Genomic DNA, 67852 nt, shown 5'->3' with positions numbered 1-67852 from the left:
GCTGGCCCGTGGCAGAGCCCGTTGTGTGGAGGTGAACAGTACCAGTACCAGTACCAGTATCAGTCCCAGACAAAGACCCAGCAGCTCACTGACGCGAAGGCACAGGCTGTGACGCTCTCGTTTCTCCCGAGCACTCCAGCAAGTAAGGCTCTCCGTCCCGGAGCCCCTCGGCGCCCCAGCCTGCAGCGGGCGGCCTCGCCCCTGGCGCACGCGGGGTTAAGCTCCCTCTCTCTGCAGAAAGTAGGTTAGAGTCGCAGGGCACTGTGGGTAAGTATCGCAGTTGCATAACCTGGGTGTATAAAAGCTGTGTGTCCCCCCTGCGCAAGTCTCCTGCGCTCTTTGTTCCCGGGGTCCTGAGGGGGACGGAGCCGGGGATTCGGGGCGCCCGGGAACGTCGAGGGAGTGGGGGGGCCCCTGGAGAGGTGCGTTGTGTGGGGGGGGAGGGCCGTGCAGTGGGATCGCATGGCTGTGATGCTCTTTGCCAGACCTGTCAGCTTCATGTTCCGTTTTGTCCCGAGGACCTGTGAGTTGGCGTCTCTCGCGTGATCCTCTGCTTCCGCTCGAGCTACTCCTCGCGGGTTTCAGACAGTCGGGGAGTCTCCGGTATATAGCGCCCTGCGCTGTTCCGATGTGCGGGCCCCTCCGTGCTGGGGCGGCCCATAGGGCGCGACCCCAGATTCTCCCACGGGGAGCAGATAGATCTCTGGGGGTCCCGGGCCCCCTGGGTCTTGTGGCGTCGGCCTCTGGACTGTGGGGGTGCGGTTGAAGAAGGAGGCTGTGCCCCTCAAGCTTCGACAGGGAGATCAAGCACGTGACCCCCCACAACAATCAGCCGCTCCCCACATCTTCACCGCCGCAAAATCCCAGAGGTGCTGGTGGGCGAACTTTCATGAAAATGAAAGTCCCAGCTCACCGGGGGCTCGATTGGCGAGGTTGGAAAGGCCCTTTCAGGTGGATGGCTGAGCCTCTAGGCGTCTCCCTCTCCCTCAGGTTTCCCTCGACCTCGGCTCGGCGGTGGTGAAGGAGCAGAGGCCCTGCTGCGCTCCCCTCTTCCACAGGCTCGCCGCCGGCCTGGCTCCCTGCGGTCGAGCCAGCTCGGGGTCTGCTCAGGCACCCAGGCGCAGTGTCCCATCTGTTGTCCGTGTGGCTCCATGCCTGTCCTCACTCTCTCTGCTGGACTGTGTTTGGTGGGCCCAGCTAATTAAGGAGCTTGAGATCTCGAGGAGGGGGGGGACACTGTTCGCAAGCAAGTTTAGGCACTAAATGCAAACTTTGTTAACCCTATAAAATCCATTGCGTCTGTTTTTCATACAGCAGAGCTCTGGGTGTCGCGCGGTGATTGGCCGGGAACGGGTGGGCGTGTCGCGCGGTGATTGGCCGGGAACGGGTGGGCGTGTCGCGCGGTGATTTGCCGGGAACGGGTGGGCGTGTCGCGCGGTGATTGGCCGGGAACGGGTGGGCGTGTCGCGCGGTGATTGGCCGGGACGGGTGGGTGTGTCGGAGGAGGGGGGGGGTGCACGGGCCCTCTTTCTCCCCATGTGGTACAGCTGCAGCTACTTTGTTAAGATGAGTTAATAAACAAGTGCTGGTTTTAAAGTGGGACTGGTGTACAGGTGACCGTAAGTGTGGAAACATTAGAGGCTTGGGCAGCGCCTGGGGAGTCTCACACACTGCTCCTGTGTCCCCAGGTCGCGGCGCTCGCTCTGTTCTCCGCCGGGTCTGGGATATATGGACTTGTACATGATGAACTGTGAGCTTCTAGCGACCTGCAGTGCCCTCGGGTACCTGGAAGGAGACACGTATCACCGCGAGCCCGACTGTCTAGGTGAGTGAGCAGGGTGGGCTCAGCGAGAGTGGGCTAGAGGAGTGGGGTGGGGTGGCATTGGGCTATGGTGGAGTGGGGCTGGGGTGAGATGAGCTCGTTATGGTGGGGTGGGATTGGGCTGTGGTGGAGTCAGTGGGGCTGAGCTGGGGTGGGGTGGAGTTACAGTGGGGTGGGAGGGGTTAAGTTGAGGTGGGATGGGCTTGGGCTGCGGTGGAGTCAGTGGGGCTGAGCTGGGGTGGGGTGTGGTTACGGTGGGGTGGGAGGGGTTAAGTTGAGGTGGGATGGGCTTGGGCTGCGGTGGAGAGAGGAGCCTATGTAAGGGCTGGAGACCCTTGAAATGAAAGTCCAGCGCCAGCACATCAAGGTTCAGGGCTCTGGGTCGGCTCTTGAGACCAGGGGTTTGGTTTGCCCCCGAGTGTGTCACTGATGCCCGCTGTGCCCACACAGAGAGCGTGAAGGACCTGATCCGCTACCTGCGCCATGAGGACGACACCCGCGACATCCGCCAGCAGCTGGGCGCAGCGCAGATCCTGCAGAACGACCTGCTGCCCATCATGGTCCAGCACCACCAGGACAAGCAGCTGTTGGACGCCTGTATCAGGTACAGGGGCAGCGGGGCCTGGGGGGCCGTGGTGCTGGGGACGGGAGCAGAGGGAGAGAGGGGGCGGACTGTGGCGCCGCTGAGAGGAGGAGAGGGAGAGAGGGGGCGGACTGTGGCGTCGCTGAGAGGAGGAGAGGGAGAGAGGGGGCGGACTGTGGCATCGCTGAGAGGAGGAGAGGGAGAGAGGGGGCGGACTGTGGCGTCGCTGAGAGGAGGAGAGGGAGAGAGGGGGCGGACTGTGGCGTCGCTGAGAGGAGGAGAGGGGGCGGACTGTGGCGTCGCTGAGAGGAGGAGAGGGAGAGAGGGGGCGGACTGTGGCATCGCTGAGAGGAGGAGAGGGAGAGAGGGGGCGGACTGTGGCGTCGCTGAGAGGAGGAGAGGGAGAGAGGGGGCGGACTGTGGCGTCGCTGAGAGGAGGAGAGGGAGAGAGGGGGCGGACTGTGGCGTCGCTGAGAGGAGGAGAGGGAGAGAGGGGGCGGACTGTGGCGTCGCTGAGAGGAGGAGAGGGAGAGAGGGGGCGGACTGTGGCGTCGCTGAGAGGAGGAGAGGGAGAGAGGGGGCGGACTGTGGCGTCGCTGAGAGGAGGAGAGGGAGAGAGGGGGCGGACTGTGGCGTCGCTGAGAGGAGGAGAGGGAGAGAGGGGGCGGACTGTGGCGTCGCTGAGAGGAGGAGAGGGAGAGAGGGGGCGGACTGTGGCGTCGCTGAGAGGAGGAGAGGGAGAGAGGGGGCGGACTGTGGCGTCGCTGAGAGGAGGAGAGGGAGAGAGGGGGCGGACTGTGGCGTCGCTGAGAGGAGGAGAGGGAGAGAGGGGGCGGACTGTGGCGTCGCTGAGAGGAGGAGAGGGAGAGAGGGGGCGGACTGTGGCGTCGCTGAGAGGAGGAGAGGGAGAGAGGGGGCGGACTGTGGCGTCGCTGAGAGGAGGAGAGGGAGAGAGGGGGCGGACTGTGGCGTCGCTGAGAGGAGGAGAGGGAGAGAGGGGGCGGACTGTGGCGTCGCTGAGAGGAGGAGAGGGGGCGGACTGTGGCGTCGCTGAGAGGAGGAGAGGGGGCGGACTGTGGCGTCGCTGAGAGGAGGAGAGGGGGCGGACTGTGGCGTCGCTGAGAGGAGGAGAGGGAGAGAGGGGGCGGACTGTGGCGTCGCTGAGAGGAGGAGAGGGAGAGAGGGGGCGGACTGTGGCGTCGCTGAGAGGAGGAGAGGGGGCGGACTGTGGCGTCGCTGAGAGGAGGAGAGGGAGAGAGGGGGCGGACTGTGGCGTCGCTGAGAGGAGGAGAGGGAGAGAGGGGGCGGACTGTGGCGTCGCTGAGAGGAGGAGAGGGGGCGGACTGTGGCGTCAGTAACTGGGGTATTGGTAATAGTTGTAGATGTAATGGTGACAGTATTAACCGATCAGTTGTGTGGAGAATAAATTGTAATTTAAAAGTTTTAAGTATTGAGCTCTTTTTACCCTGATCTTCTGTTGAGTTCACTTGTGCTCCAGGACAGTACTGATCTTGTGTGACTGCTCTCTTCTCCTCCTGCTCTGGCACTTAGGGTGTGCAGTGAAGGAGGTTCTGCCTGCTCATTTTGTAAGGTTTGGAGAGTGCTCAGTGCAAGAAGAGATGTAATGTCACAGACAGGACGTGGATCTCGCCCTCTCTTACAGGTTGATGGTCAATCTTACCCAGCCTGCCCTGCTGTGCTTCGGGAAGGTCCCAGATGACCCTTCCTTCCGGCATCACTTCCTGCAGGTGGTGTCCTACCTGCAGGCCTACAAAGAGGTGAGTCTTGCTTCTCCAGAGATGTTTCCTTCCTGCGGGGAAATCTCCGGAGGCAGGGATTTAAGACGGATGTTCAGTGCAGACGGGGAAGGGGCAGAACTCGCTGACAAAGAAGGCTGATGGGTACGCGGAGCATGTTTCACAGACACCGCGTTGAGGCAGATCCCCCCCAGTAACCCCGAGCAAACACCTGCAAGTGATCCTGGGATCAAGACACCACCAGCCCGCCTGCAGGCAGGGCTGAGGAGTCTAGCCCTCTCTCACTCGTGGTCTCTCTTCAAGTTTTAGTCCTGCCCCTCCTCGGGAGGAAGTCCGGAGAGGGGCTGTCCCAGCTGGCAGGTTGAGCCGGGGGCCGAGGGCCTGCAGGGCCTTGCGATTCAGAGGGGGGGCGTCCCTCGGCGCTGCTCGGGCCCGACCCGGCGCGCTGTTTGGGGCCGTCCCTGCTCATTCTGCTCTGCTTTCTGTTTCTGGTCCAGGCCTTCGCCAGTGAGAAGGTGTTCGGCGTGCTGAGCGAGAAGCTGTACAACCTGCTGCAGCTGGTGAGCAGACTCCACCCGCAGGGGGCGCCGAGGAGGGGAGCAGGGCCAGCGTGGGGGAAGGGAGATGATGGATTTAAATGCTGTTTGATAACTTCAAACCCTTTCCACGTTTCGTCATAATCTCCCTGGGTTTTTGACCGTTGTATGGATAGTACTTGCAGAGACATAAGGGCGGATAGCATCTTCACCTGGATGTCCAGGTGGGTTTCCTCAAAACGGAGTAGATGGCACAGGGTATCCAGCGTCTTGGCGTTAATATCCAAGGTCCTGGAAGCTCAGCGTAGCCGAAACGGGTCAGGGCCTGCTGGGAGTTTTATTTCCCGGGAGCGCTGCTGTGAGGCCTTGAGGATCCTAACTGGATAGGCTTGGTTTCCGCTGGCTGATAGCCTGGGGGAAGAGGAGGAAAAGAGAGGATCGCTGAGGTCTCTCTGTGGCCCTGGTCGGAGCAGATGAGCTCCGCTCTGTCTCTGCAGAGCCCAGAGGTGGGGAGCCAGGCGCCCTTTCCTCGAGAGGGAACAGACCGAAATCGGTCACGGGGGGGGCGCAGGCATAACCAATCCTCCTTGTTGGCGTCCCGAACTCCGGTCCGGGGGGGGGCTCGGGGGTCCTCGAGGCCGGGCGTTGGCGTTGGCCTGTCTCTCACGCGGCTGTCCCCCGCCGGCAGGACTGGGAGCAGCGGCAGGAGGAGGACAACCTGCTGATCGAGAGGATCCTGCTGCTGGTGAGGAACGTGCTGCACGTCCCCGCGGACCCCTGCGAGGAGAAGGTGAGGGCGGGGGGGGCCGTGCCGGAGCTCTCCCAGCCGTCCCCGGTGAACGGCTTTGCTCGGGCCCGTGGGATCCTGTCCGCTGTCAGACGCGTCACCCCGCTCACATCCACGTCTGCCTGGCTGACGCTCTTGGGGATACCGGCAGCGCTGGCGTGGAAAGGAACCTGTTGCGGTTTCTCGGACACATCCCCTTCCACAGCGTGCAGTCTGGTGCAGATTCGTAACGGCTGGAGAGCGCGTCCCCTTGTGTTTGGTTAATTCAGCTTTATTTGTCATTAAACTTAAACAGGTGCATAATATAGGGAAAAGTGTTTCTCATGAGTCACTCGGGTGCAGTATAGAAATAGAACAGAAGAACAGTAATAACATAACAGTGTAATCAAAACTGCAAATACGCAAACAGAGAAAGAATACAACAGGACAAAAACAGTGCAAAAGTAATTCAGGGAACAGTGCAAAAATAGTACGGTGATTAATAAATACTACAGCTAATACAGTTTTAAGTACAGTTTGGGGACAGAAGTGTTCCTGGGGACGGAGATGCGCTGTGTCTGGGGGTGTCTGGCAGCGCTCGGGCCCGAGTCGGGCTCGGCTGTGTGCGCTGCAGGGCCACGCTGACGGGCTCGTCCCCGCGTCTCCGCTCTCTCTCCCCCCCCCGCCTCCCAGAACGTGGACGACGACGCCAGCGTCCACGACCGGCTGCTGTGGGCCTTGCACATGAGCGGCATGGACGACCTGCTGAAGTTCCTGGCCAGCGCGCAGAGCGAGCAGCAGTGGAGCCTGCACGTCCTGGAGGTCATCTCCCTCATGTTCCGGGACCAGGTCAGGGCGCCCCGCCCCCCCCCCCCTCCCTGTCGACCTGGGGGCTTCACTGGTGAAGAGGCTGCAAGCGCCTGCAGATCTTGCTGGCCGTGGCTCTGCAGGCCCTAGCTTGGAGGGCACTGATCGGGGCCGTTGGTGCCGTTCACAGTGGCTCACGGTCAAGCGGCTGCAGCTCTTAATTCCCAGGATTCCCGACTTTCCCCCCCGATCGAAAATGCCGCAGAGGGAATGAACGGTCCCCCCTGAAGCGTGATCCCTGATGCGGGGCAGGCAGTGGGGCTTCGTCCGTCTCCCGCCGCGCCTGACCCACGCCCCGCTGTGTTGCAGACCCCGGAGCAGCTGGTGGGCGCCGGCCAGGCGCGCTCGGCGCAGGAGAAGCAGAGGGACGCGCAGGAGCTGCTGGCGCTGCGGCAGAAGGAGCAGGCGGAGAGGCGGAGCCGCTCGCTGCAGAGGGGAACCAGGTGCAGCCCCCCAGCCCCTCGGGGACAGGGCCAGGGCCGTGAACCCACTGCCAGAGGGTTTGTGGGTTCAAGTCCTGATTGTAGACACGACTGTACCTACTTGAGGAATTGACCCCCCTCCCCTCTCCTCCCCAGCTGGATATTAGCATTGCTGGAGGGGTGATTCCTGCTGGAGCAGAGCTGAGCCCCTTCAGCTTTACTGAACCCAGGATGAGCTCTGGAGCCTCTAGTCCTACCTTACAGCAGACCGGTCTGTAGTGCTAGCCTTAAGAGGGCTCTGCATGGCATTGCTCGTGCTGTCTGGAAGGAACATGAGATGCCACACCTTCCTGTAGTCATGCCCACTGCACCCTAACAGCGGTACAGCTGTATCTCGTTTGCACCCCTTGTCTGTGAACAGTATCACCTGGTGTCACGTCGATGGCCTCCAGGTGACTTAGGAGGACTGTGCCTTTTCTCCGAGTGGCACTGGACCCCTGTACGTGGGCTTCTGCACTAATGGGTGGCGGGGTCGGAGGATCCGTTCTGTATTTTCTCCCCCCCCCGCGTGGGTGCAGGGGTCATCACTGAGAGGCGAGACGCAAGGGCTCAAAAGGAACCAGATTTCAAAAGAAAGACAGAATTACACAATCCGATTGCGTTGATCACTGTCAAGCAGTGCCTGTACAGTTGCCGGTATTGGCCGTGTGATTTCTCGAGAGTGTTTTTATGTCGTAGCTCTGAAACCCGTGTCGCTCTGTCCTGTCCCCTGTCTGTGTGAAAGGCACTCTCGGTTCGGAGGCTCCTATGTGGTGCAGGGACTGAAGTCCATCGGAGACAAAGACGTCATCTATCACAAGGGCCTGCACAACGTGAGTGTCCCGACAGTGGGGAACCCCTTTTTGACCAAAGAGCCGTATGGATCTGTTGGGGGGGAAAAAACTGAAAGAAAGGCTATCTGCAGGATTCAAACCCTTTTCTATGCCATTTGGCACCAAGCTGCACAGTTTAGTTCTGTGCTCGGGCCTGGTTGCGCTTAGCGAGTGTGTGATAGTGCTCACAAGGGTTTCCAGACTCCAGGCCTCGCAATCCGGAGACCTGTATGTTCCAAAAAGCCGCACGTTTGAGAGAGGGGTGAAAGCGATCCACTCGGTTTAACTGGATCACTCGGTTTGGTCTTGCTGTAGCCCGACTCTGTTGGCGGTTTCGAGACGTGGAGACCTTGCCGGACCCTGCAGACTGCTAGGGCTGGAGCTGGGCAGCCCGCTCAGCAGTAACAGTGCCTCTCGTGTGCCGGCTTGCTGCCCACACGTGGGCGGCGCTTGGCCTGCCCTGCGCCAGGCTTTTGTAAATACGGCCTGTTGGGATACACAGGTCCCCCTGCGCCCGTGTTTTGAAACGATGATCCGTCGCCACGTGTGCCCTAAGGTTGCCCTCTCGGCCTTTGCCTGAGCTCACTGCCCGCCTCCCTGCCCCTCCTCCCGCAGTTCAAGAACTACAGCCACGACGCCGGCAAGGCGGCCCGCAGGGTGCCCAAGCGCCAGCAGCGGGCGCGGGACCCCGAGGGCGCCCGGCGGTCGGCCCTGAACGTGCGCCTCTTCCTGCGGGAGTTCTGCCTCGACTTCCTGGAGAACTGCTACAACCGCCTCATGTACCTGGTCAAGGTGAGGAGCCGGGGCGTCTGGAGAGGCAGGGCCGGGTCGCAGTGTTCGTAGGCCCTAGGCGCTTTCACGCCGAAATGTGCAAAAAAGTGGGGTAAACGCCAATTGTATTACCGCGATTGACACAATGCACTTTAAACTATTGTGACGCTAAACCCCGAGATTGATGGAGCGAGTCGAGGGACCTTCACTTCGATACTTCTAGTGTCTAGAACAGCCGCTAGATAGCGTACAAGTATTGATTTGGAGCACCTAGAGTCGTGGTGTTTCGGCTCGTTTCTCGTGCGCCACTAGCGTTTCCCTCCTTCATAGGCCTCTGTGCCTGCAGTGCCTAATGGGAAATCCGGTACTGTGGAGAGGCGAGTGTGGGAATGCCGACTGCAGCGGCAGTGCAGAGCAGGAGGCCCGTGAGGCTTGCCCACTTGTCCGAGGGCTTCCAGCGCCGTATGAGAGAGCTGCTCTGGCCCTCTGTGCACACCGCTGAGCTGTGCTGTGCGCACTGTGGGCTTGCAGTGCGAGGGAGGGGCGGGTGGCGACATACGGGACACGCGCGTCTCCTGTGCTGCTGTAGGGATCACACCAGGAAAACGGTGTCGTTTGCCGAAATGATGCACCTTAGAAAAAAAGGCGGCTCCAGGTGCCTTAAAGGAAAGGATGTTAGGCATGGTTCAGTTTTGCTCTCTCACCCTCTTGCGCCCCCTGCAGGACGGGCTGATGCGGGAAAAGGCGCAGCAACACGATGAAACGTACTACCTGTGGGCGCTGGCCTTCTTCATGGGCTTCAACCGCGGGCACAACTTCCGCCCGGACCTGGTGTCCGAGACCATGTCCATCCGCACCTTCCACTTCATCGAGCGCAACCTCACCAACTACTACGAGATGATGCTGACCGACCGCAAGGAGGCCACGTCCTGGGCACGCAGGTCAGCCGGAGGGCTGGGGCCTAACAGGGAGCAGTCATTAGGACCAGCAGAAGGCAGCCTGTCTGCAGTGTGCTGGCCGGACACGACACTTCAATATCTTCAACCTTTAATAGTTCTTGAATGCGAATCGTTTTAAGCGGTTTTGCTAAAAAGTTGGAGCTCGTTGCCCATGTGACCTGTTCCCCCAGGATGCACCTGGCCCTGAAGGCGTACCAGGAGCTGCTGATGACGGTGAACGAGATGGACCGCTCGCGCGACGAGGGCATCCGCCACAGCGCCTCGGTCATCAAGAGTAAGAGCCCGGCCGCTGGCTTCCCGCTGTCCCTCATCGATTCGAATCTCGAACGCTTTCAGTGGGCGGCGTGTTTGCAGTAATTTGGACGCTTGATACTGTCGAAGAAAAGTTTAGAAGTTGTCGCAGAAAACTCTTCTCTCAGGTTAGGTGTGGTCAAGCAGAGTCCTTTATTCATGCGCATGGGGAGGATATAACCGTGGAGACCTGAGAGCAGCCTCTCATACAGATCTGTGAGTAACCTCTCCACCGAGATGATAAGTGCAATGAGTTTTATACAGCAAATTCACACAGGAAAACTCATTCTAAGTTTCCATATTATGAGTTGTTTTTCTCTCTACAAACATTTCTTTGTAATTGACCACTTTCTTCTTAAGAAGCAGTTTTACCTTGTATACAGACAAAAGGAAGTATATAAATAAAAGATGTGAAATGATCTAGACACTCTGCTGTTGTAGCATTAATATCAAAAAGTCAAATAATATGCTTGCAATTGTTCTTTCATACTGTTGCTAGGTAAAAGGCATTTTTCAAAGCCAACTAGTCACTATCTTATACATTTTAAGAAAGGAAAATGCTAAAATTCTTCCTCAATACCCAGGAAAGAAAGAAATCATACATTTCCCCCCTTTATAACTCCTAGTGAGCTGAGTAACGGTGTGCTTTTTTTTCCGATGATTCATTATTGATTTTGTTCTACCGGTCCTTCCTTGAATCTGTTCTAACTTTTACCCTGATCTGCTGGCTTGGCAACCTGAAATCTGAGAGGCAAGGACAGGCTGGGCAGCCTTGTGAAAATATGGCAGAAGGTCACTGGCGCTGATCTTCCAGCCCTCTCCTCCAACTATCACTCACACGTTTTGCGTAAAGCAAAATCCATCTGTGACGATCCTTCACCCCCTTGTTTCATAACTTCCAGTTACTCCCATCAGAGCACAGATACCGACTCCCCAGCTCCAAAACCAACAGATTCAAGTTCTCATTCACACCTGTAGCCGGATCGTTACTTGACACTTGACCTGCTGTGTAAATGTGTGAATATTGTTGTCCCTGTCGTTTTCTTCTTCTGTCCGTCTGCACACCAACACTGCTGCTGTAAAACAACTCCCCCCCCCCCCCGAGGGATAAAAGACATTCTCTCTCTCTCTACTTTCATATCAGTGCCAGAGCTTAATCTAGTTTGCAGCCCTTGTTGCTGATTGCTCAGCAGTGCTGCCCCTGATACTATGCAGCGAGTGTGAGACAGCAAAGCCTCCAGTGGTCTCTTCATCCTCCTCCAGCTCTGTTCCGGCTGGCAGCTTTAAGTCTCCCAGCTCAGTGCTGGAGTGGAGTGCCAGGCGACTGACTGTGCTGCTCTCAGGGCTTGGCCATGCCAGTGTTATCTGGAGCCCGATCTTCACACAGAGCGGCAGAAAATGGAGCTGGGGTGGCCCTGCCTTGTTTTGGTCGAGCTGGAGCTCAGACTCGGTTATAAATTTCTTCCAAATGAAATAGTTGTGTTGTCCCAGACAGCAGTGATGGCAATAAAGCCTCAAAGGGTCTCGACACCAGACAGTTTTTTTTTCCCCTTGCTGTGTGTATGGAGCCCGAATAGTCTTCTTTCTCTCCGGCGCTGTGGTCAGGCAACATCTTCTACATGATGGAATACCGGGAGATCTTCCTGACGCTGCTGCGCAAGTTCGACGAGACCAAGCAGCCGGGCTCCTTCCTGAAGGACCTGGTGGAGAGCACCCACCTGTTCCTGCGCATGCTGGAGCGCTTCTGCAAGGGCCGCCGGAACCTGGTGGTGCAGGTGGGCCGGAGGGGGCGGGGCAGGGGGTGGGGCTGGGTGTGATTAAGGGGTGGGGCTGGAGACGGGGTCATCGATAGGGCGGGGCATCTGCCTACCTTTGCTATGTAAGTGTTTCAGATGAAGCTTTAAAATCTGGGGAGCAGAGCAGCTTATTACTGCTTACCCCAGAAATGCCAAAAAATAACTGCAGAAGAAGTAATAAATATATTACAGACTTCAACACTTCTACTACATCATGGCTGCGTTACTGTACAAAACAGCCTGTCTGAGTGCAGGGTCTCAGCTAGAGCCACTGGCACTGTTCCCCACGTCATCGGGGCCCTCTGACAAGCAGCCATCCTACTGGCGCTCCAACCCTGAGTTTTCCCGGATCTGCAGGGTGTTTGCGTTTCTGATTGGCTGCTCTCTTCTTCTGCAGAAGAAGAAGGTGAAGAGGAGGAGGTCAAAGGGCAAGAAGAAAGCTGCTGTCTCAGTGCAGCGCTCCCCCGAAGCCCTGGAGGAGACGTGGCGGGTGGTGTCTGAGGAGATGCGAGCCGCCGGCTTCCAGGTCAGCATCAGGGGGCGGGGGGCGGGGGGTGTCCGGTGCAGGCCGTCCATCCTGCCTGCACTGTGACTGACTGCACGCAGTGTGCTCTGCTCCGTTGGTCTTTGGCGACATCGGATACACAGGCCACGCAGGAATGTGCCAGTTACTCACTCGTCAGGAATACACTGCAGTGACGCACCCTGTCTGACACAGGCTGTTGAAACAATTGTCCAGTCAGACCCTGAGTGGTTCCCCCAGTATGATTCGCGTTAAAAATTCACTGCATGTTGGCTAAATCCTAACTTATAAAAAAATTGCAGAAAAGCAATGGAATGGAAGCTTGCTAGAATCTAAGTGCAGGATTGACAAAATCTGCTGACTGTTCTGTTCCCTGGGGCTTCAAAGTTCGCTGTGAACCTCTTGCCTAAACTGCAGGTGGAGGCTTTCTGTGAATGTCTGATGGGGGTGTCTGGTAAGGTTTTCTTCCTGCGCCTGTGTTCCTGCAGTTGTCCGAGTCGCTGACGGAGAGAGCCGTGCCGTTCGATGTGGCCTCCGAGGTCCCGGTGGAGGAGCAGAGGGCGGACGCCCTGGTCAAGATCCAGGACTCCCTGCTGGCCCGGCAGGGGCCCGAGGCTCTGGCACTGCTCAGGGCCGCCAGGTCAGAGGTCACCGGAGTCGTGTCCGGTCCAGTTGGACTTGTCAGAAGCACAATTTTATTGTGCCAAATGCTGCCTGTCTTTCTCTGTCCCTCAGTCTCTTCCTCTCAGGTCCGGGCTGTCCTGTCCTGTCTGTCTCTCTCCTCTCTCCCTCCTCTCTGTCCTGGCCTGTCTGCCCCTCTGTCCTCTCTGGCCTGGCCTGTCTGCCATTGCCCTCTCTCATGGTCTTTAACAGGGAGGTGTGGCCGGAGGGGGCAGTGTTTGGATCAGTTGACGTGGAACCAGAGGAAGAGCTTCAGCTGCTGAATAAGATTCTGTTTGCCAGTCTACCCAGTAAGTGTCGTCCACGGGTACATCATCGGTCTCCAGAGGTGCACTGTACAGAGTCCAGGCTGTACAAGCCCTGAGTGGAATTGAAGCAGAACACCAGGGTCAACCCTGGCATCTGTAAGGACCAAATAGCCAGGACCTCTGTATAGTGTCTCATCCGTAGGCTGACGCCTCTTACAGAACAGTGTCCCCAGTCACTGCTGTGTCCGGGGAGGAGGAACGTCTTTATCTCTAAGTCCACAGAACTCCGGAGTTCAGAGACATTTTTGACTTATGGGGCGTTCATGCTCTGACAGGCTGTGAAGTAATAATTAAATAAAGGAGTCCCAATTTCGAATTAAGCACGAAACCATGAGCTTTGTGAGAGTACCATAAGTCTCCATATTGTCGGACACCCCCGCTCTCACCTCGGGCAAGAGTGAGAGCTCCCACGAGTTGCAACGTGATGCAGCCCTTCCTGCTCACTAGGCACTGTAATGACTCAATGTCATTACAGCGAATAAGTACAGGTTGTGCATCAGACATTTCACCTCGGAAATGTTACAACGTGATCTGCATGCAGAGTTAACAAGTAAGTAGTATTTACTTGAAATCGAAAGCAGTATTTCTGTTAGATCAAAAGAGATATATTCACAACCCTGCTTGTTTACAATGTAATAAGGACACTTCACATCACAGGAAATCTTATCTTGTTCTGAATCGCAGACCGTGGCGCTGGACATACCTGGAAATTTAATCTATTTTGTAATGTAAATTCAAGGTTTTACAAGTTACTGTGCACGTTTTACTTTTATTGCAGTTAGAAATGCTCAGTGCTGATTTTTACTAATCCTGAAATATGAAAATAGCCTTACACTACCCCTTTAAAGGTCTCGCTTCTCCGTAATGACCAGATTTGATCTTGCTCGGCTTCTAAGGTCTGACGTGTTGAGCCTAGGTCATGGAAACTCCTGTCACACACGATTTTTCATTATACTCGTCTTAAACTGTTAAGATATTTCACAGTCAAAGTAAAGGCTTAGTAGCCACTGGAAATGTAGGACTTCTTTAAGGACCAGAACAGGATTGGAATGGTCAGATGAATGACCTCATGAGTTTAATTACCCAGGTTGATTAGGAGGCGACAGGGCGTCTCTCTCGGGGGAGTGGAGCCAGGTGTTCATGGGAAATCTTCAGCCGGCAGCCCCGCTGGCCTCCGGGCGGAGCTCAGCGACTTGACCCTCTGCCTTGTGCCCAACAGGACCGGCCCCTGCTGAGCCTGCCGAGGAGGAGGAGGAGGAAGAGGAAGGGGGCGGAGAGGGCCAGGAAGAGGAGGAGCTGGAGTCCGTGCGCGTTTCAGAGACGGAGTTCAACTTCCTAGACTTTCTCAAGAGGTGAGCCTGGAGCACGGGGGTGAGGGAGGAGCTGCGAGGCTGGGACGGAATTTAAAGCCTCCATCCCGTCGGCACGGCCTGTGTTGTTGATTGATCGAGCCTCTCCTCCTCGTGATAGTTGCCGGAGGCGTTAGTGAGTTGCTGTGAATGAAAACGTGTGACGTTCCTGTGCCTGTTGGTGGGCCGCTGGCGTAGAATCAGAATGACTGTAGTGTCTGTACTTTTGTCCTCGATCCCTCTCCGGTGTCAGGTGACACACCGAGCTGGTGAAGGGCGCGGATGCAAGTCACGGGTTAGATCGCTGTAGGGAGAACCGATTTAGCCCTCTTCCAATGAGGCATCGGAGAGACAGACGGCAGGAGGAGACCCTTGAGGACTCCAGGCCCAAGGAGTGCCCCCGGCACAAGTCTGGATCGGAGCCAGCGCCTCCTGCACTCCAGGAGGGGGCCAGACTGAATTCGCCCTGAATTCTGTGATTCTTAGTGATGATGCAATGTAGGCCTCACTGAAGCTTGTCCTCCCTCGATTCAGTGCCAGTGAAGAGGAATGAAGCCATGAGCTGTGTGCAGCACGATGCTCTTGAGTTCAGTGCCGATTAGGAAACTGCAGACGGCGATGGCGCAGGGGCCCCAGGTGGCTCTGTGAGCCAGTACATCAGATTAAAACACCTCAGACCGCGCTTTTCTCCTTGATTGTCTTCTGGATTCTATGTACATTTCTCTTTTTCTTATCCTGCACCGCTCTTTTCCAGTTAGAAGTCAGCCTAATTATATTACTGTTTTGTCCATCCGTGTGTATACTGTACGTGCCTCAGGGTTGGGGTTAGGCCTGCATAGAACTGGGAAAACAACATCAAGGCAACTTCGGACACTTCAGCTTGATGATTTCTTAAATGATACACACCTAAGTGAAGGTGGCTCAAAATTCAAGTGTGCAGCTGTACATCTGCCCATACAGATGAGCTCTGGTGGTGCAAGCTGTCTTGTGTTGAATCTGGTGGAACCTGAAAAGGGGCAAAGCGCTGTACAAGAGGACATTTCTGCGAACAGCACGGCGGTTTTCCAAACAGGACTGGACGCCTCTGGACTGTAACCTTTCTCGCGATCTGGGGGGGTCGCCCGACAGTGCTTTTCGGTGGGTTTGAAATTCAGGGGGGTCGCGAGCCCCAGCCCTGACTGCCGTCTTCCCCTCAGGTTCGCCAGCCCCAGCGTCCTCCAGCCCTACCTGCTGCTGTTGCGGAGCTACGCTCGGAACAGCCCCCACACCAACCACTGCGTCGTGCGCATGCTGCACCGCGTGGCCGTCGACCTCAAGATGGAGGCCCTGCTCTTCCAGCTCTCCGTCTTCTGCCTCTTCAACAAGATCCTGGGGGACCCCGCCGCGGCTGCCTACCAGGTTTGGGGGAGGAGGGGGGTGTCATGTCATGTGTGTGTGTCTGTAGCAGCAGGATGAGTGGAGGGCCTGTGTCCACAGCTGTCCTGTGTGTGTGTCTGTAGCAGCAGGATGAGTGGAGGGCCTGTGTCCACAGCTGTCCTGTGTCTGTAGCAGCGGGATGAGTGGAGGGCCTGTGCCCACAGCTGTCCTGTGTCTGTAGCAGCAGGGTGAGTGGAGGGCCTGTGTCCACAGCTGTCCTGTGTCTGTAGCAGTGGGATGAGTGGAGGGCCTGTGCCCACAGCTGTCCTGTGTCTGTAGCAGCGGGGTGAGTGGAGGGCCTGTGCCCACAGCTGTCCTGTGTGTGTGTCTGTAGCAGCAGGGTGAGTGGAGGGCCTGTGTCCACAGCTGTCCTGTGTCTGTAGCAGTGGGATGAGTGGAGGGCCTGTGCCCACAGCTGTCCTGTGTGTGTGTCTGTAGCAGCAGGGTGAGTGGAGGGCCTGTGCCCACAGCTGTCCTGTGTCTGTAGCAGCGGGGTGAGTGGAGGGCCTGTGCCCACAGCTGTCCTGTGTGTGTGTCTGTAGCAGCAGGGTGAGTGGAGGGCCTGTGTCCACAGCTGTCCTGTGTCTGTAGCAGTGGGATGAGTGGAGGGCCTGTGCCCACAGCTGTCCTGTGTCTGTAGCAGCGGGGTGAGTGGAGGGCCTGTGCCCACAGCTGTCCTGTGTGTGTGTCTGTAGCAGCAGGATGAGTGGAGGGCCTGTGCCCACAGCTGTCCTGTGTCTGTAGCAGCGGGATGAGTGGAGGGCCTGTGCCCACAGCTGTCCTGTGTCTGTAGCAGTGGGATGAGTGGAGGGCCTGTGCCCACAGCTGTCCTGTGTGTGTGTCTGTAGCAGTGGGATGAGTGGAGGGCCTGTGCCCACAGCTGTCCTGTGTCTGTAGCAGCAGGGTGAGTGGAGGGCCTGTGCCCACAGCTGTCCTGTGTCTGTAGCAGCAGGGTGAGTGGAGGGCCTGTGCCCACAGCTGTCCTGTGTCTGTAGCAGTGGGATGAGTGGAGGGCCTGTGCCCACAGCTGTCCTGTGTCTGTAGCAGCGGGATGAGTGGAGGGCCTGTGCCCACAGCTGTCCTGTGTCTGTAGCAGCGGGATGAGTGGAGGGCCTGTGCCCACAGCTGTCCTGTGTCTGTAGCAGCGGGATGAGTGGAGGGCCTGTGCCCACAGCTGTCCTGTGTCTGTAGCAGCGGGATGAGTGGAGGGCCTGTGCCCACAGCTGTCCTGTGTCTGTAGCAGTGGGATGAGTGGAGGGCCTGTGTCCACAGCTGTCCTGTGTCTGTAGCAGCAGGGTGAGTGGAGGGCCTGTGCCCACAGCTGTCCTGTGTCTGTAGCAGTGGGATGAGTGGAGGGCCTGTGCCCACAGCTGTCCTGTGTCTGTAGCAGCAGGGTGAGTGGAGGGCCTGTGCCCACAGCTGTCCTGTGTCTGTAGCAGCGGGGTGAGTGGAGGGCCTGTGCCCACAGCTGTCCTGTGTGTGTGTCTGTAGCAGCAGGGTGAGTGGAGGGCCTGTGCCCACAGCTGTCCTGTGTCTGTAGCAGTGGGATGAGTGGAGGGCCTGTGCCCACAGCTGTCCTGTGTCTGTAGCAGCGGGGTGAGTGGAGGGCCTGTGCCCACAGCTGTCCTGTGTGTGTGTCTGTAGCAGCAGGGTGAGTGGAGGGCCTGTGTCCACAGCTGTCCTGTGTGTGTGTCTGTAGCAGCAGGGTGAGTGGAGGGCCTGTGCCCACAGCTGTCCTGTGTGTGTGTCTGTAGCAGCAGGATGAGTGGAGGGCCTGTGCCCACAGCTGTCCTGTGTGTGTGTCTGTAGCAGTGGGATGAGTGGAGGGCCTGTGCCCACAGCTGTCCTGTGTGTGTGTCTGTAGCAGTGGGATGAGTGGAGGGCCTGTGCCCACAGCTGTCTTGTGTCTGTAGCAGTGGGATGAGTGGAGGGCCTGTGTCCACAGCTGTCCTGTGTCTGTAGCAGCAGGATGAGTGGAGGGCCTGTGCCCACAGCTGTCTTGTGTCTGTAGCAGTGGGATGAGTGGAGGGCCTGTGCCCACAGCTGTCCTGTGTCTGTAGCAGCAGGATGAGTGGAGGGCCTGTGCCCACAGCTGTCCTGTGTCTGTAGCAGCAGGGTGAGTGGAGGGCCTGTGCCCACAGCTGTCCTGTGTGTGTGTCTGTTGCAGTGGGATGAGTGGAGGGCCTGTGCCCACAGCTGTCCTGTGTCTGTAGCAGCAGGGTGAGTGGAGGGCCTGTGCCCACAGCTGTCCTGTGTCTGTAGCAGCAGGGTGAGTGGAGGGCCTGTGCCCACAGCTGTCCTGTGTCTGTAGCAGCGGGATGAGTGGAGGGCCTGTGCCCACAGCTGTCCTGTGTCTGTGTCTGTAGCAGCAGGATGAGTGGAGGGCCTGTGCCCACAGCTGTCCTGTGTCTGTAGCAGCAGGGTGAGTGGAGGGCCTGTGCCCACAGCTGTCCTGTGTCTGTAGCAGAGGGATGAGTGGAGGGCCTGTGCCCACAGCTGTCCTGTGTGTGTGTCTGTAGCAGCAGGATGAGTGGAGGGCCTGTGCCCACAGCTGTCCTGTGTCTGTAGCAGCGGGATGAGTGGAGGGCCTGTGCCCACAGCTGTCCTGTGTGTGTGTCTGTAGCAGCAGGGTGAGTGGAGGGCCTGTGCCCACAGCTGTCCTGTGTCTGTAGCAGTGGGATGAGTGGAGGGCCTGTGTCCACAGCTGTCCTGTGTCTGTAGCAGTGGGATGAGTGGAGGGCCTGTGCCCACAGCTGTCCTGTGTCTGTAGCAGTGGGATGAGTGGAGGGCCTGTGCCCACAGCTGTCCTGTGTCTGTAGCAGCAGGATGAGTGGAGGGCCTGTGTCCACAGCTGTCCTGTGTCTGTAGCAGCGGGATGAGTGGAGGGCCTGTGCCCACAGCTGTCCTGTGTCTGTAGCAGCAGGGTGAGTGGAGGGCCTGTGTCCACAGCTGTCCTGTGTCTGTAGCAGTGGGATGAGTGGAGGGCCTGTGCCCACAGCTGTCCTGTGTCTGTAGCAGCGGGGTGAGTGGAGGGCCTGTGCCCACAGCTGTCCTGTGTCTGTAGCAGCGGGATGAGTGGAGGGCCTGTGCCCACAGCTGTCCTGTGTCTGTAGCAGCAGGGTGAGTGGAGGGCCTGTGTCCACAGCTGTCCTGTGTCTGTAGCAGTGGGATGAGTGGAGGGCCTGTGCCCACAGCTGTCCTGTGTGTGTGTCTGTAGCAGCAGGGTGAGTGGAGGGCCTGTGCCCACAGCTGTCCTGTGTGTGTGTTGCAGGAGCTGGTGACCTTCGCCAAGTTTGTGCTGAACAGGTTTTTCGCCCTGGCGGCGCGCAACAATAAAGCCTACATAGAGCTGCTGTTCTGGAAGAACGTGGGCGCTGTGCGGGAGATGACGGAGGGCTACACCAAGCCAGGAGAGGAAGACGGGTACGTTGTGACTCTGAGTGACTGTGGATCTAGGGAGTACACCTCCGGAGAGCAGCAGCAGTTCCCTGACTGCGACGTCATGGTCTACTTGACCGGTGAAAAACAAGGCCAAACGCTCACACTCACTCAGTCTCTCCCGGTTTCTCAGGGGTAGGAAGCAAGCAAAGTGGACTCCGGAGGAAGAGGAGGAACTGAGACAGCTGTACCTGGAGCACCAGGACTGTGAGGGTGAGTCTGTCTGCCTGTGTCTCAGCCTCTCCCTCTCTCCTTATACAAAGTTCAGTTTGTCATATACACAAGTGCAAAGAAAGGTTTATTTGTGCAAAGTGTTAAGTGTGCAAAAAAACCTCAGTGTGAGGCAGTGGTATTATTTGTTCAGTCCAACCTGAGCTCCTTTCTTCTGTCACTCCTCACGCCCTGCTTGAGTTTCTCTTGCAGCCTGTCTCTCTGCCATTTCCCCCACCTCTCTCTCGCTCACTCCTGTCTCACTCTGCCTTCCCTCTCTCTCTCACTCCTGTCTCACTCTGCTGTCTCTCTCTCTCGCTCGCTCCTGTCTCACTCTGCTGTCTCACTCTACCTTCCCTCTCTCTCTCACTCCTGTCTCACTCTGCTATCTCCTCTCACTCTCTCTCGCTCGCTCCTGTCTCACTCTGCCATCTCTCCCTCTCCCTCCCGCTCAGCTGCGGACCTGGTGGACACTCTGCTGCCCCTCCTCAGGAACCCGTCTCGGACTCGGCGGCAGGTGGTCAACCAGCTGGTGCTCCTGGGTCTGGTGGACAGTGTGAAGGACCTCAAGAAGGAGAGGTGAGGCTGTCCGGGCCCGGCGCCGGCCCCGCTGAGCAGCGCGCGCAGCCCCGCTCACCTGCCCCCCTCGCTCTCCCTGCAGGAGGGGCACGCGGATCGTCCTGTGGACGGAGGAGCAGGAGCTGGAGCTGCAGACTCTGTTCGAGGAGTTCAAGGACTCGGACGGTGCGTCTCCCCGCCTGCTGGCGTCTTCTGGTCAGATCGCAGCCCCTTGCCCAAAGAGGGGGGAGAGCGGGCTGCCGAAAGCCTCCTGTTTCTCCCCTGTGTCCGGAGGGTCCTGTCCCCGCGAGACCCTTTACTGGGTCTTACGGGATCATCGGAGCAGATGCTAAGCACAGCTGTGCTCTTGAAAGCACCATTGTTTGCTTCTCCCTTGGATAGGTGTTTGGGTTTTGCTTTGGGGTTAATTTAGAACTGTTAAAGCTGTGGCACCTGGAGGCCAGGTCTCAGCAACTTGGAGAAGGCCAGGCCTGGCCAGTATGGGGACCAGCGGGCTGTTTCTTCTGGGTTGTGCTGTTGGTTGTCCAGCAGCAGGCGCTCTTCCCTCTCTGGAAGCCAGCAGGGTGATGAGGGAGCTGTGCTGTAGCACGCGCCATCTTTCAGACGTGACCTTAACCTGCCCTCCTGCCTCCACCTGAGACTCGACGGCTTTCAGAGCACATCTTCCACGAGCAGGGTTTAGAAAATCTGGCTTTCGGAAGCCCTGTAATCCGGGTTGGTGTCTGTGAGGAGGCTGTTGTATCCGCGTCTTGTGACGGCGCCGACGCCGCTGTGTTCCAGACATCCTGGGGAGCATCCTGAAGAAGCTGACGGCGCGGCGCTCGCGGGCCCGCGTGGTGGACAAGCTCCTGAGCCTGGGCCTGGTGTCAGACAGGAAGGAGCTGTACAAGAGGAGGCGCCGGAGGGCCGCGGGCAAGAGCTCGGGCATGGTGAGGTCACGCGCTCGTGCACCCCTCCGCGCCTGCTCCCTGCTCCTGCCGGAGTTCTGGGAATCGGCAACGGCTCCAGCCCGGAGTAGACATGTTTGAAGAGAAAGACTTTCTGCCAGAATGTTTCTATTCCTTAATTGACACCGTTTATAAGGGCACAAAGGTGTGTGAGAGCACATCTCCTGCTCGCTGAGAATGTGCTTTTGTTGGCAATACAAGTGACCGTAAGGGTTGAACTGACGTCTCTTCTTCCAGATCAGACGGGAATCCCTACACAGGGATTGCTCAGGTCCACAACGCCCACCGGCCAGACAGGGCTGAGGGCCCCGATCTGACCAGTCTGCTCACGGCGCTGTCTCTCTCTGCTCTCAGACCGAAGAGGAGTTTTTCTCCGACCTGGCTGTGGCTACGCAGGAGGAGCTATCGGAAGGCGAGGCGGAGGCTGAGGAAGAGGAGGAGGAGACGGAAGAGAGCGACGAGGAGGAAGAGGAGGAGGGGGAGAGGGATGGTGGTAGCAGGGCGGCGCAGAGCCATGGCGCGAGAGATGGTGGCCTGCAGGTGCTGGCGCGAGCTGTGCAGCAGGAGGGTGAGACAGCCGCTCCCCATCGCCACGTTCCCAGAGCACGAGGGGAGGGAGAGGAAGGCGTTTGTTCTGTGTGTTCTTAAAAAACAAAATACTCGCTGATCCAAGTAAAGTGTACAAACTGCTCTTGCTTTTTTACCGTTCTGGGGTTGCAAGCGATTTTGCTGTAGAAAGATTGGAACCTGGGGGCAGACAGGACTGTGCTGAATCCTCTCCGTGTGTGCAGGCTTGTCAGGACCCCTGCTGTGGCTGCAGAACTGCCTGAACAGAACAGCGGACGACCGTGAGGAAGACGGTGAGTCTCGTTGGCCTGAGTATACCGTGGCCATTCAGCGATGCTAACGTGCTTTGAGAGAGTGTTGCGCACTTGTCTTTGTTTCCAGAAGGCTTCCTCATGGTCTTATCGTGCAGTCCTGAGCCTTAGAGCCACAGAGCAGATCGTATTACTGTGCTTAACTGGTGAATAAGAATGGAAGCAGCTACACAAGAAAGCTGTGCTAAACTGGAGAACAGGACAGGCCCAGTCTGTGTAATCTGTGAGGGAAACTGTAGCAGGAGTGGGATAATTAATTCCTTTTATAGCGCTTTTCTGGGCACTGCACTTGAGCACTTTACAGGTAATGGGGAATCCCACTGCTACCACCAATGTGTAGCCACACTTGGATGATGCAACAGCTAGGTGATTGGTTTGAGCTCCCCACACACCAGCTTCAGTGAGGAGGAGAGCAGAGCTGGGATAGTGCCATGCAGTCCGACTCGAGGGCATGTGGACCGTGAAGAGCACAGTCAGGATGCCCCCCCCTCCTCTTCCCCAGTCCAGTGCATGATGCCAGTATCCCTCTTTCCCTCCCTGCTCCAGGACTGTCCCAGCCCGTGCCGCTGGTCCCTCTCACCGAGGAGAACGAGGACGCCATGGAAAACAGGAGCTTCCAGAAGCTGCTGCGCAAGCTGGGCATCCGCGCGCCCGCCAACGAGCAGGTAGGCCTGGACGGGGAGCCACATTGGCCAGTCGGAGAACAGGGGGAAACAGGAAGTACCAGACCGTGAGGCGTCAGTGATCAGGTGCCCCGTGACTAGGAAGAAATGAATCTTGAAACCGGGGATGAGGTCTTCTGGCTGGAGAAGGAGAGGTTGGTAAAGTGATGTGAACGGGAATGGCTGTATGTGTGGTTCCAGAGTAAGCAGGCCTCATGCGTCAGCATATCATCAGTGTGTCCGGTCTCTGTGCAGCTGCTGGCTGGTGGCGTCGGGCCTGCTGCAGTGGGTGAGGGTGGACAGACCTGACAGAAGGGTAATACTCTGTGCTGATGAGACGTTCTCCCCTCTCGTTGTCAGGAGTCGTTCTGGAGGATCCCAGCAAAGCTGAGCCCGGTCCAGTTGAGGGCTGCAGCTGCCTCCCTGTCCCGGGACGAGGGGGCTCCTGGGGAGGAGGCAGGGGAGACGGAGAGCCTCGCGGAGGAGCAGCGGGACTCCGCCGATCACGAGCAGAGAGCCCAGGCCCTGCGCGCGCTGTTGCTCGCTCGCAAGAGGAAACACCACCTTGCTCACGACACAGGTGAGTCTCTGTTCCCGTGTGCAGAACCTCAGCCCCTCTATAGACAGAAGAGTGTTCCAGTGTGCAAAACCTCAGCCCCTCACCTCAGGTGAGTCTGTAGTCCAGTGTGAAGAACCTCAGTCTCGGGGAGTCCTTTTCTAAGTTGGTATGAAAGAAGTCCTGTTTTAATTCAGCTGTACTGTATTTCCAGTCTATGTGCACCAGTGAGGAATGTGGGACTTTGGGACCCCAGTAGAGACCTCCTGGATGTTGCAGGCTGATAGTTTCACTCTTGCCCTGTCTTTCAGATCCTCAGTCCCCAGCAGAGCATGCAGAGCGAGTCCCGGAGGTCACCTCCGACAGCAGGAGCCCCGGGTGCGTGTCCGCCCTGCGGGGGGCCTGTTTGTGAGTGGGCTCCGAGTGGGGTAGAGTCGGGGTGGGTAGGTTCACTGTGTGCCTCCTGAAAGCTGACCCGTGGCTCTCTCCTCTCGCAGAGCCCTGCAGCAGGGAGACCACAGCAAGCTGCCTGCGAAGAGGAGCCGGGCTCTGGACAGCGACGAAGAGACAGGTACAGGAAACTGCACAGCAGGAGCTGGTTGGGCTCTTAGTGGAGCTTGATGAGCCCGGGATCTTGTCCAGGTGGTTTCTGGGAGAAGCCAGACTAGCCTGTTCTGTCTTGATTGCTTCTCTTCGTGTATTAGATCAGTTCAGTTCAGAAATGCTTATTTGCATGTATGCTTAATGTCTTTGTATTGGAGCATACATGCAAATAAGCATTTCATTGCACTCGTGCATATGACAACAAACTGACATTGCACATCAGGAAGGCTTGTTCAACCTCTGATTGCAGTAGCTGCCCAGATCATGTTTCCTGCTTGTAGATCAGGTTTGGGAACGCCGTGGGTCTTTCGGAATGTAGCGAACTGAAAAAGTCTCTCTGGAGAGCATGGCTGGTCGCCGGGTCCCGGCTCTAGGACACACGGGGAGCAGCGGTGTCTTGGGTGCCTCAGATCCCTCTCTGTCCCGTTTTGCAGAGGAGAACGGCGACGCCTCCGTGCCGATGGATGTGGGGGGCGGCGATCCCGATTCCGACCCCGAGGGGTGCGCGGCCCCGGCTAAGCGCCGCCGCCAGAGGGCTCTGATTGACGATGAAGACGAGGACTAGAGCTGAATCCCAGCGAACCAAAGATCGGCAACCCTTTTTTTCTTTAACACCGTTCCAACACGTGGGTTTGGGCTGGGCTCTTGTCACAGAATTAACGTGTTTTTCTATCCTGTACTCTCAGTGTGAATGTCAAAGGTCGTATTTCTGTACTGTCACAGGAGAGTGGCACTGATGGTACTCGAATGTCTTGCTGTTGGTTTATTCTACCAGTGGCCGTGCTGTGTTCTCTGTACAGACTCCTCTGCCCTTATGGCGGTCTGTCCTCGCGCCCATTTCCTGCTGGAGCCTCTGGGCTGGCACCGCTGTTGTCTGGGTTGGCGCTGCAGGTGCAGAAGATCAGCCGCAGTGCAGTGACCCAATAACCCGGTTACCGTGGTCCTTTGGCAATGGCTGGCGTCCCGTTTTTACAGTCTGCACTTTTTCTCCATGGTCCCCTTATGGAGCCTGGAAGCGGGAGACAGCACCGCCCTGTGGTTGAAAACAGGTACGGCAGTGTGTTGCACACATGAATGTCGAAATAAGATGGACTTGTTGGCTGCAGGGCTCCTGCCTTTAACGGACCTGCTGGCCTGGCAGGTGATTGGTTTGAGTTATCTTGACATCTTCATGATCATACAGGTCACAAGAAAAGCTCAGGGGCCCCTTGACCAGGATCTGTTCTCATCGCTGGGGCTACTCTCTTGTTCCTACTGTTGGCTCCAGAAGACCAAACGTGTCCTCCCAGAGACAGCTGTATTAATGTCCAAAACCCTGAAATCTTTCTCCTGCCGAAATCTTTGCAAGGTTGTGTGTGCAGCGGCTCTGTGCCCAGTGCAGTCTGGGATAGAAAGCTTTAGACGGGAGTTTTTTTTTTAGAGTTCTCGGGTTCGCTGGCTTCATTCTGACATGACTTTAAAAACAGTGCTAGCATGAATAATATTTGAAGATATACCCCAGACGAGTGCCCTTGACCATGCGCGGGCCCTGTTGATGCACAGTTGCTCCCGGGCCTGTGCTACGTGGTTCCAGTCCAGTAAAGAATCTCCTGCTGGGGTTCGAGTGACCCGTGATGGAGGGGATGCATCAGAGCACTAGGCCCACCTCATACAGGATTCAGGGGGATTTTCAGTGCGACTGTGTTGCTCGTGATAATGAGTCAGGTGGTTTTAAATGTGACTGAAGTCCACTAGCTGATTTTTAGGGGTGGCATTTGTAAACTAGGTGATTCTTTACAGAAATAAAATTTCAATGGGTACTGTGGGTGCCTTGCTTTCATCTTTCACGAAAGGAAAGCACTCCTCTGACATCAGCCAGTGATTTCACCGCTGTGACTGTCTTCTACCAAATGTGTTGGCACTCCAGGAAGCTGCTGTAAGGCCACTGGCCGAGCCTGAAAGCCTCAGTGGGAATGACTGAGCCCGCTGGCGTCTCTCTCTGCTGCCGTGAGAGGTGCAGGTCAGGATTGGACAGCCCCGCTCCTGGGAAGCCAGTGATGTGCAGCTGGTTAGGATGGAGACTCAGAAAATGAGTGACAAGGGCACTGTAGATGGGAGCGACTCTGTGCATTTCAGGCACGCAGTGGGCACCCGGCACCCCCTGCTCACGAGCCGTGCTGCACTGATGGGCGTGGCTCCGGCTTACCCACTGTGATCCAGCGTGCCAGTGGCCCTCCTGCAGGGCCAGTACGGGGTCGTGAAGGCGACTGAGCTGCCTGCCTCTCACCCAAACAGCCTCTTCTCAGGCTGCAAAGGAACAAGTAAAGGTTTATTCCCTGCAGAAAAGAAACCCAACGTTTCGGCTGTGGAGCCCTTTTCAGGTGTGTGGGAAGCGTTAGAAGGCTCCACAGCCGAAACGTTGGGTTTCTTTTCTGCTCTTTTCAGCAGGGAATAAACCTTTACTTGTTCCCTTGCAGCCTGCGCATGCTGACGCAGCTCCCTGCTTGAACCTCTTCTCAGGATCCCTGCTGTGATGAACTCCTCTCGGCGCGACAGTGTTGCTTCGGGGTTAGAGGGGACCTCGGGCTTTCTGCTTGTTAGAGGCTTCTGAGCCACAGACCCCAAATCTCCCCCCCCCCACATTACCACAACCCCAGGCAACTGAGCCCTTAACTTCAGCCCTCTTAAAGAACGTTTCCATCAGTGAACTTTTATTCCTACAACGTTGGATTCGCGTCTCCCTCCGAAGCAGCGGGCCCGCTGACGCCAGCGTGGAGAGCTCTGGGAGAAGTGACTGGGCGGAGGTTCGAGGACCCAGTGAGCCCTCGTCCCAGGGGACGCTTCTACAGCCGTCTCGTTATTGTTCAGAGTTGACGTCGTGTACCAAAAACGAATAAAAAGAAGTTGGAAGACGAAGGCCGCGTGTGTGTCCTTTGTGTTGAATGTGTAAATCTGAGAGTTGTGGATGAAGAGCAGTGTCCCGCTCAACGGCGATCTCGGTTGCTGCTTCCACAGGGCGATGCGGTGAGGTGATCGCGTTTGTTGCCAACAGAAGAGCAGGTGCACCCATATGCTTGTACCTGCGAAACAATGCTGAGATAATGGGGCTGTGCTTACACAAGGCTGTGCCTTTAAAGACCTGGCTGTGGCCTTCAGGCGTGCTGAAAGGTGGGCAACTCTGCACAGCACCCCAAGTCTGGAATTGAGCCCAGGGCTCCAGTGCCATGAGGCAGGAATGCCCATCCCTGTGCTCCCGTGCCACCTTTGTCCCAGTCGAAGTGAGGAACTTCAGCACTGGCAACTTCTGCTTGTGAATGGATGTGTGGGTTTCTTAACCGCAGGTGGAGCGTCTGCGTAGAAGAGCACTTGTGCAGCTTTGTAAATGTCTGTCCAAAGGCAAAATAGGAAAGGTCGCTCATCTCCTGCGGGTGTGAATAAGAAAGTGGGCTGGGCTGACAGTGTTCTTTAGAACAACTCTTCAAGTCTGCCACCAGAGGGCGCACATTCCCCTCCCAATCAAAAATCCCGGTTTTTCGATCCGACTCGGCACAGTCCGAGATGGCCTTTCCCTTTCCTTTGAGCATAAGCATAATCTAGTTTGGGGGCTACAAGTGCAGAGGGTCAGCCAAAGGTCACAGGAAGTGAAAATGAAGTTCCTGGTTCAAGTCATGGCCTTGACCTTTGGCCATGACCTTTAAGTCATGATCACCCTGTACAAGGTGCTTCATCATCCTCGTTCTCTCTCTTTCATATGAGACCTGGAACAGAGATCCTGCTGTCAGTAGCTCTGTATCAGTGTGTATGTGTGAGTAATTTACCTCTTAGTCACAGGCAGCCTGCTCTGTCTGTTAAATGGCAATTCAGAATAGGTAGTGAACCTCACCCTGTGTTTGCACTGTGCTCAGTGTTTATGTGGGTGTTGTCATAAACTGCTGGTTCCAGCGAGAGCACAGCTGGGCTGCGGTTTCTGGCTGTGTTCCTATCGGCCGTCTCTGGAGTACCCCGAGTGGAAGCTGTCCAGCTGGTCTGGTCAGGCTCTGAGGAAGGCTCTGGTCGGCCTTCCTCCTGCCTGCCGTTTCCTGGGGAGAACTGGGAATGTGTTCCAGATCCACCAGGGCGGCTGGGTCTTGGTCTCGGTCCGTGTGTCAGGGGGAGAGACCGGCGGGAAGATCCAGATGTTTCCCATCAGGGTCCACTCTCCCCTCTACCTTCCCCAGCTGTGGAGGGCTCTGCACATCTGGATTGCATTAAGTACTTCCTGCATGGGCTGCGCACCCCCCCTTCCCACGAGCCCCTGAGAGAAAGGGTGTGGGTGGGGGTGGGAGACGGGGGGACAGGGGGGAGATGTCAAAACATGATCACAGCCGGGGTCCTGCGAGATCTCCAGCAACACCCCGCTCTCTGGTCATGAAGAGTGCGAGAGAGAGGCAGGGGTTCTCCGCAGACGTCCTGGCGCCTCGGACAGGGACAATCTTGTCCAATTCTCCACACGGACATGCGAACGCAAGCCCGAACAGGCCAGGGGGAGCTTGAAGAGACTGGCACCCCCCTCTCCGCAAGAGCTGCAGATCACAGCTGTTCTTAGCTGGACACTCAGGTCTGGTGATGGAGTTCCCTCGGCTAAAACTGGGGTCACAGTCCAAAAGCTGTGGCAGGGGGGACAGTCCTCTTGGGAGATGCATTTGCCTGCATTTGATTTGGCTGATCAGAGCGTTAAGGAGGGAAGGAAGGTTATTTAATTTGGCCAATCCTGCTCGCTTTTCTGCTAATCAAGCAAGTCAATCCCGGAGCCTCATTTCGCCATTTGATGAAGACTTGATGAAAACAGTATGGCTGGGTAGTTTGTTCCAGACACATACTACTCTTTGTGCAAAGTTGGGTCGAATCTTGTTTCATTGCCAAAATTGTACTAATCCTCCGATGTGATCTTTAGCTTCCTCTGCATTGCCAGTGCTCCTGTCGAAAGGGTCGGATTCTGACATGGAAAATGATGGGATTGCAGTTATATTGCTTAGACCGTGTCTGTACAGACTCACTCTGTGCAAGTGCTGCACATATACAAACGTCTCACCCCACAATATGAAGAGTCATTTTTATCTCTTAACTCCTGTTTATTGGTTTAGCTAGGAAATTTGCATTTTCTGGATCGGTTTTGGGGACCCCAGTGTAAATATTAGACCCCCCCCTCGTCCCTGGACGCTCTCCAGGTTTGCTTTGTGTTTTTCACATTTCTGTTTCCTGTACCCAAAGAACAAAAACACTGTGGAAAATCTAGTCCCTGCTCCCAGATAACTCAACAACAGTCTGGGCCTCTGGATTTTCCAATAACAGAAGCCTGCCCTTCACAGACACACACACACAGACAGACCGATAACGCACAAACCCACACGCTCGTGCAGACATCAGGGCGTGCGGTGAGACGGTGTATCCGTGTCCGCGTGCGTGTTTCCGGTGTGGGAGTCTGTGTGCGAATTCGGTAGGGCAGACCCGAGGGCAGAAGTGCGAAAGAGCAACAGCCCAGCAGACCGAGGCGGAGACCGCCATGGTCGAGCCCCATCCCCCAGACGGCTCGGAGGCCGCTCGTATCACCGCGGCGCCCCCCCGGCGGAGGGAGCGAGGGAGGGGAGGCAGAGTCTGGATCGATTTGCGGGGGACAACACGACCCACAAGGCAGGGCTGGACACGTGGCTGGACCCTGGCGCCCCTCTCCGCCCCTGTGGACCCCTGTGCACATGAGATGCAATTAGAGTGCAGAGGGAAACGCTGTTAAACTTCCAAAATAAGGAGGTTAGTGTCTGATTACCAATTAGGAAGCTTTGGGGCTTCTTATGTAATGTCTGGATTCGAGCAAAGAGAAGCTCTGTTCCTTTTAAACCCAGTAACCCCCCCTCCTGGCCAAATTCACCCCCCCTCCCCCCCTCCTGGCCCAAACCTCATTAAGCTCGTTAATCCTATTGTTTGTTTTTGAATCCTCCAATTAGCAGCCGCCAGAGAGAGTCCGATCAAAGGTGACTGAAGAACACAACTCCATTGAGAGCAAGTCCGGACTCACTCTCTCCCTCTTTCCACAGGAGACGCATTTTTACACAAAGGGTGGCAGGGGTCTGGAACAAGATGTCTGGCCATTTTGTTGGTAAGGGCATCGACAACATGGCTGGGCAGCTTGATCCAGAACCCTGGACACTGGCACCTCTCCTCTGCTCTCTGCTCCAGAACACAAAAACACAAGATTTGTTCCAAAACAATGGGCCATTAAGCCTGCATTGCTTGTTCGAGAGTTTAGCAACCAAGTGAAACTAAAATTTCATCTGTCAGCCACAAGAAATTACCCAGAAAATGAGCCCGAGGGCAGAAGTCTAAAATTCCATTTTTTTCTCTGTTTTAATTTGTATACTAATTCTATGATGGTCGCAGCCTGTCTGAAGAACAGGTATACCATGTGACTTCTCTGATTAGTTCGATATGTTTCAGCAACCCTCCCTCTTACACCTGAGATATTCAGAAACAAGCCGCAAGAGGAATAGATTCATCATTTAACTGCCCGTATCTAACTTTTCAAAGGGCGTAGGGCTGGTGTGTATTTATGCGTTTAGCTTACACTTTTCAGAGTTGGCGTGCATGTTCTGCTTGTGCTACCAGGCGCGTAAACATTAACGTGCCTTCGGCCCCAGAGGTCTTCCAGAGATCCGGGAAATCTCTGGACCCATACTTCCGGGGCGGAATGGTACAGCACCTCGAGCGGGCGCTCCCGCTGGGGCTCTGGCAGCGCTTGACTGAAAATCAGCCTTCGTGGCCCTGTGAAAGACTGGGGTGTCTGTGTGTAAACGTGTCGTCTAGTTGCGGTTCCTAGCCGAGGGAACACTGCCGGCAGGCGGGCGAGGGGGGTCTGTCCGTGGGCCGGACGACAGGGTGGGGACAATGGCAGCGGTCAGCGGCCAGCGGCCAGGCGGGATAAACCGTCTCTTTCCCAGGCAGACAATGAAGTCATTATCCCCGTCTCCCGGGGAGGGCCAGCTCAGCCGGGCCGTTGGGAACCAGTGCCGTCCAAAGAGCCTTTTAGGAATTTAGGAATCTCGCCAGTGCGTAAAAAAAAAAAAGACCCGACTACACCCATTTAATTGTACTCGCACAAAAAAATCCTGTACGATCACGAATTATACAACACTGGTAACAGTTCCTCGAATGCGCGAAGTTACTGTTGCAAACAGGAACTGGTTTCAAAGTCTGGAGCTGCCGAGCGAAACGCGAAGCCTCGTCTTCCGTTTCCCCGAGTCCTGCAACGCGACTCCCTCCAGCTGAGGGGCCGGGTCTCCCCGTCTCCTCCTCCGGCACCCGGCGCTAACAGATGGTCTCTGGGCGGTGATGTCAAACGTTTTCAGCTGTTGGCTGCATCCAGCGAGAGAGAGAGAGGGAGAAACTGGAGCCGTTTTTTTCAGTTTGAGAGAATCGCTGAGAAGCCCCAGGGCATCAAAATTCACAGACCAAGAGGGAGGGAGGCGGAGAGGAAAACGACCTGAGAACCATTTGCCCTCTTGCGTTTTTTTTTTCAAACCAGCAACGGCCTGCCGAGAAGAGTTTTTGTTTTTCAAATAACTAGCGAACGCGCAGCGATTTTCAAGTAAATATTTGGCCGTCGGAGAGCCCTTTCTCTGTCGTTTTGTCGTCCGCCGAAGTTGGAGAGAGAGAAAGAGGGGAGTGAAGTCGCAGACTCGCCTTGCTCGGAGAGAAACGGGACGGCGAAGGAAACGAAATCAGTTCCCGAGAGAGAAAACTGCTGAGACATTTCGGAGTTTCAACTGAAAAGTCTACGGATTTCCCCCGTTCGCGGGACTGGATTTGCAGGTATCATTAAGAGGTATTTTTAAAAATTCTTTATGCACTTTCATGTCTGTTTTTTTTTAAAATACACATCAAGGACGATCCTTTCCCGACTAGGAAGATTTCATGTTTAACAGCAGTGAGCGCTATTGAGGGTTTATCGATCTAGATCAGCTTCTATATCAGCTAACTACATCCAGAGGTAAAAAGATACACCGCGCTTGTATGTTTTAACGGAAACACTAGTTGTTAAGCGCACAGTTGTCGCTCGCAGTGTTGTCTAAATCGCCGCTGAGCAGCCAAGAGCTGTTGCAGAAAGTCGCTACGCGAGAGAGTTGCTGCTGTTGTAAAAAGTGCTTGAACACGATGCTCAGTGTTTGAACTCGCGCCCGTGCCATTGTGTGCCCACGATCTCGGCAGTCCTCGCGCAGGGGTAATCCCGAATTAATGGACTGATCCCATCATTGCCCTTAATTTACACATGAAGAGTCACGATCACTGGCTTGTCACTGCTACACCTCCCTAAACTGGCCGGAACGGGACTGTCGTCTGACGTCTTCATTTTACCTATTTCAAATCCCTAATCCCGTGAATAGGTCTCTTTCAAATGTATTTCTCCCCCCTTGTCTGCAGCTGAACTGCGGTTCAGGGATCCGCAACACTTCAGGGCTGCGACCACAGGGCCATTAATCAAGACGCCCCCCTTTTCTGACTTCTTTCAGTCCGGGCCGATTTGATTCACTCGATTGTGTGCATTTAAACAAGTTGATACAAACGGTGAGAGGCGTACGAGCGATTCTGCAATGAATTCGGAAATGTAAACAGGCCGACGGCTCTTAAAAATCAGCGATCTGAAAGAATCGGTCAGGAGAGTACCCCTCTTCCTCTCGGTGCCCCCAATCCACTCGGGGGGTGGCGTTTCCTGGCGGGTCCTTAGAAAACGAAGAGCAAAGAGCATTCGCACTCCAGCACCCTGTCCTGGGGAATTAGCACCTGGTGGCGAAGCTGGAAAGAGCCGGTTCAGTCTGTATCAGCTGCGAAAGTGTTAATGAAAATAGGTTTTCCACGCGGATGCGAGATTAGAATTAACAGTGACTGCAGCTGGTGCCCATCACCCAGATCAACACGTTTTTGTCTTCTTTGATGAGTATCTTTCCTTAAACTCTGTCCGGTCCGTGGTGCCGGTCTGGTCTGGGGTCCGTTCGCCTGTCGTGCTCCGCGCCTCTCGCCAGCCTGAATCGGCGCCGAATAAACTCCCAGAGAGAACCGGGAGACAAGTGGTGTCGAAGGAGCAGATTTCAGCTAAATGAAGGACCGAGGTTTTCTGAGGGCGCTGAGGCTGTGACGGTGATCCTCATGAATAAACGCTTCCTCAAGTGGGTTTAGCCCCTAGTCACCCACTTCCTATAACTCATGCAGCGTAATGGCAGTGGTCCCGGGTGCAAATCACATGGATGGAGTCCTACCATGTTCTTTCTAATAAATAATAGAAATGATGTTTACACTTCTTTCAAAGCGCTTTATAGATAACAAGGACTCCCCTCCACCACCTGGGTGATGCAACAGCAGTCAGAGTGAACCAGTACTCTCACCACACACCAGCTATTAGTGGGGAGGAGAACAGAGTGATGAAGCCAGTTCATAGAGGGGGATTATTAGGAGGCCATGATTGGTAAGGGCCAATGGGATATTAGGCCAGGATGCCGGGGTTACACCCCTACTCTTTTTGAGAAACACCCTGGGAGTCTTAATGACCACAGAGAGTCAGGACCTCGGTTTTATGTCTCATCCAAAGGACGAGGCCTGTTTACAGTATAGTGTCCCCGTCACTATACTGGGGCATTAGGACCCACACAGACCGCAGGGTGAGCGCCCCCTGGTGGCCCCACTAACACCTCTTCCAGCAGCAGCCTTAGCTCACCCAGGAGGTCTCTCATCCAGGTACTGGCCCGGCTCACACCTGCTGAGCTTCAGTGGGGCTGCCAGCTGTGAGTTGCAGGGTGTTGTAGCTGCTGGCATCTCTCCTGGCACGGCCGATAGTGGCGAGCGGGGTTCTGAGGCAGCATTGTGCCACGCCTCCTGTCGCAGCGCCTTGCAGCGGGGTGTCTGTCCCCATGGTCGCGTCCGCAGACTGGCTGCCCACCGGCTGCCCTGTCCTCATCTGCTGTGGACAGGCAGCTCCAGCTCTTGTTGGACACTTTGCGGTGTCTTGATCAGCCTGTTAGAAGCCCTGTAAGGTCTGGATGCTGTCTGGCCTGTCTTGCTCATTCGGTTGCCAGAAGCTCGGCGATGCTTCGATCTTGCCTGGGTGTTTGTCGAGCAGGAAGCCTCAGATCCGTGGCTGGGCCGGCTCTTCCAGGTGCTCTGCCGATGCCGCGGGGGGGGGGGGTGTCGCCACCCCAGCATGTACCACAGTCCCGCCTCGCGCCACGCTGACCTCGCTGTGCTGTGGCCGGGTCCCTGCTCGGCTTCTGGGGCCAGTGGGCCACAGTCCTGCCAAGCAGGGCGCAACGAACTTGGCGGCAGTATTGCCAAGTGGGGATTAGAAGACTGATAGACGGCAGCTTGCAGAAGCTAAAAGGGCAAAACCGCTCTCCTGTTGCAGATGGAGCACGCACATACACCAACACTGACACGACACACCCTCGCGTATATATGGACATGAGCACTGGTACAGCACACACACTCACAGACACACATATATACACTGGTACAGCACACACACTCACAGACACACATACTGTATATACACTGGTACAGCACACACACTCACAGACACACATACTGTATATACACTGGTACAGCACACACACTCACAGACACGCATATATACACTGGTACAGCACACACACTCACAGACACACATACTGTATATACACTGGTACAGTACACACACTCACAGACACGCATATAAACAAGGTTTTTTATTTTTAATTTTTCTAAAAAAGATCCATGTTTTTCACTTAAATATTAATGGTTTATAAGATCTTATTAAAGCTGAAAAAAGGTCTGACTTGTTTTGTCTTAACATCAACAAAAGCTGAAATTTCAATAAGGGTGTGCAGACCTTTGATATACACTGTCACTGCACACACACATACTGTATATATACACTATCACTGCATACATTCAGTATATATACACACAGGCAATGCATACACAAGGAATGATGCTGTGCACATGCACGTTGTCCATCTTGCATTTGTTGTGAAGATGTCCTGTCTTACAGTATCGCACTGTACTTACCGCTGACATCTGTCGCAATGAGCTCGAGCAGCGGGCTGAAAGGATTCTTTTCCACACAGATGCCCAGCTGCTGCAGTGCAGCAGGGTTTGAACCGGAGAGCCCCCTGTGCCTCTGTGCAGGCTGCTGTGTGCACAGCTCACTCTGCTGCTGGGAGGACAAGGGGGTGGGGAGGGTTTCCAGCCTGCTGCCAGCATGTGCAGAGCTCAGAAATCGCGAACACGTTGTGCTGGTTGCACATGAGCACAGCCATCTCTGATCTCTTTTACATGAGTTATTATACCCTTCACTAATGGTTCCCATATTTTCTCCTATTTTTAGTTTTTTTTTTCCAGGCATTTTCAGGCCATAGAGATGATCAAATCGGCAAAATTCTCGGTTTGCTCAGGGCATCTGGGTGGGAGTGCTTGCTGTAGAGGTGTAATGATAGCTTATCCCTTCGTTCCAACATGACAAGGCGTCTCAAGTTACCCTGGTCTGCTCTGACCAGATGGCTACACAGTGCTGTTCCTGGGAAAGTCTGGGGCCCTCGTCCTCCTGTTGTTCTCTGAAGGCGCCTTTTCAGTTTTCTCAGAAATGAAGAGCAGGCAGGCTTGGCATTCCACTGAGCTGGAGCTTCCTACCAGTTTTAACTTCGGTCTTAACGAACAGTAATCGCACCTTTGCTCAAAACAGACAGGCGTGCTGGAAAAGGAGTCCTTAACAAGGAATGGCTGGGAGGCTTGCGTTTCAAAACCTGATGTCCCCCCCCCCGTGTGGGAGAATCGTGGGGTCCAGTCAGTGATATCTGCTCTCGAGTTTTGCTCGCAGATTGGCGTTTATTTGTTGGAACACCTGCGTTGTAGCCGCTGTTTGAAATCGGGGGAATATGCAGCCCTGCTTTCTCTCTAGCTGAGCTCAGTTGTTTGCTCTTTCTGTAGACATGTTAGGACCTCAGATGTGCCAGAGCAATATTTAGATTAGGGCTTAGCAGGATAAGTAATCAATAGGAAGGGAGACATAGTGGATCGAGTTACCTGTGTTATGCGTTGTAAGACTACGGTCTCGAGTGAGAAATGACCTCTTTGAGAGCTGGCGTTGAGATTCAAGTTGTGTGAAGACCTCCTCCCTCCTCTCACCAGGTGGCTCAGTTACTGAGCACCGATCTGGCCCCGCCTGTGACTCCCACCGCCTGCAGATCTCCGCAGCCGGCCTCCGGTTCGTCACGCCGCGCGGGTAGCACTGGGTTTCACTCTGCGTGACACCTGGGCTCCATCCTCCATCGTGGCACAGCATGGCGGTGTGCGCCGAGCCCTGCGACCGCGCTCTCCTCTCCCGCGAGAGAGAATACGGAGGGGTGGGGCTCGGGATCCAAGATGGTTGGATCCCCGTTGATCCCTCACTGTTTTTTGGGGGCAGCGTGCTAGACAGGAAGTGACAGCCTGCAGAGAGGAAGCAAAGAGAAAAGATGTCATCTGTAGAGCCACAGGAAAGCGATCAGAAAGGAGAAGCGAGATCTGTAGATTCATCTGTCACCAGGACACTCTTATCCCACAGCACGGGGCTGCCCAGTCCTGATCGACCGGACTGTGCTGGTTAAATTCAATCCTTAACTGAGCTCATTAGACCCCCTTCAGTCATCATTAACTCCTAAAAAGATTCAGGAATTTAATGTGGTTAAGTTGTTTGTAGGATCTAATGATCTGCTGCTGCAATAGTGCACGAAAAGCAACAAACAAATGTAAAGATGAAGTTATGACGTCAGGTGAGGGTAATGGACTGAGAGCTCTGCAGAACTGACAGCAGACACTGGGGACCTGAGGCTCAGGCCTCGGCTTCCCTGGGATTCTGGGAATCTTCACATGTTGAACGCAACTCCTGCTGAAACACCCGCTGGACAAAAGCGGCATGCGGCTGTTGGCGTGCGGGCCTTCGAGCGCCCGGAGTGGGGGTGCAGGTGCCGCTTGTGGAGACGGACCGGTGCTGCAGCAACACGCTGTGGCTCTGATCGGCTCCTCCCCGGTTCTGGAATCCAGATTCCCTTTCAGACTCTCGCTTCCTTGCGCTCCTGTCTTGTCTGTCAAGTCGCTGCCGAGTGACTGGGATTACCACTTATACTCCGCTAAGCCCTCCTCAACGGGCTCAACCCTCTGGGGTCTTAAGTGGGCAGATTCGGCAGCGATCAGGTCTAATTCTCCGGGCTCCGGCCGAACACGTGCGGCATCGCCGTGCGCGGATCTTTCCCAGCTGACGGCTCTGTGTCCCTGTAGCCAGCCCGGGAGAGCTCTTCTCCTGGTGCTGTCGGCAGGGGGATTGGGAATGAGGATCTCACCGGCAGCACCTCAAGGCGTGGGGAGGGGCGGTATTACTGGTAAGGAAGCTGTGACCAGTCCCGGCGGGGTTCTGTCAATTGGGTCCGGCTCGGAGAACTCCAAGCGCAGCAATCCCAGCACTAAGGTCCAGACAGCGTTCTGGGTCGGTACCTCAGCGGGGTACCGTTACTAGACTCCCTGAAGGCCGACTGGTCGTGAGGAAGGCAGTGGCAGCTCGGTTTACTGGTCAGACTGGGAGCTGTGGTGTGTGAAGTTCTGGATCTGCACCCCAGTTTGCTGACCCCTGGCCAGCTGAGGATGATCACGTAGTCCGCAGGCTGGTTGTGTGCAACAGTCTGGGTTTGGCCAGCGTGCACTTTATTCCTGAAGCGCCCAGCACACTACATCTGGAAGCGGTGAGCTGACAGCTGGTCCAACTGAACAAAGCGGGCCGGGGCTGTGGAACTGTAGCCCGTTCCCCACAGGGCTCTGTCTGAGACGATTCAGTCATTGTCACTGGTAGCTGATCCGTCTCTTTCCTGTGACATTTTTCCGTGCTAATCCGTGATTTCCACAGTCTGTGTGGTCATGTGAAGCAGTGCCTTCGGCCACCAGCCTGTCCGAAAACTTTCCAAACGATACGGCCCTTGGTTGGTTTCGTCGAGCGTCTGTACGTGTTCCTCATCGATAGAGGGTATTTCAGAAGGACCCACTCAGTGGCTTGAATACCTCTTGAACTGGACCGAGGTGGTTCTGGTTCAGTGGGAGGGCGCTCACTCGGGCCCGTGCGTGTGGGTGGCGATGGTCTTGAAGACGGTGGCTCTCTGGGCGGGCGGGTGGAGGGCGCTGGCATGCTGTCGGCATGTGACTGGAAAAGCCCGGCTCTGTGCCACAGCGGCGGTCTCACTACGTCTCCAAGGGAGGGGGTGTAAGGCGCTTGTAGGATCTGGAGCTGAGAAAGGAGCCATTGTGATCCCTGAAAGGGCTCTCAGGAGGAGGGGAGCGGCCCTGCGGTGTAGGAGAGAGAGAAGCAGAGGCTCAGAAGACCTCCTGTGATACTCACCGGCTTTCCTCTGCCGTCCTCTTGCGAACAGGGCCGAGGCGTGGGAGTGAGGTCAGCCCTCATCAGCAGACTGGGGAAGAACTAGGCTGCGGAGGTGACGCAGTCACTGGGCCTCTTTTTGAGCTGGCGTTCCAGCGCGATGTGTCAGCCTGAAAGGAGAAGTTTCTCCCACTCTGTCCCCGTGTCCCGGTTCCCTTTCTAGCCAGGTACAAGCAAGTCTAGCGAAACCCGCAGGACAGTGGCTACTTCCTCATCCTTCTGCCCCCTTCTCCCCCTGTCAGACGCTCATAACCTGTCACTCAGCAGTCTACATATTATTTTGATCAGGATTACAAAGACGTGCTTTTTGACGAGCAAAAAAAAGGTTCAGCGTCAGCAACTTTTATAGGTATAAGACCAGCAGTGCTTCTAGTTAACAGTGAGGTTACAGATTTATATATATATAGGCCTGTTAGTAATGCTCTGATTACAGTTATGCTATATATAAAGATAAAATCCCATCCTTCAATGGTCTCTCACCACCTCAGCACGCCCTCTGGGGCTGGTTTTTGCGAGGGATGCTGCATGTTTTTCAAATACACTCTTTGTACCTGACCTGAACAAAACTGTCCCGAGCTCTGAGCAGTTTCAGGTTCACTTTAAAAAAAGTGTACAGGTTTCCTCAGTTCTGTGGGCCCTCTGGTCCAGCAGAGGCACTGTCGCCGCCCTGCAGCCTGATCTCGGGAGCGGAGCTGGGCTGGGCTGGGGGACCTGCGAGGAAGACCGGGTTCGTGCTGGGAGGGGGCTGTGGAACAGTAGGGGGCGCTCTTCCCTTCTGGTCCAGGACGTCCCAATCGGCATCCCAGTACAGCGACCCAAGACACTGTGCTGTGAAAGAGACCGTTTCATCCGAGCAGTGCTGATTCAGCAGCCAGGTCCTCAGCGTGTTCAAAGTCCCGTGGCACTGTGTGAGTGAGTAAGGGTGTCAGGTTCCACTCTGGTCTCGTACGTTCTGGTTTCCCTAAATCTGTACAATTTCTCAACTGCTCCAGTACCAGTACAACTCTAATTTTCCAAGAATCCAGTTAACTTACCAGCATGTAAGGACTGTGGGAGAAAGCCCATGAGCATACAAATTCCACGCAGGTGGGCATCCCAGTTCCAGGAACGAACCCAGGGCCCGAGCGCTGTGAGGCAGCCAAGCTGGCCACTGCACCACAGTGCTGCCCTCCTCTCTAACTGTCCCCCATAATCCAGCTGCTGCGGGGTCTCGCTCCTCCCCTGTCCTGCCGTGAGTCACCCAGTGGGGGGGGGGTAAGGTGGGTCTCCCTCATGACGCTTGAAATGCTTCAGGATCCTTTGAGCTGAAAAGTGCGTCAGGAATACAGGGAATCATAATTGGAAGTTATCCCGAAATGTATGAATCTGTTCCGGTGTGGAAAACGGGATGCAGGGTGTCGGGTGTCCCCCTCTGCAGTGCAGCTGTTTGGGCGGGATCTGACTTGGCAAGTTCAGGCAGCGGCGAGGCAGACCCGAGTTTTAGTTTTGGGAACAGGATTCCGAGATTAAAGCCCCATTAGAAGTCCCAGACCCAGAGAACCGATCCACACAGGGCTGGAGGCATGAGCTGGGCCCCCATCCTGAGGAGGAGCGGACCGTGGGGTGTTGTCCCGCGTGCTAGGGGGGAATGAGATCATGTGGCGCCCAGGCGAGCGACTGGAGAGTAGCTGTGAGTAGGATGAGCAGAAGAGCACTAAAAAGACTTCCGACTGCTTCTTCCACTTCAGGCAGCAAACCCCAGGGTTTCTTTTACAGATTCTGGAGACGCGCTGTCCCTCGTTAAGGTTTCACAGTGCCCTCTCCTGGATGGTCCTGCAGAGATGGAGACAGAGGTGAGCGTTAGCTAGCTGTGCCACTCCCTCTGAAGCTCTCTCTCGTGTCCGGTCCGTGCCCAGGGCAGACTGCGGTCTTGGAGACAGTGCCCATACCCGTGCCCAGGGCAGACTGCGGTCTTGGAGACAGTGCCCATACCCTTGCCCAGGGCAGACTGCGGTCTTGGAGACAGTGCCCATACCCTTGCATAGGGCAGACTGCGGTCTTGGAGACAGTGCCCATACCGGTGCCCAGGGCAGACTGCGATCTTGGAGACAGTGCCCATACCCTTGCCCAGGGCAGACTTGGCCTTGGTGTGAATGGGCTCCAGCAGCTAGGAGACGGAAAGCCTGCTGGTTCATAGAGGATCATCCATTATTTAGGCTGGGCAAGTAAATGCACGTAGATGATTGATGTAGACATAGAATCGATATCGGCTCTGTTAGGGAAAGTTTGATTCCGTTGTGGATTTCCCTGGGTTGATTTCACTTTATGTTGCCAGCTCCTTTCTAAACGCCCGTTCAGTTTTGGAAGAAGATGGCAAATCAGCAGCTGAGCTCCAGCCAGCTCCAAAATGGGGAAGACCAAGCACCCCACCACATCAGTGCTTTATCCGCGAACTGGTTAAGAGGGATAGAAGAGTAGAAGGACAGAAGTTTACAGGGATTAGGATACAATAAACTATACAATTGCAGTTTACAATAGGATTGACAGCTTGTGTGAAAGTAACACAAGGAGATATGGTAGGATAGGAGTTAGGCAGCCAGTTGGGGAAACCCTAGTCAGCTCCGAGCCCACTGCTTCCCCAGCGCAGCTCGGCCTGGTACGCCGTTTCCAGGCGATTCCTTGTCGCGGTCCTCTAGGGAAATGGCCCAGGCTTGGGCGTGTGACCTCTGACCTCTGGCCTGCAGCCAGAACAGAGGCCTGTGCAGGGTGAGACCCGTGGGGAGAGCCTGGCATCCGTCCCCGTGGGCCCTCACCCTCTGAACGTGAACTTTATTGCCATATGGAACCGGTACCTGTACTGGTACAATGGAATCCTTACTTAGAGAAAGCCTCGCGATTGTTAAAACAAGTGTGAAAACACAAAGTGCAGACAGTGCGTCAAGACAATATACACACAAACAGTAGACAATGTACAAGTAAACAGGTAAACACTTTGAACGTAAACAATGTAGAGGTGTAAACAATGACTGGAGATGTGCAATAAATAAGAGATCATAATGAGGTAGAGGGTGTAGGTGTGGTCCGAGGGGCCTGGATAAATGTGTTCGCCAGTCGCACTGCTTGAGGATAGAAGCTATCGAGCTGATGCTGCTGTTTCGGCCCGGAGGAGTGTCTGCAGCAGGTGTGTGTGCGTGCTGGTGCCAGCATGCTGACCGCTTTGTCGGCGGACTGGGGGAAAGGGGCTGGGGTGCACTGGGGCGAGGGCCGCCGGCTAGCCCAGTCTTGCTGGACAAGGAAGGACAGGAGCACTGCGTGAACCCGGGGCACAGCTCCACTGATGAGCTGGAGGCCGGTTTCGTCCCCGACGGGGCGCACGGCCAGGGCATGGCTCTGTGAGAGCAGTCCTTTGTGCCCCTGTGCGCAGTTTTTGGCAGGTCAGCTGCGCTTCCGAGGAGGTGTTAAAACACTGCTTCTGCAATCCCAGCCCTGAGGCCTGAGGACAGCCTGCGTCCTCTGGCCTTCGTTTCACCTGATCTCTTGATCGCTCCGGCTAACTGAACTGTTGGTCTGGATGAGACATGAGAAACGACCACTAACCTGGACCGTGAACTGGACACGTTACCCTCTTTAAGGAAGTCCATATTGTTTCCTGGAGCTGCTATGGTAACATTTATGTCCTCTGATTATACGCCATTATTCAGTCATCTGCTAAGAGGTGCTTAGAGAGATTGTTGGAAACAACAATTACAGCCAATTTCTGTCCTCACAGTTTGTCAGCTTTAAGCCCACAGCAGGGTATTGCTGAAACCAAGGCCTGAACGCAGAGAGCAGTTTAGACATCAGCTGCAGAACAAGGCTCAGACGCCTCGGTAATGAAGCCGAACGTGGTTGAGTAAGGAGCAGCCCTTCCTGAAGGGGTGGGGTGGGGCTGGGGGCCTTTGGTGGAAAGAGTCCACTAAGAAGCCTGGCATTTCACTCCGCTCATGAGTAGTTCTGGTGTAGACACGTGTCTCTGTCTTCCTAGGATCAGTGAGGGTCCCGAAGTCATGATCTGCTCTGTGTCCTCGCTTTGTGCTTGGTGACGAAACATTTTTGAAATAACAAGCAGGCTCTAGCTTGCTTATCGACTTTCAGAGCCTCCAATCTCTTCCTGTGCCGTGTGAGCAAAGACTGAAGAGACCGAGTTCCTCCGGCCTGTCCCGTTCAGACTGCTCCGCCGCGTGTCCTTACGCTTGGTTTACGTACAGGTGTGAGAAAAAGGGTTGTGAAGCCTTTGGAAATGACTGTATTGCTGCATAACCTGAAGCAAACCGTTCATTCAAGACCTGCCCAAGCTATATGATTCCAAAGGCATCTCAAACGTTTTGTCACCACTGTATGACGCTCTGGTCCTAGAGGTCGGCAAGCCAGGTGTGTGAGGTGCTGTTCTGTTTTCCCTCAGAGGACAGATCCTGTGTTTTGGCCTCTGCAGGGCTGACCAGCTGGGCCTGGAGTGCACCTCCTCAGGCTGTAGTGAGGCCCGAGGCTGGCGCTGGAGGCCCTGGGGGTCCCCGGCAGTGTACTGGGAGGTGTGGGGTGTTGAGGATTGGTGCCGGGGCCCTGCCGCGCTTGGAACTTTGTCTCGCTCTCCCTCCCTCGAGGTCTGCGACCCCCACGTGGACCCCAGCTCTCGGGGCCTGATGGGACGAAGGGCGTTTGTCTGGTGGTTTAGTGTGCTGGTTTGTTTACGTTGATCCGACCAGACCGTGCTTACCGAGCTGCGCCACTTCCTAGTTGGGGTTTCGAAATGTTTTTTTTTAATTACGTTCTGTTTATATAATACTTCTAAAATCCCGTGGCCGGCATAGGAATCCTACTCCGTTGGGCCCCTGAGCAAGGCCCTTAACCCCAGCTGCTCCAGGGGTGCTGTATGAATGGCTGACCCTGCGCTCTGACCCCCAGCTTCTCTCCCTGTCTGTGTGTCTCCTGGAGAGCAAGCTGGGGTATGTGAAAAGACAAATTTCTAATGCAAGAAACTATATATGGCCAATGAAGTGATCTTATCTAATCTTAAAATCTAAACTTTCTTGCCCCACAAAGCAGAAAAGCATTAACTGCTGTACGCGCTGTGTCTCGGTGGAGGTCCAGGTGTCCATCCTCCATGTTCCAGAGCTTGTGGGGTCTTTGCTCATACTGAGTGCGGGATGTGTGTGTTTGCGGAGCCCCGTTCTGTAATGGCGTACAGCAGCCTTCAATCTGGGGTCCCCCCTCCCCCAGTCAGAGCGCCTGCTCACACATGGCTGGTAGTGTTGGCCTGCGGCTGTGGTTTTCAATATCGCTCCTTTAGGAAGTAGTGTGTTTCTTATGTTGGACTTTTGCTCAAGCTGGGGGTCGGGATTGAAAAGGCCACTTTTTTAAAGGAAATTTTCCTCCCAAAAAATCTCAGTAGCAGCATGTTAGTTTGCAAGCCAGGAGAGATCTTGATCCTGTTCTTTCACACAGCTGGACTGATGCAATGCGGAGAGCTAGATACCAGGGGATCTCCTTTTCCGGGTGTAAAAGGGTGTGAATAGGAAAACAAAAGGCTTCGGATACCAGAGGAGTGTCTCCTTCACAGTGCTGCGTCGGCTTGTTCTTAATTCATCCACAGTTTTCTTAACTGTCTGTGAATTTACAAGCTCTCTGTGATTAGCCATTAGCCGCCCTGTTATCCTTTGTCTTTCATCGCAAGGATTGTTAATGGACTTTTCCAGGCTATTTTAGCAGCCTGGTTGAGGTCCAAATATCCGTTTCCCGTTGTCAATCCTGTTTTGCAGCCTCGATGTCCTTGCGTGCTCGGTGGAGCTAATCGCTCCGACAGGGAGGCTGGTACGACCTCTGAATCGCGACGCGTTCTTCCTGCTCCGCTTCCAGTCTAGGAGATCAGGGGAAACCGTGACCTGCAGCCGATGTCACTTCCTCCCTCCTGCAGCCCAGTTTCCTGTTTCGAGGGGGCAGAGGTCACAGGGGTTCCCGACGGCGCTCTGAGAGATCGGATGAGGGGGGTGTCTCCCTGCGGCGGGTGGAAGTCAGTCTGCTGCTTTTGTGTCTGTAGTCTGGCTGGTGAATTAATTAGCGAATGTTTTTAACGGAGACCTGGCTAGAACCTCCTTATAATCCCCATCTCTGAACTGGCTTCATCACTCTGTTCTCCTCCCCACTGATAGATGGTGTGTGGGTACTGGTGCACTATGGCTGCCGCCATATCATCCAGGTGGGGCTGCAAACTGGTGGTGGTGGAGGGGAGTCCCCATTACCTGGAAAGCGCTTTGAGTGGAGTGTCCAGAAAAGTGCTATATAGGTGTAAGCAGTTATTATTATCATAGAACGTCTGTCAGAAAGATACACGCATTGATTCAAACATGAGTGCAAAGGTCCTTCAAAATCTGCCAGAAAATGAGCCAGAGTGTAGGGGAGCTTATTCCCAAGCAGAGCATCCTGTCTAGAGCAGAGGTCAGTACCCACATAGTAGAGTCGAGGAGTTTTCTGCCATATGCGCATGTACGTTGGAATTCTTATTGGAGCTGATCTCTCGGGACATACACAGTACAGCAGACAACCACACACAATGCAGAGAGTGCATTACAAACATAATAAATAAATCAGCCAGAACAATAAACATGTTGTGGAGAACAATAAATATGTGGTAGTGGGGAAAAAAACATGACAGACCATGCAAAAAGTGCCTAGTGCAGACATGCATTGCAGTTCACTGTTAAGGATGCGTTCTGCAGCTGGGTAGAAACGTGCCGATCTTCCTCTCTGCTCCCAGGCGTCTGTGAGAGGGTGGCGGCTCAGATGGGGACGTGATGGTTTGAATGAGGCGCAGGCAGGTGAGATGCCGGACAGCTGAGCCGTGTCCTGACATGACTTTCCCTGCCTGCTGCTGGGACCTTAATGGGGGCCACTTGGTGGGTGTTCAGCGGGGTACCAACAAGAAAAGGAAGCCTCAGCACGGCAGATCTGGTTACCCTGAAACTTGTGGGCACAGTGCCAGTCGTTGGCGGCCCTTGGCGTGAGAGAGCCCGTTAGCAGCTGGGGGGTAAACTTAGAGTCCAGCTGTCTCGGCCTCTCCCACCATTCGCCTCTGGAATCTCCCTTAATTACACACGCCCAAACGAGCAGCCGCAGCCCAGGGCAGGGTCTCCCCCTCTGTCTTCAGGAGCAAGTGTTTCCACTGGTTTTTTGCTCCATTTGTTCTTTATGAAACTTGCAATTTTTCCTTTGGTGGAAAGAGTCCACTAAGAAGCCTGGCATTTTACTCCGCTCGTGAGTAGTTCTGGTGAGCCGCATGTCTTTGTCTTCCTAGGATCAGTGAGGGTCCCGAAGTCATGTTCTGCTCTGTGTCCTCGCTTTCTGCTTGGTGCCGAAACATTTTTGAAATAACAAGCAGGCTCTAGCTTGCTTATTGACTTTCAGAGCCTCCAATCTCTTCCTGTGCCGTGTGAGCAAAGACTGAAGAGACCGAGTTCCTCCGGCCTGTCCCGTTCAGACTGCTCCGCCGCGTGTCCTTACGCTTGGTTTACGTACAGGTGTGAGAAAAAGGGTTGTGAAGCCTTTGGAAATGACTGTATTGCTGCATAACCTGAAGCAAACCGTTCATTCAAGACCTGCCCAAGCTATATGATTCCAAAGGCGTCTCAAACGTTTTGTCACCACTGTATGACTCTCTGGTCCTAGAGGTCGGCAAGCCAGGTGTGTGAGGTGCTGTTCTGTTTTCCCTCAGAGGACAGATCCTGTGTTTTGGCCTCTGCAGGGCTGACCAGCTGGGCCTGGAGTGCACCTCCTCAGGCTGTAGCCCCTGAACGATGTTTCTCGTTGTCTTCGTTGTGTGGATGCGCTCCTCCTGTTCAGCTTCTGCGTGGTCTTCTCAGACACGCTCCCTACCTGGCAGGGGAGCACAGGCAACGTTTCCTCCAGGCGGGAGGGAGATGTCGGGGGGGGTTGAAAACTGGGCTACGTCCCCCTGTGGGGGGGGGGGGGGGCTCTTACTGAGCAGGGCATTCCTTTCAGCTGGTCCCCAATCTGTGAAGCAGCCCCACCCCCTCTCGCTGCAATGGCAGAGGTGCCCGCATCAGCTCTCTGACCACTCCTCCCACCACCCACCCAGCGCGACACGGCGTGGCCCCGTTTACCCAGCACACACTGCACTTGTGCCAACAGGAGGTCGTGGCCTGTCTGCAGAGCCTTTGTATGGTCCATAAAGGCTCCATTCTCCTGCCGCCAGCACAGCCGGCCATTGTGTCCGAGGAGAAGGTGGGGGGGGGGGTTCGAGTGCACTCTGCAGGCACGTCCGCCAAGTAGCACTCCAGGAGTCTCCGATTGGCCTGTCCCTTCCAAAGCGCCTGTTGGATCCAGGCCCTCGTACGGGATACATGGGATAAAGAGATCCGCGGAAGGGAGAGAGAATGCTGTGCACATCCAGCTGACAAGTGGAAAACTAAATCAATATGCAGCTTTGCTAGCCTGTATCCAGCACATCTATTGTCACAATGTTTGGCATCGCTGTAGCATTGTAAATTATGAAAAACACATGGCCATAACTTTGTGTTCCGAGCACATCATGCACACAGAACACTGTGCTCCTCCTTTTCTGAGCAGCGATGGCTCAGAGATACTGTCCCACGGACTGGAGAGTAAATCATATCAGGCTTGTGTATAATTTCTGCCTAAGTGCCTCTCTGTCTAATGACTCCTTACAGCAGACTGCTGACACACTCATGCTTTGGATCCTACTGTGTGCTTTTATCGTCTTGCCTTCAGATGAGTGTTTCATATCCCCGTTTTAAAACGAATGACTCAATTTTCAGGTCCCAGGGCTGAGCAAACCAGACTTTTTTTTTGTCCAAGGAGAGAGGGGTGAGACACAAGTGGCAGAGGACTCCTCGGAGAGAGAGAGAGAGAGGGAAAGAGAGAGCGAGCGCAGAATACTTTCCAATCTGCTCTCATTCTTTCCACCTCAAGTCATGTGCAAAACCTCCCCCTTCTCCCTCGCCGGGAGGGGTGGGTGAGGGCCCGAGGTCGGCTCGTTCTCCGCCGGCGTGCGGAATCGGATCAGGGCCGGCGTGGACGCCTTCCAGAAAGTGGGAGCTCCCACCCCTGCCTCTGTTTCCAATGAGCTTAAAGAGGGGGAGACCCCGTTTTCCCTTAAACTTGACCCTCCCAGAACAGAGGGAAAGCAGGATGCTTCTGTTCGTCTTTGCCCTTTGGGAACATGAATCTAGGATTACGTGGGTGAGAAGCAGTGGAAGAAACGCCGTGTTTCAGCTGTGCTGTCTCCAGTTGCGTCTTTACACACTGTACACTGACAGAGTTTCAGATTTTTAATCTGGATTCCTCCCGATCAGGGTGTGAACACGCTTTCCTGACTGGGATCCCTGTCTCTTGGGTAAGCCGGGGTCCTGCTCGTGAGGGTTGAAGAGGCCGTGGTGGTGTGTTCAGAGACATGCCAGTCCGATTCTCTGGCTGAAGTCCAGTCCGGGCTTTCTCAGCCACCCTCCTGCTCCTCCTGTCGCGATGGGCTCAGCGATCCTCTCTTCACCTGCTGCGCTACTAGTGAAGGACTAGAGACTTGAAGGACGTTAGAACAGTTACACACCAGAGGAGGCCAAACAGAACATCGAGCCTGCTTGGTAGTTAATCGACCCAAGAAGCTCATGCAGCTGTTCTTAAAAGAAACCCTCAGAAAGGTTTGAAGGCAATAACTTGAAAGTATTTTATCATCTTGAGCTGGCTGCGGGAACAGCTTCTTGTCTCCGACCCAGAATGGGAAAAACAAGCTTTTCCACAGCAATGCGGCAAACCAAAACTGGGCTACAGTTACATCTCTTCTGGGTCCGTATTTGAGCGACAGAACAGGTTACTGAATTTGACAGCCATTTACTATGGAAAGCTTGGTCTGCGGTCCCCTGCGCTATCTGAGCAGGTGTGTGTCTGGCTCGCTGGCAGTGCCCTGACGGGTCTTCTGTCTGTGAAGCCCGGCCCTCCTCCACAGCTGCGCCCCCTGCTGGGCGTGACCAGCGGGGCATTTTGTATCCTCAGTGCGAGAGCTGCATGCTGCTGGAGAGTCTTCTGTAGAAACTGTGCAGGGATCTTCATAGGTGACGGGGACTGTGGGAGTGAAACACACGAAATGCAACCCCCCTACACACACACACACACACACACACACACACACACACACACACACACACACACACACACACACTTGCATTCTGTTCTGGGGACCTGATGAGACTCATTCAGTGTTTTACTGCTCCAAACTCCACTCACACAATTCGTACAAGGTCTAAAAAATAGAACCATAACATGTTTTTGCCAATTTTAGTTTGAAGAGAAGATGCTGATTTCCACTGTGGACGGTCCGTCTTTGCGTTGATGTTTTCTCAAAACTGGCACCCGCAGTGGTGGGCTCAGCGCGTGCGCGCACACACACACACACACACACACACACACACACACACACACACGTCCTGTCGCTCGGAGTCACACCTCCCTGAGTGGGTGAGCTGTGAGCCCACTGGGGGAAGTGGGGGGGTCGGGTTCACCACCGCCCGCGGCTCTGCCAGATCTCTCCAGGAGCTGTTCAGGGCCCTGGGGCTGCTGCCTGGCACGGCCAGTGCCCATCTGAGCAGGGCCATTGGCAGAGAGCTCGGACTGGCATATAAAATAAGGGGGGAAAAGAAACTGCAAATCTTGCAAACATACTTTTTTTCCAGTCTGTGAAAGGGAGGTCCCCACAGAGCCTTGTGCCAGCACTGCTGGACCAGTCTGGTGATGGGCAGAGCCTGGCACGTCCTGTACTTGACATCAGGCTGTCCCTTTGCTATTGTCTCAAGTAGGACTGAGGAGCAGTGTTACTCCTGGAGAGGCAGTGAAGTATTGTTACACAGTCAGAAAAGATGCTACCAGCCCACCAGCCCTCGAAATCCCATCAGCTCAGCTGGCTGCAGTCCTGTGTTTCAGGGTGTAGCAGTGTGGGTGGCAGTGTGTGGCACGCACTGGGGGGTTCCCACTGCGCAGACTGAAGAGGTCACGCTGCCGAGTGAAACGGGAAACCTCTCGTCTCTCTCTCTCTGCAGACACAGGTGCGCGCCGATGGATACTTTCTCCTGACCGTCCAGCGCCTTCCTCCCCTGCTCTGAGCCCCCCTCAGCGATGACCTCCGACCCCTCTCACCTGGGCCCCGGCAGGGCGGGGCTGGGCGTGGTGGAAGTGGACGCCTGTGACCTGGAATTAGACCGGAAATACGAGGTCATCCCCGCTGTCATCTGCGCCATGTGCTGCCTGTTCGGCATCATCTACTGCTTCTTCGGTAAGACGAGCGTCCCTGCCGGGTGTGGTCTGGCCCTGTGTGATTAAGCCCGAATCGGCCTGGAGCGCAAGTCGTAAGCAAACGTGTTCAGCACCAGTCTGCAGAAAGGGGAGATTATAGCCTGCTTATTATGCATTACCCATTCTCAGTAATGCAGCTAATTTGATTTGATCCCTGAGGTTAAAGAAAGTCATCATAGCCTCTTTCTTCATGATCAATGCAGTGGTTTCATGGAGCCTGCTGTATCGCCAGTGCTGGTGTCTATAATGTTAATGTGGGCAGGAGTCCAAGTCTAGGACTATTGCTGACAACTGCTGGCACAGGACTGCAGAGCTAACTTTATCAGACCCACTTAAAAAGTCTGCCTGCTTACTTTATAGTTGATCCCAGGCCGCAGCCCAAAAGCCTACTAACACTCTGGTTCATGGACCGGTTTGCTTGAGCAGAGTGGTCAATTAGGCCAGGGGCTGGAAGCAGGGTACCAGAGAGAAAAGGACCAGTTTTTACTCCTGTAAAATCAACACACTCTTGCGCTGTGGAGCTGAGTTCTTCTCTTGGAGACCTGATGTCTCCAGCTGCTCTCGGGGGAAAGCAGACTTCACAAACCCACGCTCAGCAGGGTTGTTGATAACCCAGGCAGGAACTTCCCTAAGGGCAGGAGGAAAAAACATCTGTCGAATACGATCCTGCATTTGCGAGCGTGGGTCATTTTTCAACAGAACAGCAGTGAGCTTGTAAGAAAGCTTACGTATGCTGCTTTTCACCCAAAATTGCAAGGGGGGTATTCTGTTACTGGAGTAGAGTCTCTGCTGCCACCTTGTGAGCAACATCCCTCACTGCACCCCCTTAGCTTCTAGGCAAGATTGTGGAATATTTAAGTAATAATAATAATTATAATAATTCCTTACACTTATATAGCACTTTTCTGGACACTCCACTCAAGCGCTTTACAGGTAATGGGGACTCCCCTCCACAACCACCAATGTGCAGCGCCACCTGGGTGATGCCACAGCAGCCATAGCGCGCCAGAATGCTCCCCACACACCAGCTCTCAGTGGAGAGGAGAACAGAGTGATGAAACCAGTTCATAGATGGGGATTATTAGGAGGCCATGATTGATAAAGGCCGATGGGAAATTTGGCCAGGACGCCGGGGTTACACCCCTACTCTTTTTGAGAAACACCCTGGGATTTTTAATGACCACAGAGAGTCAGGACCTCGATTTTACATCTCATCCGAAGGACAGCGCCTGTTTACAGTATAGTGTCCCCTTTACTATACTGGGGCATTAGGACCCACACAGACTGCAGGGTGAGCACCCCCTACTGGCCCCACTAACACCTCTTCCAGCAGCAACCTTAGTTTTTCCCAGGAGGTCTCCCATCCAGGTACTGACCAGGCTCACACCTGCTGAGCTTCAGTGGGGCTGCCACTTGTGAGTTGCAGGGTGATATGGCTGCTAAGTAGAAGTGGAGAGCTTGGTCAGCCGCAAAGGTTGCAAAAGAACAAGTGAAGGTTAATTCCATGCTGAAAGGAAAAGAAAAGGTGTGAAGGTTTCATAGATGGAACATTCTCTTTTCTTTTCCTTTTAGCATGGAATAGAACTTTACCTTAATATTTACATTTGTCTAGGCAAGATTTGTGTTAGAAAATGTATCTTCACATGCTCACCTATCTCCAGAATCTCACACGTGTTCCCTGTCCATCACTGAGTCCTGCTCTTGTCGGACCTCGGCTGCACCTCAGATCAGTAACCCCACCTCTGTTCTCGGTGTCCTCTCTGTTCAGCACTGAAAAGGTTCAGTTCTTTCATTAGGATATTTCTTGAAGTCCCAGAATGCACCTGGTTGCTCTTCTCTGGACTGATAGCACAGCCGCAATAACATTTGTTAGTTTACTGCTCAGTGAGAGAAATGTTCCATGGAATATTGCTTACTGATCTCTTGCAAGACACTGGTGTGGCTTGATTGCACCAAACCTTGGGTCAGTCAGTTCATTGCTCAGGTCCCAGATGGACTGTGTATGTAGCAGTGTTCTTGATATATTATTGCTCAGGCCCCTGAGATACAGCTTGTGTGTGTGGCTGTGGGGGTCATTGTTCAGGCCCCTGAGAGAATGTGTGTATCTGTGTTTTGGTTCCTGATGGGTCGTTGCTCAGGCTCTGGAGAGACTGTGTGTGTGTATCTGTGTTTAGGTGCCTGATGGGTCATTGCTCAGACTCTGGACAGACTGTGTGTGTGTATCTGGGGGTGTGTGTGATGGGTCATTGCTCAGGCCCCTGTGTGTGTGTGTGTGTGTGTGTGTGTGTGTGTGTGTGTGTGTGTGTGTGTGTGTGTGTGTGTGTGTGTGCGTGCGCGTGCGCGTGTATCTGTATTAAGGTGCCTGATGGGTCATTGCTCACGCTCTGGAGAGACTGTGTGTGTGTATCTGGGGGTGTGTGTGTGATGGGTCATTGCTCAGGCCTTTGAGAGACTTTGTATGTGGCAGTAGGGGTGTGTCTGATGTGTTATTGGTCAGGCCCCTGAGAGACTGTGTGGCTGATGGGTCATTGCTCAGACCCCTGAGAAACTGTGTGTGTGTATCTGTGGGGGGTGGCTGATGGGTCATTGCTCAGGCCCCTGAGAGACCGTGCCCGTAAGCCCACAGAGGTGTGTCTGATGCGTGAATCTCTCTCCAGGGTACCGCTGCTTCAAGGCTGTGATGTTCCTGTCAGGGCTGATGTTCGGCTCCGTCATCATCTTCCTTCTGTGCCACAAGGAGAGGGTGCTGGACACCCAGCTGAGCGTGGAGGCCAGCGCGGGCATTGGCCTGGGCATCGGGGTGCTGTGCGGCCTGGTCACCATGCTGGTGCGCAGTGTGGGCCTCTTCATGACCGGCCTGCTGCTGGGGCTGCTGGTTGCTCTCGCCTCCCTAGTGGCGGCCAACCAGTTCTACAACCCGGGCACGGTGTGGGTCCCCCTGGGCACGCTGCTAGGGGCGGGCATGCTGTTCGCCGTGCTGACCCTGCAGTGGCAGAAGCTGTTCACCATGCTGTCGACCGCGGTGTTCGGGGCGGCCATCATGACGGTGTGCGTGGATTACTTCATCGAGATGCTGGCGCTGGTGGTCTACGTCTACGACCACGTGCGCCTGGTGGCCTCACCCCCCCTCTGCTGGTACAGCTGGGTCATCATGGGCGTCTGGCCGGCGCTGAGCATGCTGGGAGTGCTGGTGCAGTGGAAGCTGACGGCTGAGGGATTCTCTCACACAGAAGGTGATGAGTTTTATTGTTGTTGTTGCCTGTGTTGCTGGTTTTGCTTTTTGCTTATTTTGTCCCCTTCTGCCTGTGCTCTCAAGCGAGTTGGGGAGACTGGAGGGCAGATCCCTCCCATCCAGGCTCATCTTCATTTCAGCTTCATGGGCTGATTTCATAGGCCCAGATCGCCACTGGTCCTGGACGTGTGAACCTAAATTAACTGCTCTGGACTGAACCAGTCCCTGGTGTGGTTGTAGTCCAGTCTAGGACTTGTCCAGAATTGGTTATAATCAGGGTTTGTGAAAGTACTGCAATGCACCCCTTTCAGCATAGGAGCAGTATTGCCGCTGTTACTGCTAAGAGCTGCAGGCGTTCATACTCATTAATCAGGATTTTGGCAGATTGAATTAATTTTCATCTGAAAAGAAAAGCAAGGACTCCTTTGCACCTGCCTGAATGTTGAGTCTCTTTGCTGTGCCCCGAACGAGCACACAGCTCCTTAATTGAAATGGCAGTGGCCCCCCTGAGAGCAGCAGGTGGTGTAGAGCTGGGGCCCTGGGTGCAGTTCCAGACCTGGGGTTCTGTCTGTGTGGAGTTTGCATGTTCTCCCCGTGTCCTTGTGGGTTTACTGCCACAGTTCATTGTCTTCTGGGAAAACTGGCCCTGGTGTGGGCATTGTGTGCCCGTGTCACCCCTGCAATGGACTGGCGTCCTGCCCAGGGTGTACCCCGCCTTGTGCCCGTTGCCTGCTGGGATAGGCTCCGGCTCCCCTACGACCCTGTCCCGGGACAAGCGGTCAGAAAATGGACGACTGGTCCCCTTGTTGGTGTCGGGGGTGGCTCCCAGGGTGAGCTGGCGAGCCGGGAGTGACCGCTGTGCCCTGTGCCCTCTGTGCCCTCAGTCATCATCAGCCGGCGGCAGAAGCGCGTCCAGCTGATGAAGATCCGGCAGCGAGAGGCCAAGAGGCGGCAGCAGAGCGGGACACAGGAGGGCACCTACCGCCGCAAGCCCACGCCCGTCAGACGATACGCCGGGGACGTGCTGGCGCCGGTGAGGCCCTCCGTGCGTGTGAGTCACCACCGTTACGCGGGCGGGCGGGCGGCGCGGGCAGGCGAGGAGCGCGGGGCATTCCCGCCAGCCCGGGGTGGAGATCCAGCTCCCGGATTAGAGGCCTCCACGGGCCGACCCGGACCCGGGCATCAGATTTAAAGAGCGCCACGCAGCTGGCGGGTCAGGTCGGGTTTGATTTCCTGTGGCACCCATGGAGACCCCTACTCCGGTCACGAGCAGGTGATCCCTGCAGGGCTACCGCGAGCCCTAGCGATCAGTGCAGAACCAGGCGTATCTGTGACACTCGGATCAGCCACCTGCACTCCGGGTTGGAAAGGTTTTGCGGAAGTGACAGAGGAGATGGGGATGAAGAGTCTGATTCATTGAATTGAAAACTGTCTCTTGATGGGCACGAGTTGTTTTAGGGTGGTGCAGACTGAGCTGGATGAGTGCAGCCGGGAGAGAAGCGCGCACTCACCCTGCCCTCTCCCTCTCACAGAGCTATCTCCAGAGCCTGCGGGACCGCCAGATGGGCACGGGCACCTCCCTCAGCAGCCTGGGCACCATCAACCACACCCTGGTGGACTTCGACTACGACACCGGCTCCACGGTGCCCCTGACCGCTACCACCCCCGTCGTGCAGGTGTGAGAAGGACCGGCACTGCCCCCCGGACGAACACATGCCCCCCCCAGCCAGCCCTCCCTGCCTGACACGTCTGCAGCCCCTGGGCTGGGAGCCACGTGTGAGAGGCCTGAGCGGCTTTGCACACTGGTTCTGCTGGAGAGCTGGTCTGCCCCTTGCTGCCCCAGCCGGGGCAGGGGAGGGTAGTGTAGCGAGCTGCTGGACTCGAGTGGGTACCTCCTCCGTGAGCAGATACACCTTGCCGTGTCCAGCGCTTTATGAACGTCAACGTATTTAAAAGGCGCTATATAGAATAAAGCCATATTGAGACCTCCTCGGAATGAGCTGCCCCTTGCCTCTGCTGTTTCCCTCCCGGCTGAGGGTGAGCCTGGGTACGAGTTGTGCAACGCCGAGCGCCTTCTGTCCGCTGGGTCCGGCTCTGGACTGGACCTGCTCCCGGTTCAGAACGAGCCCTGTAGCCGCAGCTCCAGTACAGACTGTCTACCTTGAGAGCAGCGAGAAACAAGGTGCCTTCAGTCTGGTTTCACTCAGCCCATAAAGAGGTCGGGTGTGACTACTTAACCTAAGAAACGGACCCAGGGTTTTGAGGGCTGGTTCCATGATCTAAAAACTCGCAGCTCTTTCAGTTCAAACGTTACTGCAGGGCTCCGTCTGTCAGAGAGCCCAGTAAAAGCCACAGTCAGACAGCTGAGGCTCTCCAGTCCTCCCAGGTGTGGGAGGTCTAATGAGTCTGTGCTGTATTGTACCGCTGAAGGTGATATAGCTGGGTAGAGCCTTCTTGGCACGTCTGCCTTCTCCAGAAAACACTTGAATCCTCAAGAGGACTGCCATCTCTTCCTCCCTCGTGCCCCATAACGCTGTAATAATCACACCTGTAGGTTAACTAAAATGAGGACTATTTCCTGGGTGTGGCCCGTATTGAATCGCACACCACTGTAGGTCAAAGACAAAGTGACGGCAGGCCGGCGGTGTGCTCTGGGAGACCAGTGGCTCACGGGAGACGGAATCAGCCCCAGCGGGTTATAGAGGCTGACACTGACAAGGGGCTGACCTGAGTGAAGAAAGGTGTGCCCCTGAAAGAATAAAACACAGCTTTATTGAGGCGCTCTCCCGGGACAGCTCGGACCGTCACCCTGGGAGGAAAGGGGACCCGGCCTGGGACGCTGGCAGCGTGAGCACAGGCCGAGGATGAAGGAAACGGGGCTCATCTGCTCCAGCCTGGACTGGGCTGGTGGGGGTCCTGCTGTCGTCTGTGGGCTTGGGGGGTTGGGGGTGCTGGGGTCCTGTAACATTGCCACTAGAACCAGTGCCTTGAAATGAAAAGGTTCACCTGAACCTCCGAGACAAGAAGCCGGTGCACAATCTGGATGAAGGAGAACTGTCACACGTTTGAGAGCAGAAGATTGTTTCAAATGAAGTTTGTGTATTTTATCAATGCGCTGTCTTCAGCACTCTGTGTAACAGATAAAGACTTTGTATTTGGGAAGGGTGGGGAGATCAGGGGGGGTTCATGAAGTACTTATTTAATACTAATTTAAATTTTTGGTTCCCCTCGAATAGCAAGGTAACCTGTAACTAACGTTCAGTAGACGATTGCAGTGCTAATAATTCCCTCGCTGAAAAGAGGCATGTTGGAGCTTTTGTTTTTGCGTTTACGCTCTACCGAAACTCAAGGTTTTGTAAATGAGATGTACAGAAATGTGAATAGGAAAAGAGCTGATGAATGAATAGAATAAAATCTTGAGGCTTCATTGTTTCAGGAACAGAAAGGCCTCTTTCTTCCCCTCCGCAAGCTCGCCAGGCGTTGCCTAGCAACAGTTCCTGCCAGGCCTGGTGCTGACCGCGGGTCGCCAGGGGAACCCAGGCTGGGGCAGGTCAGCTCCTTCCCCTCCCGTGGCCAGGCCCAGCAGAACCGGACCTGCTGCGAGACTGCGCCTGGCTGCCGTTCTGTTAGGGCTGCCAGGGCTCTTTCTTTACTTCAGCGTGCTTTTCCATGAAGCTCAGAGCGTTTTTTTAGAATCAAGTTTCATTTCATTTTGCCAGCAGTCATATCACCCTGCAGCTCAAAACTGGCAACCCCACTGCAGCTCAGCAGTGTGAGCCTGGCCAGTACCTGGATGGGAGACCTCCTGGGAAAAACTAAGGTTGCTGCTTAAAGAGGTGTTAGTGGGGCCAGCAGGGGGCGCTCACCCTGCAGTCTGTGTGGGTCCTAATGCCCCAGTATAGTGACGGGAACACTTTACTAAAAAAAGGTGCCGTCCTTCGCATGAGATGTAAAACTGTGGTCCTGACTCTCTGTGGTCATTAAAAATCTCAACCCATTTCATGAAAAGAGTAGGAGTCTTGCCCCGGTGTCCTGGCCAAATTTCCCCCTGGCCTTTTTAAATTAAGCTCCTCCTAATAATCCTCATCTATGAACTGGCTTCATCACTCTGTTCTCTGTGTAAAGTGCTTTCTTGAGTCCAGCTCTGAAACAGCGTTCACATACCTGTAGAGAAAAGCCAAGTCATACAGTGGATTCCGAACACATGCTTTTTAAAAGTTTTTTTATTAGTTATATTATAAAAAGTGAAAAGGTCTGGTTTCCAGAGAAAACAAGAATCCTTACTTGGCAATTATCCAGTAACTGCTACCCTGGGATTGATGACATCATCGCCCATTTGCTACTGCCATCACAATGTACATTGATGACATCACTTGTCAATTACACAAAGTCTATGTACATCATAAGGTCACTTGATACAATGAGGAATAAGAAATGAATACTCCACAGGAGCTGCAGACGGTCTAAAGCGCTTTAGCCCGAGTCATGGAAAAGGAGAGTTTTATTAGGTTTTATTATTGCTATTAGCATTGATACTCATAAAACTAATAAATGGGATCAAGACTTGAAGGAAACCCAGGACATGGAAACTTCAACATTAACTAGGCCAAAGAAAATCTGAAGCCAGTTGATGGTGTCAGGTGCTGAGAAAACTATTGCCTGGTTTTAACGAACGTGTGAAGCTAACGAGGCACCCGTCCCTTCCCTGCGGTTCCTCAAAGCAAGGGGCAACAGCAGCTCTGGGTAACGTGAGGAATGGACAAGTCCTCATGGGTCACACACACCCCCACCCCACGACACAGCTCTACTGATAAGATCACTTTATTGGCCATATACAATTTCTTGTATTAGGAATTTGTCTTTTCACATAGCTTGCTCTCCATGAGACACACAGACAGGGAGGGAAGCTGGGGGTCAGAGCGCAGGGTCAGTCATTTATACAGCATCCCTGGAGCAGCTGGGGTTAAGGGTCTTGCTCAGGGGCCCAACAGAGAAGGATTCCTCTGCCGGCCGCGGGATACGAACCGACAACCTTCCAGCCACAGGCGCAGATCCTTAGCCACAGAACCACCACACAACCCGTTTCTTCAACTTCAATTGGTAAATTCCAGTCGATACCACTATGTACCATTGGGTGGCAGTAGTTCCCTACTTCCCGTTTAAAGACGCTTCTATTCGAGACATATTGGAGCACTACTGCTCTGGTGGAATTCTGTCACTTTTGGGTTGTGCTGATTTTAATTTATTTAATGTTTATGTGTAGTGCAACTTGAAATCTGCACCTTTTAAGCATCTAAACTGGTAACCATCATTGATTAAGTGAATTAATAGTCATAACTGGTCAGGCTAGGATGGTTTGGGGCCTTATCCCAACCTAATCTTATTTTAACACTATATAATGTGGGATGTGACTAATGGACAGCTGGGATTAGCACCATAGTTCCTGCTAAGGTGTGCAAAGTGATAACCAGATCACCAGGTGTCTCTCTCTCTCTCTCTCCTTCAAGCCAGCCCAATCCCCAGCTGTGTGGAAGCACAGGGACACTGCTACTGTCCCTGTCCTGACTCTCTGCGGTTTGGGCATTGAAGATGCTACATACTTTTTAAGGAGGAAAAGGGCACTTAGCCCTAATGACCCATCAGATGATATACGTGCGATCAGAAATCGGTTCCAGATGTGTTCGTGACATAACCCCTTCTTGTTCCTGCGGCGATACGTTTTGTTAATGACACTACAATCCCAGATTGACAAGATGTGCACAAGCATGTCGAGGGGAATGAAGAGGGCGGTTCTCTTGGCACACTGCGCTGGCGTCTGATTTGTTCACGGCTGTTCTGGCCATCCCTGTGGCTGCGGCCGAGTAGACAAAGTTCTGCACCATGCACACTGTGTAGACGATGGGGGGGGGGGTTTACCGGTCTACTTGTGACACTGCATCCAGCGCTCCCTCTTGCTCTGTGGGTACCCCCGCTCGGCCCGGAGCTGCTCGTTCACGCGCCAGTACCGGTCCCCCTTGAAGAAGTAGATCTTGCCGTTGGTCCAGGTGAAGGCGGAGCCAGGGTGCGAGGGCACCCCGGTGAAGAGCTGGGAGATGGGTTTGGGGTACACGCTGAGGTCATTGTACACCAGCTCGTCCCACTGCCAGTAGCCGTCGCCCTGGAGGAAGAGGACGGGGGAGGGGTTTGAGTTATCACTGACACATCCATACTGAAATCGGGAGTGCTGCACGCCTCTCCCCCAGAAGGAGGAACTGGACCTCTTCGATCGACTACTTAAATACCTAAAAGGTACCAAGAACCTCGAGCTAAAGGACTTGCAATGTCGGCACTGTAATGAGGGCCCATGCCCACAAGAAGGGTTCATCGGCAGGCGGGTGTCTGTGGCGCTGGAAACGGGAGGCGTGTTTATATAGGGTTGTGGGGGCTGGATGAAACTACGCAGCCAAATGCGGAAGCAGCTGTTCCCAGAACCTCATAGGAAATAACCAGATGAGATTGCTTGCCTGGGTTTGTGTTTAAGTTTAGAAACGTGATTTAACTTTTCAGAGTATGGCACACTCAGACCAGGTGAAGTTTTGGATGGTACTGGGAGCCAAGCAATTCGGCACTAACTGGGCCACATGGGCTGAATGCCGCCCTCTCCTTTTTAATCTCATGGTCGGATTTGCTTTTGGATATTTTTCCAATTCTACGGCTCTATTGAACTGCCCCACAGAGCACTGCCGGTGTCCCAGGCAGATCTGTAAACCAGGTTGACTCTCACCTTGAAGAAGAAGATCTTCTGGTTGACGTCCCAGTAGAGGGCAGCGTCAATGTTGGGGGGAATGCGAGTGAGAGGTTTTGGGTAGCCGTAGTCCAGGCGGAAGCCGGTGTATCTCCAGACCTTGTCCCCTGAAAGAAATGACGCAGGAGCAGAAATGGTGATAGAGAGATATAAGGATATAGACACCACCAAGACATGAGAACCCTATAACTGGGAGGTCACCACTGGCTCTTGGGACCAGTTATTGTCTTAATCTCCTAAAAGCGCAACCTGCCGCTGCTGAGTGTTATTACCCATAATACCTGGGGGCCTGGGGTTCCCAAGACAGACACACGTCCGTTACTCCGGCTCAGCAGATACGTACCTTTTAAGAAGTACGTCTTGTTGGTCCGCTGAGAGTGCACGGCAGCATCGAGGTTCCCTGGGAGGCTCTTCCACAGCAGGCTGATCTTCATGGGCCTGTTGTGTCCCAGGTCAGATACCGTCCACATGTACTGTCCGCTGAACGCATACGTCTTCCTGTAGGGCCCTGGAGCAGTAGGAGAGCCATTGATCAGGAATCTAGTGCTGCTGAGATCACACCAGAGTACAGGGTTCGCAGACTGGGCTCCTGCTGAGATCACACTGGAGGAAAGGGATCACGGGCAGAGGCTCTGCTGAGATACACCAGAGCACAGGGATCACAGACGGGGCCTCTGCTGAGATCAACCTGGAGCACAAGGATCACGGGCAGGGCGCTGTTGTAGGGGGACTGAGTGATGTCACACCTCAAAAATAAAGCTACAGCTCTGGCATGAAAGCAGCACAAACAGAGCACGAATGAATGCAGTGGGTTTCATTGTTTGTGCTGTTTGTAGGGGGGCCAACTCCACGGAGCTCAATCAGGCTGGTAACTGAACATCTGCTGAAAGGCCGGAATTGGCTCAAACAGGAATGTTTGAGAGTTGCTCAGCCTTTTCCGCGCACCATGGGGGGCGTATGATGAAAGTAATACCACAGCGGAAACACAGGTGCTGGGCAGTGCCATTCTCAATCTCAAACCACATACCCAGCATGATGGCATCCAGATCAGCAGTGCAGGGGTCTGGCACGTCCCCCTGCTCATCCGGGACGACAGCGGGGGGCACCGAGGGGGCTGGCGCCTGAGGCTCGCTGGGCACGCTGGGCACGCTGGGCACGCGCTTCCCTGGGACAGGGAGGGCAGTGAATTAGACGCAGAGAGCCACCATGCTTTACAAACGCGCATGGGCCAAAACTTTGGGCAACACTTCTGAAGCCTCGGCGGTCAGGCATCTGGGATCCATTTGTGTGAATTGAGTCATTTACCGAGGAATTTTCCTTTATCGTGAATAAAAGGTAACAGATTTGCCCAGAGGCTTTAGTTCTGACACCCTTCACCACTCTACAGGGGCTTTTATCCTGCACTTTAGTGTAGAAGAGTTTAGACAAGCAGGAAACAGCGCAGAAGCAGAAAAGCCAGGGAGCTGGTGCTACAGGGTCGGGGTGGCGGTGAAAAAGGATGAGAGGGAGCACCCACAGATGGGCAGAGGCGGGATGCCACACTCTCAAGAGGGAGCACACAGAGACGGGCAGAGGCAGGGCGGGGTACTCTCAAAAGGGAGCACCCACAGACGGGCAGAGGCAGGGAGACGCGCTGTCGAGAAGGAGCACACAGAGACGGGCAGAGGCAGGGTGGCAAGTACTCACCGTACAGAGCCTGGATGGCACGGACATCGTCAGGGTGCAGCCGGAAGTTGGATTTGTACCCATTGTAGACGGGGCCCATGAGAGCGCTGGGGTACTGCGAGTGACCCAGGCCCAGGGCGTGCCCAATCTCGTGGGCCGCGATGATGCGCAGGTTGGCGCCACGGGACGTCCCCTCGGTCCAGTACTCATCTTCATCGAAGTGGACGATGCCGGACTCTGGGACATCCGCGTGGGCGAGCACCCGTCCTGCAGAGACAGTATCATTACAGTGACACGGGCTCTTATGTGCCACTGCTGATGGGCCGGTTTACACTCAGCCAGCACTTCTAGTCGAGCTGACTTTGCATTATGTTGTGGCAAACTTACATTCACCCCCTGGTAAAGGGGTGTCAGTTTATTAATCTGCTGGGGCACATGTGAGGAAACCTCTGGGGGTCACTGTATTTTACAGGATAATCCAAAAATACCAAACCAAAAATTAATGATCACAACCAGAGTTTGTACAATCAACACTTTTGCTATTTTGGAGGGTTCTGTATTGAGAAAGAGAGAGGAGCTTGTTTGCCGTATATACATGTAGACTGGGATTCGTATTTATATTCATATGTAATGCTGTTTTCTCAGGATGTACACACAATTTAACAAAATTAAGGATGTCCATGATTCGGCAACCAGAATCCTGACCAGGTCTAGTGCAATTGATCACAGTACTCCTATCCCGGATTCTTTGCACTGGCTTCCTGTCAGGTTTTGTGTCAACTTCAAAAAGCTCATGCACACCTGTAAGGCTCTCTGCATGGCTTGGCACCTCCATACCTGTCTGAGCTACTATCGTCCTACTCCCCACCTCACAACCTTCTCTCTTCTAATTCTGGTCCCCTGTCTGTTCCTCAAACCCATCTACACTCCGTGGATGACAGGGCCTTCTCCTGCTGCACCCCAAAGCTCTGGAAATCTATCCCCAAGGATATCAGAGAGTCACCTTCCCCCAGCTCTTTCAAATCCAGACTCAGAACCTTCTTCTTTAGAAGGGCCTGTCCTTAACTGGTTCTGTTATTTACACTTTTGCTACTATTTTATTCCGTACCCCCCATCTACTATCGCCTTTCATTGTGTATTTTCATTGTATATATCTTGTGTATTTTTTGCCTTTTTTTGTTGTCGTTCTGTAAAGCGCTTTGGGAAGCCACCTTTAAGGTGCCATACAAAAATAAAGTCTATTAGTAGTAGTACAATAGAAAACACCACACAATGTGCACATTACAAAGCAGTAAATAATAATTACAGTCACAGCCGCCCATCATGCACAACAACATACAACGGGTAGTACAGAGCAATAAACACACAGATGTGACACAGCTACACTGCGAAAACGTGGCCTGCAGTTCTCAGCTTTTCCTCAGTTCTGCTGGGAATCTCCGGGACTCACCTGGCCCGTCGAAGGCCACGGAGCAGGCGTGGCTCCTCCTGTGGAAGGAGATCTTGATGTCGGCCCGCCCCCCCGTCACCTCCTGGAAGGTCAAGGGCGCCACCTCGCTCCAGTAGTGGAAGGCCGATTGGATGGCGGCTCTGGTCTCGGCCAGTCCCAGGTCAGGGGTGTGGTTGTGGATGCGGTAGGTCAGGTTCTTCTTGCGCCAGCGCCCTGCCGCCCAGAACGGACACTGTGACACCCGCCTGCTGCAGGTGAGCGCACAGTCATGGGGTCATGGTACCAATCACCATCACACCTAACCCAGCTGGACATACAGACCCTCTCCTACAGTCCTAGAAAAACACTGGGTCTACATTATCATCATAACAGATATTAATATATACATATACACAATAATCATTTTAACTACAGCAACTTCAGTTTGTACCTATTCACAGGGCTTTGAACTGGATCAATCTGATGGAAGCACCTAATGAAATGGGACAGCTGTGCCCCCACTCTGGAATTGAACCTACAACCCTCTTATTACAGGTCTAGAGACTTGACCACTTCGCCACACTGCAGCCAGCTGTAAGCTTGTGTGTACTGTGGTGGTGTATAAGTGTTTCAGGTCTTAATACAGGCAGAGGTTTAAAAGTCTAATTTATTCTCATTTATGGAAAGCCCGAAATGAAGATGGCTGGTCTATCCTTGCTGCCACTCGCTGTACACCTAACCCTCAGTTCCCAAACTTAATTTGTTCCTTGAAAGGTACACAATTGTAAAACGAAAAACAAATTCCCATTATTTTACATGTAAAACCTTCCATTTCATTCCCGAGTCCTAACATATCACCCACTGGTATTAGAGCACTGAATCGTGGAAGCAGGCACACTATTGCTTAGTGATGACAATCACTCTGTTCCCTCTAATGCAGTAGTTTAGTTGTGGGTATTTCGATACTGAAGTGGGGTTCTGTCAGTGTGGCGTGCGAGTATCCCTGGCCCAGCATGTCCTGTATTGGGTCAGAACCGCCCCCCATGCTCATGCAGGTCAGCCCGACATGGGCCCGGCGCTCACCCAGCAGGCGGTATTTAAAGGTCTTCTGGTTGAAGGGGTCCTCGATCCCGCAGCGCGGCCGCCTCATCATGGCCAGAGTGGCCTTGTCTATCGTCCCGGTCACGGGCAGCTGAGTCACCCTCTGAAAGACCCTGCAGGGGCAGGAGGGGCACAGGAAAGTCAGACAGGGGCCTGCTGGCGGTGGAGAGACGTTATCTCTTCTCTCTCTAGCCCTCCGGCTCCGGTCTTCACAATCCTGCACAGGCAGGCTGCTGTTACTCAGGAGTCACCCTTATTTCGGACAGTTCTTGTGCTTGGGTCCTTCTGCTCATTGTTTGACAGGCATGTATCCATCTAATAATAATAATAATAATTATTATTATTATTATTAATATTATTACTACCATTATTACACACCTGAAGAAGGCTCTAAGGCTGAAACGTTGTGTTTTCTTTCTTCTCTTTTCAGCAGGGAATAAACCTTTACTTGTTCCTTTGCAGCCTACGCATGCTGACGCAGCTCCCCACCTGAACTACTACTTATCATTATTATTATAATAAACTGCCTTTGACTTCTGAACTGATTAACAGAGTCCAGGTAATAACAGCTCCTGTGAGGCCAGTAATCAGCTCTGAGATAATCATGCACAAAGCCTCAAATACTTTAAAAAGCCCATTGAGGCAAATATTAATTTAAAGAACTGGACACACTAACTCTTCTTCTATCTGTCACCCACCCAAGCTGGTGGTCCTTAGCACCGAATCTGCCCTGTGTGGGGAGAGCCCACACTCCCCTGCCCGTGCAACAGCGCCGCCCTGCAGGACAGTGAGCACCGACGGGTGGTGCGGCACGTCTCTCACGGACATTACTGCCAGCTCGCCGGCACCCAGAGGGCACCAGGGGTCCCTGAATGACCCCCTGCCAGCCAACCCAGGCAGCGTTCAGCAAAGTGTGCGTCACTGTGGGGATTCCCTGATGGACAGGTCACTGGCGTTAGCACAGGGTCCAGGTGCGGAGTGGGTGGGGGCTCCCTAGTGGGCAGGCCTCACTCTCTGGGTGCGCTCTGCAGGCAGAGCTCTGATGCCCTGGAGCTCACAGCTTCGTTACCTGAGGGCCTCCTCTATCTCCTCCGGCTGGAAGCCCGAGGCCTGCGGGTCCAGAGGGGTGCTGAGGTAGCCGTACTGCTTCAGGTAGTCCTGCGGATTGACAGACAGACAGACAGACAGACAGACAGAAAGAACGTGGCTTTAAAAGTAGCAGTAAATAACAGGCGTTCTTATTTTTTCTGGTATTAACCTACAGGGGCCACACCCCTTGATCCAGAAAGTGGCATATTCCTTGCAAGGCCCATGGGAGCCCACAGCTTGTCACAGAGGCAAAGGGAGCAAGAGAGGCCTGCAGCTCGGACAGGACGTCAGTCCATCACAGGGCTCACACACAGGCACACAGGCACAGACTGGAATCACTGGAAATTACAGACAGCAATAGGTGGACGCCGGAGATCAGAGAGAGTGGTAATTAAACCCAATTCGATGGATTTCAGGAGCATTAGAGCATAAGAGCTCAAACAAACAAGAGGAGGCCATTGGGCCCATCTTTGCTCATTTGGTTCGTTGAGCTAAATTAAGACTTCACCCAACTGCGTCTTGAAGGAGCCCAGCACTTCTTCCCACTGCATCTTGGGCTGTGACCACTTTCCCAGACACCCACAACCCTTTGTGTAAAGATGTGTTTCCTATTCTAGCTCCTCAATAAATTACCTCCTAATTACCACTTGTGATGCTTCTAAATACCACTTGTCCTTCTATTGCCTCAGAATCTGAAGACCCTGGGGTGACCTTGTTTATTAAACCAAGGAGGTTTTCATACACTGGGATCAGATTTAGTCTATGTCTCCTGGACTGAAGGTGTTTAGGCCCCTACGTGTTGCGTGAGCTTGATATTCCCTGACTCTGTAAGGAGATGGAATTTCCTAAAACAGATCAGCTGCGCAGCAGCTGTGGGAGAGCTGAAGGAGAGGTCTAACCGCTATCGGAATTGTGAGCGTGAGTGTGTCCATTTTTCTGGCACACGAGTGCTGTGCATGTCAAGGCAAAAACAAAACTGGGCTTGTGCAGACAGGACTGTTATTAACGGCGGCAGGGAGGCCCCCTGGGAGCAGGTAGGAGACTTCTGGGTCAGCCCTGAGACACAAACAGCACGACACAACCACTTGTAAGCGAGCGCGGTTTCGAAAGACAGTTTCGGGAGGGAGGGCGGATCCCAATCTCTCCTACTTCTGCTCGCCTACGTGAGTAAGCCTCGCACCCAGGTCTTCCTCTCTCACACACCCCTCCCCCAACATTTACACCCTTGCAGCAGACCCCCCTGGCTCAATCCTCACAATACTGAGGAGGGAATAATCTCTACACAATTCATCCAGGACCACTAGACTCAAGAAGCTTCTATCCCACTACGTTGCTCATCCTCAACAGCTACTGCCGTGCCTCAGACTCAGAACACATCTGCACTAGGCACTTTCGCATGGGCATGGTCTACCATGTTTATTTTCTACTACATATCTATTGTTCCTGTTGTTATTATTTATTATGTTTGTAATGTACTGACCGCACTGTGTGATGTTGTCTGCTGTACTGTGTTTGTGTTTGAGATTTTCCAATGTACAGTAAGCATACATTTGGCGGTAAACTCCTCTACTCTACTCATCGCTCTCTCTCGCCCCTTCATTAAGACCTAACCCATTCCCCAGATAATACTTTGCCAGCAGCAGCCAGCTCAGACCACAGCAGTGCAGTTTGTGTCTGGGTGCTGCGGTACATTTTTGGGGTGCACAGATCCATTTTACTGTACAGACATGGTGACTATTTGTGGCACAAATTGCAGAAATCGTAGGTTAGTGTCTTGGTCTGCCTTGAGCTGGATCAGATAGCATATAGTACCGTTTAAGGTCATGAAAAGACTCTCTTACAAAATAAACACTGATGTTTTGGTGGCCGGGCACTTCTTAGTCTTATCTTATAATGACACCACCTTTGTAATTCTTTGCAGAACAGCTATCAAAGTGACCAGCCTAGAGTACAAGCACTGTATGTGGGGGTTTGGGATACTAAAGGCAAGCCAAATGTTTGGTCGCATAATCTAGGCAGACGACAAGCCCAGAACAGAGCCCTCTGTAACAGGCTCGGTACTACTCTGCTCCGTGATGGCGCACAAACCTCGGTACTCCCATTAAAAGGCCTTTGGAGACACAGAAATGTAACCCTATTTTTTTTCTCATTAACAACAACAAAAAAACAATTCTTCTTCTTTATATTACTGCAAAAATGTACTTCAACGGAAAACAAAGGTTTAAAAACGCCTTTAAAGATGCAGCGTTAATAGTCAACCATACTTGGGGTACAGGAGATGGTGGCTTTACCCCGTTGTTTTGGGGCGTCCCACAGAGAGACAGTTACCCTCTCCTCTACCGTTGAAAGCCGCAGACAATGCGGTCCGGTCGGTGCTCTTACCGTGGCCTCGGTGTACTCGTTTCTCCGGTCCATGACCGAGGACAGCGCCGACAGGGCGAAGGTGGACAGCAGGAGCAGCGGGCGCAGGGAGAGCATTCTCGGGGTGTCCTCGGTGCGAGCAGGGGACTGTCGAGCAGGCTGTGTCCTCCTCCTCCAGCTGGCTTTGGCAGGGTCAGCCGAGAGCGGTCAGTACCGGCGCTTTCTGCACTCTCTGCGCAGGACGACCGCCGTTTCCAACTGAACAAGCAAAACCACGCTTTTCTGTGCACAAGAACAAGAAAAGAAAAACTACATACGTGCCGAGCGTTTTTCCTGGGGGCGTTTTGTTTATGTCGCGAGCCCGCTCCACACGTCCCTCTTCCCCTCGTCTCCGGGGTGCCCTGGTCCTGAAGCCGGGCTGTCTCCGGGAGTTTATACCGGCCCGGCGCTGTGACTCACAGCGCCAGCTCCAGCCCGCGGTGATCCACCCCAAAGGAATGCGGTCTGGAGCCGGTTCAAAAGGGAGGCTCTATAAACTAAACCCATCCTTCACCACAGTTCAGTCATTGCCTGCTTCCCCCCACGGAGCCCTGCCTCGGCAGCAGTAAAACCGTGCCTGTCAGGATAATCTCAATACCCAGAATTTAAGGCGGGAAACAGATTCTTTTAGACCATCCGGTGGTCGCGTTACTCGATTTTTTGTCACTTCGGGTGAGTAACTTCTGAAAGTGAGTAAACTCTTCCTCGCTTTGGTTTATCGTACCCGATTTACGTCAGTAAAAGTTAATCGACCCCCCAGAAATGTCCCATTTGTTGAGACGCGCTTTATTTTAC

The 67852-nt window shown here is 54.3% G+C and overlaps 3 protein-coding genes across 9 annotated transcripts in view; 2 read left to right on the top strand and 1 right to left on the bottom strand.

Moving 5' to 3' along the window:
* The window catches only part of timeless (timeless circadian clock), a 30456-nt gene extending 3969 nt beyond the window's left edge, over positions 1 to 26487 (top strand). For 4 of the 5 annotated variants that reach the window (XM_088635150.1, XM_088635176.1, XM_088635159.1 and 1 more), the window contains 29 exons: positions 1689 to 1825; positions 2273 to 2426; positions 4069 to 4183; positions 4660 to 4722; positions 5387 to 5488; positions 6158 to 6313; positions 6641 to 6774; positions 7538 to 7625; positions 8241 to 8417; positions 9120 to 9337; positions 9526 to 9629; positions 11252 to 11421; positions 11840 to 11968; positions 12454 to 12605; positions 12839 to 12936; positions 14174 to 14306; positions 15500 to 15701; positions 18991 to 19142; positions 19291 to 19370; positions 19823 to 19946; positions 20029 to 20111; positions 20727 to 20875; positions 21248 to 21461; positions 21685 to 21753; positions 22318 to 22436; positions 22794 to 23013; positions 23301 to 23367; positions 23487 to 23560; positions 24027 to 26487. In XM_088635150.1, coding sequence (XP_088491276.1) covers positions 1729 to 1825; positions 2273 to 2426; positions 4069 to 4183; positions 4660 to 4722; positions 5387 to 5488; positions 6158 to 6313; positions 6641 to 6774; positions 7538 to 7625; positions 8241 to 8417; positions 9120 to 9337; positions 9526 to 9629; positions 11252 to 11421; positions 11840 to 11968; positions 12454 to 12605; positions 12839 to 12936; positions 14174 to 14306; positions 15500 to 15701; positions 18991 to 19142; positions 19291 to 19370; positions 19823 to 19946; positions 20029 to 20111; positions 20727 to 20875; positions 21248 to 21461; positions 21685 to 21753; positions 22318 to 22436; positions 22794 to 23013; positions 23301 to 23367; positions 23487 to 23560; positions 24027 to 24157 — 3774 coding nt within the window. In that variant the 5' untranslated portion in view covers positions 1689 to 1728 and the 3' untranslated portion in view covers positions 24158 to 26487. Of the gene's footprint in view, positions 1 to 281; positions 423 to 1688; positions 1826 to 2272; positions 2427 to 4068; positions 4184 to 4659; positions 4723 to 5386; positions 5489 to 6157; positions 6314 to 6640; positions 6775 to 7537; positions 7626 to 8240; positions 8418 to 9119; positions 9338 to 9525; positions 9630 to 11251; positions 11422 to 11839; positions 11969 to 12453; positions 12606 to 12838; positions 12937 to 14173; positions 14307 to 15499; positions 15702 to 18990; positions 19143 to 19290; positions 19371 to 19822; positions 19947 to 20028; positions 20112 to 20726; positions 20876 to 21247; positions 21462 to 21684; positions 21754 to 22317; positions 22437 to 22793; positions 23014 to 23300; positions 23368 to 23486; positions 23561 to 24026 lie in introns of those variants that run through there. The other variant, XM_088635168.1, reaches the window with a different exon arrangement.
* Positions 26488 to 30287: 3800 nt separating this feature from the next.
* On the top strand, positions 30288 to 56034 carry LOC148678616 (transmembrane protein 198-like). 3 transcript variants are annotated; one of them, XM_088635116.1, is made up of 5 exons: positions 30288 to 31413; positions 49105 to 49337; positions 52015 to 52590; positions 53474 to 53640; positions 54122 to 56034. In XM_088635116.1, exons 2-5 carry the CDS (start codon positions 49181 to 49183, stop codon positions 54269 to 54271), a joined length of 1050 nt encoding a protein of 349 aa, XP_088491242.1. In that variant the 5' UTR covers positions 30288 to 31413; positions 49105 to 49180; the 3' UTR covers positions 54272 to 56034. The 3 variants fall into 3 exon arrangements, with proteins under 3 accessions (XP_088491242.1, XP_088491234.1, XP_088491252.1); XM_088635108.1 differs by having other exon boundaries at positions 30288 to 31426; XM_088635126.1 differs by having other exon boundaries at positions 30292 to 31426; positions 53474 to 53622.
* A 758-nt stretch (positions 56035 to 56792) lies between these two features.
* Positions 56793 to 67625, bottom strand: mmp19 (matrix metallopeptidase 19). The gene is made up of 10 exons (XM_088635094.1): positions 67336 to 67625; positions 67040 to 67250; positions 64638 to 64726; positions 63551 to 63681; positions 62489 to 62701; positions 61060 to 61305; positions 60401 to 60538; positions 59717 to 59881; positions 59353 to 59480; positions 56793 to 58746 (listed from the first exon to the last, which is right to left on the bottom strand). Exons 2-10 carry the CDS (start codon positions 67133 to 67135, stop codon positions 58510 to 58512), a joined length of 1443 nt encoding a protein of 480 aa, XP_088491220.1. The 5' UTR covers positions 67136 to 67250; positions 67336 to 67625; the 3' UTR covers positions 56793 to 58509.
* Positions 67626 to 67852: the final 227 nt, after the last annotated feature.

The sequence above is a fragment of the Lepisosteus platostomus genome, chromosome 1 (genome assembly GCF_059453375.1).
Source record: "Lepisosteus platostomus isolate fLepPlt1 chromosome 1, fLepPlt1.hap1, whole genome shotgun sequence".
Classification (NCBI taxonomy): Eukaryota; Metazoa; Chordata; class Actinopteri; order Semionotiformes; family Lepisosteidae; genus Lepisosteus; species Lepisosteus platostomus.
The sequence above is the reverse complement of the archived record's forward strand: the minus strand, read 5'-3'. Positions and strand labels throughout refer to the sequence as shown.

Coding starts and splice junctions, on each gene's coding strand:
- LOC148678616 (XM_088635116.1), top strand. CDS start 49,181: ATGACCTCCGACCCCTCTCACCTGGGCCCCGGCAGGGCGGGGCTGGGC. Junction 49,338..52,014: donor CATCATCTACTGCTTCTTCG/GTAAGACGAGCG, acceptor ATCTCTCTCCAG/GGTACCGCTGCTTCAAGGCT. Junction 53,641..54,121: donor CGGTGAGGCCCTCCGTGCGT/GTGAGTCACCAC, acceptor TCCCTCTCACAG/AGCTATCTCCAGAGCCTGCG.
- mmp19 (XM_088635094.1), bottom strand. CDS start 67,135: ATGCTCTCCCTGCGCCCGCTGCTCCTGCTGTCCACCTTCGCCCTGTCG. Junction 64,727..67,039: donor ACGAGTACACCGAGGCCACG/GTAAGAGCACCG, acceptor GTCAATCCGCAG/GACTACCTGAAGCAGTACGG. Junction 61,306..62,488: donor CGTGGCCTTCGACGGGCCAG/GTGAGTCCCGGA, acceptor CTGTCTCTGCAG/GACGGGTGCTCGCCCACGCG.